The sequence below is a fragment of the Manis pentadactyla genome, chromosome X (assembly GCF_030020395.1).
Source record: "Manis pentadactyla isolate mManPen7 chromosome X, mManPen7.hap1, whole genome shotgun sequence".
NCBI lineage: Eukaryota > Metazoa > Chordata > Mammalia > Pholidota > Manidae > Manis > Manis pentadactyla.
Genome location: NC_080038.1, coordinates 116,653,872 through 116,722,479, shown reverse-complemented (window position 1 = coordinate 116,722,479; position 68,608 = coordinate 116,653,872). Strand labels below are relative to the sequence as shown.

The window sequence follows — 68,608 nt, the reverse complement described above, 5'->3', positions numbered from 1 at the left end:
CATAATATACTCTAGGTCCATTCATGTTGCAAATGCCAGTATCTCTTGTATATGGATGAATAATATTCCATTGTGTATATGTACAACCTCTTTATTTACTCATCTATTGATGGACACTTTTGGTTGCTTCTGTATCTTAGCTATTGTAAATAATGTGGTGAAAAACAGCAGTGGATATATCTTTTCCAATCAGGGATTTCATTTTCTTCAAGTAAATTCCTAGCAGTGGAATTACTGGGTCGTATGATACTCTATTTTTAGTTTTTTGAGGAACCTCTGCACCAATTTGCATTCAACAGTGTAGGAGGGTCCCCTTTCTTCCACATCCTCACCAATGCTTTTTATTTCTTGTCTTTTGTATAGAGAGAGGCCATTCTAACTGGTATGAGGTGATACCTCATTGTGGTTTTGATTTGCATTTCCCTGATGACTGGCAATGTGGAGCATCTTTCCCTGTGCCTGTTGGCCATCTGTATTTCTTCTTTGGAGAAATGCCTGTTCAGGTCCTCTGCCCATTTTTTAATTGGGTTATTAGTTTTTTTGGTGTTGAGGTGTATGAGTTCTTTATATATTTTGGATGTTAACCCCTTATTGGACAAATCATTTACAAATATATTCTCCTATTAAGTTGGTTGTTACTTCTGTTTGTGGTATCCTTTGCTGTACAGAAGCTTTTAAATTTGATGTCCCACTTGTTTATTTTTTATGTTGTTTCCCTTGCCCAGAGAGATGTGTCCAGAAAAAAATTGTTCATGCTTATGTTCAGGAAATTTTTGCCTATGTTTTCCTCTTAAGAATTTTATGGCTTCATGTCTTACATTCAGGTCTTTGATTCATTTAGAGTTTACTTTTGCATGTCGGGTTAGATAGCAATCCAGTTTCATTTCTTGCATGTAGCTGTCCAGTTGTTGAAGAGGCTGTCTGTTCTCCATTGTATATTCATGGCTCCTTTATCATGTATTAATTGACCATATATGCCTGTGTTTATATCTGGGCTCTCTATTCTGTTCCACTGATCTACAGATTTGTTCTTATGCCAGTACCGTACTGCTTTGATTACTCTAGCTTTGTAGTATATCTTGAAGTAAGGGAGTGTAATACCCCCAGCTTTGTTCTTCTTTCTCAGGATTGCCTTGGCTATTTGGGATCTTTTGTGGTTCCAAATTAATTTTAGGATTATTTGTTCTAATTCATTGAAAAACTTCATTGGTATCTTGATAGGGATGGCATTGAATCTGTAAATTGCTTTGGGCAGGATGTCCATTTTGACAATATTAATTCTTCCTGTCCATGAGCACAGGATAGATTTCTCTCATGAGTGTCTTATAGTTTTCAGAATACAGGTCTTTCACTAGTTTGATTAGGTTTGTTTCTAGGTATTTTATTCTTTATTTTTTTTTTGAGAGGGCATCTCCCATGTTTATTGATCAAATGGTTGTTAACAACAATAAAATTTTGTATAGGGGACTCAATGCACAATCATTAATCAACCCCAAGCCTAATTCTCAACAGTCTCCAATCTTCTGAAGCATAATGAACAAGTTCTTACATGGTGAACAAATTCATCATAGTGAATAAGTTCTTACATGGTGAACAGTGCAAGGGCAGTCATCACAGAAACTTTTGGTTTTGATCATGCATCATGAACTATAAACAATCAGGTCAAATATGAATATTCGTTTGATTTTCATACTTGATTTATATGTGAATCCCACATTTCTCCCTTATTATTATTATTATTATTATTTTTAATAAAATGCTCAAGTGGTAGGTAGATGCAAGATAAAGGTAGAAAACACAGTTTAGTGCTGTAAGAGGGCAAATGTAGATGATCATGTCTGTGCCTATAGACTAAGTATTAATCCAAGTTAGACAAGGGCAACAAAACATCTACAGATGCAGAAGATTTCTCTCAAAACAGGGGGGGTGAGGTTCTAAGCCTAATCTCTGTTGATCCCCAATTTCTCACCTGATGGCCCCCCTGCGACTGTGCCTGTCTTAGGTTGTTCCTCCCTTGAGGAATCTTATCCGTCTCTGGCTAACCAGTCATCTTCCGGGGCCATACAGGGAAATGTGAAGTTGGTAAGTGAGAGAGAAGCAATATTGTTTGAAAAGGTTACCTTTTTACTTCTTTGCAGATTTATGCCCTGTGGCTTCTATGCCCAGCATTTGTCTTGAGGTATCTTTACCACTTGGAAGAATTATGATACTCGGTAATTTCGATATGAGGCATGAATTCTACTTAAGGGTTGTAATTAGGAAGGAAGAAGAAAAGCTATAGAAGTAGCAGGCGGAAGAAAACATGGGAAGATTGATTATTTCTTTGACATATCTTCTTGTAGAGTAACATAAGCATGTATAGGTTTTAAACTACTAATTAAATTGCGTACACACATTAACATAATAGGAATACAGCTACATAACCAAAGCAGACCTACAATTACCAGTCATCTCCAGTGAAACCAAAAAAACCAGTTAGGCACCCTAGGCATTTGTGAAAACTTATCAATGATATGATGGATATTGTCTAACTGAATTTGAATAGTTTGAGAAAAATCAGACAAATTAAAACAACACATTCCTGGGAACTGTTCACATTCCATATGTTCTTTTAACAGTAGATAGTCTATAGTCGCAAGATTTTGGAGCGCTGCAACTTGCACTTCTCCTAATTCTTGGTTGAGTTCCGACAGTATAGATCCAGTCAAATTTGTTGTTTTACTGTATGCACAGGCCAGCTTAGATATCTCCTTCTTCATTCCAATGGCAAGTCCAGGAACCGGTGGGATGAATGCAGCTACAACTGCAACAGCGCCAGGATCTTTGTTGCAGTTTTTTGATGATCATCTTCTGGAATGACTCTTCCAGAGAATGTTGATGTTAGAAGTTCTTCTTCATATCGTATCTTAATTCGTTTTCTGGGTAACCAAATTAGGCTTTGATCCTCTGTATAAACACAAACAAACCCTTTGCCCACACTTTGATATGCCCTTTATACCATTGTGAAGAACTTATTGGAGATCACCACACAGGAACTGCTTTTTTTTTTTTTTAAGAGAAAGGAATATTATCAGAAAAATGTATTTCCATAGCTGATCATCTGACACCATTTAAATGATCAAAATTAAGGATATTTAAAGCATGCATTAATTGTTGATTTACAGTTAGTTTTAACCTATCAGGGAGGAAACCCCCTTTCCTTCTTTTTTTTTTGTTATCATTAATCTACACTTACATGAAGAATAGTATGTTTACTAGGCTCTCCTCTATACCAGGTCTCCACACAAACCCCTTTACAGTCACTGTCCATCAGCATAGCAAAATGTAGTAGAATCACTACTTGTCTTCTCTGTGTTGTACAGCCCTCCCCTTTCTCCCACCCCCCACATTATGCATGCTAATCATAATACCCCCTTTCTTCTCCCCCCCCTTATCCCTCCCTACCCACCCATCCTCCCCAGTCCCTTTCCCTTTGGTACCTGTTAGTCCATTGTTGGGTTCTGTGATTCTGCTGTTTTGTTCCTTCAGTTTTTCCTTTGTTCTTATACTCCATAGATGAGTGAAATCATTTGGTATTTCTCTTTCTCCGCTTGGCTTATTTCACTGAGCATAATACCCTCTAGCTCCATCCACGTTGTTGCAAATGGTAGGATTTGTTTTCTTCTTATGGCTGAGTAATATTCCATTGTGTATATGTACCACATCTTCTTTATCCATTCATCTACTGATGGACACTTAGGTTGCTTCCAGTTCTTGGCTATTGTAAATAGTGCTGCGATAAACATAGGGGTGCATCTGTCTTTTTCAAACTGGAATGCTGCATTCTTAGGGTAAATTCCTAGAAGTGGAATTCCTGGGTCAAATGGTATTTCTATTTTGAGCATTTTGAGGAATCTCCATACTGCTTTCCACAATGGTTGAACTAAGTTACATTCCCACCAGCAGAGTAGGAGGGTTCCCCTTCCTCCACAACCTCGCCAACATTTGTTGTTGTCTGTCTTTTGGATGGTAGCCATCCTTACTGGTGTGAGGTGTTACCTCATTGTGGTTTTAATTTGTATTTCTCTGATAATTAGCGATGTGGAGCATCTTTTCATGTGTCTGTTGGCCATCTGTATTTCTTCTTTGGAGAAGTGTCTGTTCAGTTCCTCTGCCCATTTTTTAATTGGAGTATTTGTTTTTTGTTTGTTGAGGTGGGTGAGCTCTTTTTATATTTTGGACGTCAAGCCTTTATCGGATCTGTGATTTACAAATATATTCTCCCATACTGTAGGGTACCTTTTTGTTCTATTGATGGTGTCTTCTGCTGTACAGAAGCTTTTCAGCTTGATGTAGTCCCACTTGTTCATTTTTGCTGTTGTTTTCCTTGCCCAGGGAGATATGTTCAAGAAGAGGTCACTCATGTTTATGTCTAAGAGGTTTCTGCCTATGTTTTTTTCTAAGAGTTTTATGGTTTCATGACTTACATTCAGGTCTTTGATCCATTCCGAATTTTCTTTTGTGTATGGGATTAGACAATGGTCCAGTTTCATTCTCCTACATGTAGCTGTCCAGTTTTGCCAGCACCATCTGTTGAAGAGACTGTCATTTTGCCATTGTATGTCCATGGCTCCTTTATCATATATTAATTGACCATATATGTTTGGGTTAATGTCTGGTGTCTCTAACCTGTTCCACTGGTATGTGGCTCTGTTGTTGTGCCAGTACCAAATTGTCTTGATTACTATGGCTTTATAGTAGAGCTTGAAGTTGGGGAGTGAGATCCCCCCTACTTTATACTTCTTTCTCAGGATTGCTTTGGCTATTCGGGGTCTTTGGTGTTTCCATATGAATTTTTGAACGATTTGTTCCAGTTTGTTGAAGAATGTTGCTGGTAATTTGATAGGGATTGCATCAAATCTGTATATTGCTTTGGGCAGGATGGCCATTTTGACGATACTAATTCTTCCTAGGCAAGAGCATGGGATGAGTTTCATTTTGTTAGTGTCCCCTTTAATTTCTCTTAAGAGTGACTTGTAGTTTTCAGGGTATAGGTCTTTCACTTCTTTGGTTAGGTTTATTAATAGGTATTTTATTCTTTTTCATGCAATTGTGAATGGAGTTGTTTTCCTGATTTCTCTTTCTATTGGTTCATTGTTAGTTAGTATATAGGAAAGCCACAGATTTCTGTGTGTTAATTTTGTATCCTGCAACTTTGCTCTATTCTGATATCAGTTCTAGTAGTTTTGGAGTGGAGTCTTTGGGGATTTTTTTGTACAATATCATGTCATCTGCAAATAGTGACAGTTTAACTTCTTCTTTACCAATCTGGAATCCTTGTATTTCTTTGTTTTGTCTGATTGCCATGGCTAGGATCTCCAGTACTATGTTAAATAACAGTAGGGAGAGTGGGCATCCCTGTCTTTTTCCCGATCTCAGAGGAAAAGCTTTCAGCTTATCGCTGTTCAGTATAATGTTGGCTGTGGGTTTATCATCTATGCCCTTTATTTTGTTGAGGTACTTGCACTCTGTACCCATTTGCTGAGAGTTTTTATCATGAATGGATGTTGAATTTTGTCAAATGCTTTTTCAGCATCTATGGAGATGATCATGTGGTTTTTGTCTTTCTTTTTGTTGATGTGGTGGATGATGTTGATGGATTTTCGAATGTTGTACCATCCTTGCATCCCTGGGATGAATCCCACTTGGTCATGGTGTGTGATCCTTTTGATATATTTTTGAATTCGGTTTGCTAATATTTTATTGAGTAGTTTTGCATCTACATTCATCAGGGATATTGGTCTGTAATTTTCTTTTTTGGTGGGGTCTTTGCCTGGTTTTGGTATTAGGGTGATGTTGGCTTCATAGAACGAGTTTGGGAGTATTCCCTCCTCCTCTATTTTTTGGAAAACTTTAAGGAGAATGGGTATTATGTCTTCCCTGTATGTCTGATAAAATTCCGAGGTAAATCCATCTGGCCCGGGGGTTTTGTTCTTGGGTAGTTTTTTGATTACCGCTTCAATTTCGTTGCTGGTAATTGGTCTGTTTAGATTTTCTGTTTCTTCCTGGGTCAATCTTGGAAGTTTATATTTTCCTAGGAAGTTGTCCATTTCTCCTAGGTTTCCCAGCTTGTTAGCATATAGGTTTTCATAGTATTCTCCAATAATTCTTTGCATTTCCGTGGGGTCCGTCGTGATTTTTCCTTTCTCGTTTCTGATACTGTTGATTTGTGTTGACTCTCTTTTCTTCTTAATAAGTCTGGCTAGAGGCTTATCTATTTTGTTGATTTTCTCGAAGAACCAGCTCTTGGTTTCATTGATTTTTGCTATTGTTTTATTCTTCTCAATTTTATTTATTTCTTCTCTGATCTTTATTATGTCCCTCCTTCTGCTGACCTTAGGCCTCATCTGTTCTTCTTTCTCCAATTTCGATAATTGTGACATTAGACCATTCATTTGGGATTGCTCTTCCTTTTTTAAATATGCTTGGATTGCTATATACTTTCCTCTTAAGACTGCTTTTGCTGTGTCCCACAGAAGCTGGGGCTTAGCGTTGTTGTTGTCATTTGTTTCCATATATTGCTGGATCTCCATTTTGATTTGGTCATTGATCCATTGATTATTTAGGAGCTTGTTGTTAAGCCTCCATGTGTTTGTGAGCCTTTTTGCTTTCTTTGTACAATTTATTTCTAGTTTTATGCCTTTGTGGTCTGAAAAGTTGGTTGGTAGGATTTCAATCTTTTGGAATTATCTGAGGCTCTTTTTGCGGCCCAGTATGTGGTCTATTCTGGAGAATGTTCCATGTGCACTTGAGAAGAATGTGTATCCTGTTGCTTTTGGATGTAGAGTTCTGTAGATGTCTATTAGGTCCATCTGTTCTACTGTGTTGTTCAGTGCCTCCGTGTCCTTACTTATTTTCTGCCTGGTGGATCTATCCTTTGGGATGAGTGGCGTGTTGAAGTCTCCTAAAATGAATGCATTGCAGTCTATTTCCCCCTTTAGTTCTGTTAGTATTTGTTTCACATATGCTGGGGCTCCTGTGTTGGGTGCATATATATTTAGAATGGTTATATCCTCTTGTTGGACTGAGCCCTTTATCATTATGTAGTGTCCTTCTTTATCTCTTGTTACTTTCTTTGTTTTGAAGTCTATTTTGTCTGATATTAGTACTGCAACCCCTGCTTTCTTCTCACTGTTGTTTGCTTGAAATATGTTTTTCCATCCCTTGACTTTTAGTCTGTACATGTCTTTGGGTTTGAGGTGATTTTCTTGTAAGCAGCATATAGATGGGTCTTGCTTTTTTATCCGTTCTATTACTCTGTGTCTTTTGATTGGTGCATTCAGTCCATTTACATTTAGGGTGACTATTGAAAGATATGTACTTACTGCCATTGCAGGCTTTAAATTCGTGGTTACTAAAGGTTCAAGGTCAGCCTCTTTAGTATCTTACTGCCTAACTTAGCTCACTTATTGAGCTGTTATATACACTGTCTGGAGATTCTTTTCTTCTCTCCCTTCTTGTTCCTCCTCCTCGATTCTTCATATGTTGGGTGTTTTGTTCTGTGTTCTTTTTAGGGGTGCTCCCATCTAGAGCAGTCCCTGTAAGGTGCCATGTAGAGGTGGTTTGTGGGAAGCAAATTCCCTCAACTTTTTGGGAATTGTTTAATCCCTCCATCATATTTAAATGATAATCGTGCTGGATACAGTATCCTTGGTTCGAGGCCCTTCTGTTTCATTGCATTAAATATATCATGCCATTCTCTTCTCACCTGGAAGGTTTCTGTTGAGAAGTCTGATGATAGCCTGATGGGTTTTCCCATCTCTCTAGCTGCCTTTAAAACTCTTTCCTTGTCCTTGATCTTTGCCATTTTAATTATTATGTGTCTTGGTGTTGTCCTCCTTGGGTCCTTTCTGTTGGGAGTTCTGTGTATTTCCGTTGTCTGTTCGATTATTTCCTCCCCCAGTTTGGGGAAGTTTTCAGCAATTATTTCTTCAAAGATCCTTTCTATCCCTTTTTCTCTCGCTTCTTCTTCTGGTACCCCTATAATACGGATATTGTTCCTTTTGGATTGGTCACACAGTTCTCGTAATATTGTTTCATTCCTGGAGATCCTTTTATCTCTCTCTATGTCAGCTTCTATGCGTTCCTGTTCTCTGGTTTCTATTCCATCAGTGGCCTCTTGCATCTTATCCATTCTGCTTATAAACCCTTCCAGAGTTTGTTTCATTTCTGCGATCTCCTTCCTCGCATCTGTGATCTCCCTCCGGACTTCATCCCTTAGCTCTTGCATATTTCTCTGCGTCTCCGTCAGCATGTTTATGATTTTTATTTTGAATTCTTTTTCAGGAAGACTGGTTAGGTCTGTCTCCTTCTCTGGTGTTGTCTCTGTGATCTTGGTTTGCCTGTAATTTTGCCTTTTCATGGTGATAGAAATAGTGTGCAGAGCTGGGACCAGTGACGGCTGGAAGAACTTCCCTTCTTGTTGGTTTGTGGCCTTCCTCTCCTGGGAGAACAGCGACCTGTAGTGGCTTGTGCTGGGTAGCTGCACGCAGACAGGGCTTCTGCTTCCTGCCTGGCTGCTATGGAGTTTATCTCCGCTGTTGCTGTGGGTGTGGCCTGGCTCGGGCCTCTGCTCCAAAATGGTGGAGCCGCATTGGAGGGGGAGCGGCTGGGAGGCTATTTATCTCTGTGAGGGGCCTCCGTGCTCCCTGCTGCCCAGGGGGTTAGAGTGCCCAGAGATCCCCAGATTTTCTGCCTCTGGACTAAGTGTCCCGGGACACTTCCGTCCGGTTTTGGGGTCTCTGTCCCTTTAAGACTTCCAAAAAGCACTCGCCAAAAAAAAGAAAAAAAGCTGCTCGCTTTTATTTGTCCTATTGCTCCAGCCTCAGGGACCCACTCACCGGTCTTGCTGCCCTGTTTCCCTAATATCCAGGACCCCACGCATGCACTGTGTCTGCGCTCTGGTGCAGATGGCTGGGGCTGGGTGTTCAGCAGTCCTGTGCTCCGTCTCCCTCCCGCTCTGCCTGCTCTTCTCCCGCCGGGCGCTGGGGGGAGGGGCGCTCGGGTCCTGCCGGGCTGGGGCTTGTATCTTACCCCCTTCGCAAGGCGCTGGGTTCTCACAGGTGTGGATGTGGTCTGGATGTTGTCCTGTGTCCTCTGGTCTCTATTCTAGGAAGAGTTGTCTTTGTTATATTTTCATAAATATATGTGGTTTTGGGAGGAGATTTCCGCTGCTCTACTCACGCTGCCATCTTGGCTCCCTGTGGTATTTTATTCTTTTTGATGCAATTGTAAATGGAATTGTTTTCCTGTTCTCTCTTTCTGCTACTTCATTGGTAATATATAGGAATGCAACAGATTTCTGTGCATTAATTTTGTGTCCTGTAACTTTGCTGAATCCAGTTTAGTTCTGGTAGTTTTTTGGTGGAATCTTAAGGGTTTTCTGTATGTAACATCATATCATCTGCAAACAGTGAGCCTTACTTCTTCCTTTGCAGTTTGGATGCCTTTTGTCTCGATCTCACCTGATTGCCATGGCTAAGACATCCAGGACTATGTTGAATAAAAGTGGTGTGAGTGGACATCTTTGTCTTCCTCCCAATATTAGAGGAAAAGTGTTTAGATTTTCCCCATTCAGTGTGATGTTGGCTGTGGGTTTGTCATATATGGTCTTTATTATGTTGAGGCCCGTACCCTCTATACCCATTTTGTGGAGAGTTTTTATCATGCATGGATGTAGAATTTTGTCAAACGCTTTCCCATCATCTTTTGAGATGATCATGTGGCCTCTATCCTTCTTTTTGTTAATATAGTGTATGACAGTGATTTATGAATATTGTACCATCCTTGCATCCCTGGAATAAATTCGCCTTGGATGTGATGGATGATCCTGTTGATGTATTTTTGAAATTGGTTTGCCAATATTTATTTTCCTTTTTTAAAATTTTGTTATCATTAATCTACAATTACATGAAGAATATTATGTTTAATAGGGTCTGCTCTTCACCAAGTCCCCCCCACAAACCCCATTACAGTCACTGTCCATCAGTGTAGTAAGATGTTGTAGAATCACTACTTGTCTTCTCTGTGTTGCACAGCCCTCCCCATTCTCCCCCAACATTATATATGCTAATCGTAATACCCCCTTTCTTATTCCCCGCCGTTATCCCTCCCTTCCCTCCCATTCTCCCCAGTTCCTTTCCCTTTGGTAACTGTTAGTCCATTCTTGGGTTCTATGATTCTGCTGCTGTTTTGTTCCTTCAGTTTTTCTTTGTTCTTATACTCCACATATGAGTGAAATCATTTGGTATTTGTCTTTCTCCACCTGCCTTATTTCACTGAGCATAATACCCTCTAGCTACAGCCATGTTGTTGCAAATGGTAGGGTTTGTTTTCTTCTTATGGCTGAATAATATTCCATTGTGTATATGTACCACATCTTCTTTATCCATTCATTAACTGATGAACACTTAGGTTGCTTCCATTTCTTGGCTATTGTAAATAGTGCTGCGATAAACATAGGGGTGCATCTGTCTTTTTCAAAGTGGAGTGCTGCGTTCTTAGGGTAAATTCCTAGGAGTGGAATTCCTGGGTCAAATGGTATGTCTATTTTGAGCATTTTGAGGAACCTCCATACTGCTTTCCACAATGGTTGAACTAATTTACATTCCCACCAGCAGTGTAGGAGGGTTCCCCTTTCTCTACAACCTCGCCAACATTTGTTGTTAAATTTGTCTTTTGGATGGTAGCCATCCTTACTGGTGTGAGGTGATATCTCATTGTGGTTTTAATTTGCATTTCTCTGATGACTAGCAATGTGGAGCATCTTTTCATGTGTCTGTTGGCCATCTAAATTTCTTCTTTGGAGAACTGTCTGCTCAGCTCCTCTGCCCATTTTTTAATTGGATCATTTGCTTTTTGTTTGTTGAGGTGTGTGAGCTTTTTATATATTTTGGACGTCAACCCTTTATCGAATCTGTCATTTACGAATATATTCTCCCATACTGTAGGGTACCTTTTTGTTCTATTGATGGTGTCTTTTGCTGTACAGAAGCTTTTCAGCTTGATGTAGTCCCACTTGTTCATTTTTGCCTTTGTTTCCCTTGCCCAGGGAGATATGTTCATGAAGAAGTCACTCAAGTTTATGTCCAAGAGATTTTTGCCTATGTTTTTTCTAAGAGTTTTATGGTTTCATGACTTAAATTCAGGTCTTTGTTCCATTTTGAATTTACTTTTGTGTATGGGGTTAGACAGTGATCCAGTTTCATTCTCTTACATGTAGCTGTCCAGTTTTGCCAGCACCATCTGTTGAAGAGACTGCCATTTCCCCATTGTATGTCCATGGCTCCTTTATCGTCTATTAATTGACCATATATGTTTGGGTTAATGTCTGGAGTCTCTATTCTTTTCCACTGGTCTGTGGCTCTGTTCTTGTGCCAGTACCAAATTGTGTTGATTACTATGGGTTTGCCAATATTTTGTGGAGGATTTTTGCATCTATGATTCATCAGGGATATTGGTTAAAAAAATTTTTTTTTGTAGTGTCTTTGTGTGGTTTTGGTATTAGAGTGATGCCGGCCTCATAGAATGAGTTTGGAATTGTCCCCTCCTATTTTTTGGAATACTTTAAGAAGGATTGGTATTAGCTCTTCTTTAAATGTTTGGTAGAATTCCCCTATGGAGCCATCTGGACCTGGAAATTTTGTTTGTTGGAGTTTCTCGATTACCAGTTCAATTTTGTTATTGGTAATTGGTCTGTTCAGGTTTTCTGTGTCTTCCTGGGTCAGTCTTGGAAGATTGTACTTTTCTAGGAATTTGTCCACTTCTATGTTGTCCAATTTATTGGCATATAATTTTTCATAGAATCCTCTAAAAATTCTTTGTATTTCTGTGGTACCTATTGTGACTATTCCTTTTTTGTTTCTGATTTTGTTTATTTGTTTGCTTTCTCTTTTTTTCTTGGTAAGTCTGGCTGGGGGGTTATTTTGTTTATCTTCTCAAAGAATCAGGTCTTGGTTACACTGATTTTTCTCTGTTGTTTTATTCTCTGTTCATTTCTTCTCTCATCTTCATTATGTCTATTTCTTTCTCAAATTGGGGAACTTTTCAGCAATTATTTCTTCAAAGAGACTTTCTACCCCTTTGTCTCTCTTTTCTCCTCTGGTACAGTTATGTGAATATTGATTGTTTCATTTGGAGTTGTCACACAGCTCTCTTTGCATCCTGTTTCTAGAGGTTCTTTTTCTCTCTGTTCTTCAGCTTTGTTTTGTCCCTGTTAATTTCCATCTCATTGATTATCTCCTCTACTTGCAGCAATGTATTATTCATTCCCTCCATTGTATTTTTCTTTCTTTTTTTTTTTTAAATAATTATTTTTTATTGAAGGGTAGTTGACGCACAGTATTACATTACATTAGTTTCAAGTGTACAACACAGTGGTAGAACATTTATATACATAATTCTAGGATCCAGCTATCACCCTACCAAGCTGTTACAATATCTTGACTATATTCCTTATGCTATACATTACATCCCGGTTACTTATTTATTTTACCATTGGAAGTCTGTACTTTTTTTTTTTGAAAGGGCATCTCTCATATTTATTGATCAAATGGTTGTTAACAACAATAAAATTCTGTATAGGGGAGTCAATGCTCAATGCACAATCATTAATCCACCCGAAGCCTAATTTTCGTCAGTCTCCAATCTTCTGAGGCATAACAAACAAGTTCTTACATGTAGAACAAATTCTTACATAATGAATAGGTTACATGGTGAACAGTACAAGGGCAGTCATCACAGAAACTTTCGGTTTTGCTCATGCATTATGAACTCTAAACAGTCAGTTCAAATATGAATACTCATTTGGTTTTTATACTTGATTTATATGTGGATACCACATTTCTCTCTTTATTATTATTTTTAATAAAATGCTGAAGTGGTAGGTAGATACAAGATAAAGGTAGAAAACATAGTTTGGTGTTGTAAGAGAGCAAATGTAGATGATCAGGTGTGTGCCTGTAGACTATGTGTTAATTCAAGCTAGACCAGGGCAATAAAACATCCACATATGCAGAAGATTTCTCTCAGAACAGGGGGGGTGAGGTTCTAAGCCTCACCTCTGTTGATCCCCAATTTCTCACCTGATGGCCCACCTGCGACTGTGCCTGTCTTAGGTTGTTCCTCCCTTGAGGAATCTTACCTGTCTCTGGCTAACCAGTCATCTTCCGGGGCCATACAGGGAAATGTGAAGTTGGTAAGTGAGAGGGAAGCCTTATTGTTTGAAAAGGTTAGCTTTTTACTTCTTTGCATATTTATGCCCTGTGGCTTCTATGCCCAGCATTTGTCTTGAGGTATCTTTACCACTTGGAAGAATTATGATACTCGGTAAATTTGATACGAGGCACGAATTCTATTTAAGGGTTGTAATTAGGAAGGAAGAAGAAAAGCTATAGAAGTAGCAGGCGGAAGAAAACATGGGAAGATTGATTATTTCTTTGACATATCTTCTTGTAGAGTACTTCAGCATGAATAGGTTTTAAGCTATTACTTAAATTGCGCACACACATTAACATAATAGGAGTATAGTTACATAACCAAAGCATATCTGTAATTACCAGCCATCTCCAGTTCCATTGTATTTTTCATATCAGTTACTGTATTCCTCTGCTTTGAGTGGTTCTTTTTCAGCTCTTCTATCTCTTTGTTGATGTTCTCCCTGAGTTCATCAATTCTTTTCTGCAGGTCATTGAGCATCTTTATGAGTGTTACTTTGAAATCTTTATCAAGAAGATCAGTGATCTCTCTTTTGTTTTGTCGTCTGTCTGGTGTCTTATCCTGGAGTTTTGTTTGGAACATATTCCTCTGCCTCCTCATTTTGTCTGGATTTCTTGTATTTCTTCCTTTGTATTAGATAGATCCTCTATGCTTCCTGTTCTAGAGTAATGGCTTTACGAAAAAGGAGTCCTGTGGTGATGGAGTGCACCTGTCCTCCACAAGTGGCTGGTGTCTCAGCCTCCCAGAGTGTTCCAACTGTCCCTGGTACTGTACAGCCCCGCTAATACCCAGAACCCAGTGCAATGTGGATGCATGTTCCTGGAGCAGATCTCCAGGGCCAGGTGTGTGGAGTTCCTGAGTGCCTATCCCCTTCCTGTTTGGTTCCTCCTCCTGCCTGTGGGTTGGGATGGGGGAAGGGCTTGGGTCCTGATGGATCATGGCTCTGCTACTTTACCCTCTTCTGTGTGGTCTTCTTTTCTTCCCCAGGTATAGGTGGTCTATTCTGCAGTCTTCAGTTCATTTTCAAGTTTAGTTGTATTTGCTGTAGTTGCTTCTTTTGTGTGTGTGTGTGTGAGGAGGTTTCCGCTTTGCCTTCCTACTCCACCATATTTTCTCCAAGGCTCTCTACTTCATTGTGTTTTATGGCTGGATAATATCCCATTGTATGGATATAGCACATTTTGTTTATTTCTCAGTGGATGGACCTTTGGATTGATTCTACTTTTTGGCTAGCCAGTTCCCTCTCCATTTTCCAGATGTATCAGGCCACTCCTGGGCTTAGTCTCCTGTTAATATGGCTTCTCTTAATGATGGGAACACTTTGTCAGCTCCATTGCATATCTGTCTGGTCTACTTGGCAGTTCTTTCTCATACTGAGAATCTATTTTACCGGTCAGTTCCTTATGAGTTTGGTAGTAAGTGGTTTATAGAACCTTATTACCACTGCTGAATTATTAAAATTATTTATCTAACCCTGTAAACTAGAGCTTTAATAGCACACTCAGTTTACCTGTGTTAGTTTGGGTCCTAGATTACATTTGCAAGAGAGTTTTTGAGGGAAAATACCTTTAAGGAAAGTGGGGAGGGAGCTGGAGGAGTCTGGGAAAGCTGTAAGACTGTGATACAGGTCTAACCTCTGGAAAAAAAGAGGGTAGGAAAGGAAGGTTGGATAGGAAAATTCTTAGACTTCTGTGGAGTTCTAAGAACATTTTTTGCAAGACCAGTGGTGGGCCCTTGAGCCAAAGTTACCTGTCAGATGACTCCCACTAGACCTGCCTTGGTAAGCAGGAGTCCTTACTACTGGGCCTCCATCTGACATTGTGGCCACTTTGCTTATGTGTGCATTCTGCCAGTTGTGCTGGCCACTGATGAAGGCCTGTACACCTGGGGAGTCATTTTGCCTGCTTGGTGGTTTAGGGCCTCTGCCAGCTCCTTAGAGTGGGCCATCAGTTACCTAGTCGAGGGAGCAGCCTCTACAGCATCTTCCAGCACAGGGGAAGTGCTAGCTCTTACTAGGGAAGAGTAGTGCCCTCTGCAGACTGAGGGCTGGGTGAGGGTGTGCAGAGCCAATACCCTCATAGGTGTCTGCCAGATGTTTCCCATCCCATGTTTCAGGGACCCAGGATTTTCCAACCACATGAAGTCATGTGGCCCTATCTTCAGCAGTACAGAGCTGCCATGTATTAAATATCAACTATTTAATCTCCCTGGAGTGCTACAGCTCTGGCATGTCCTCTCTTTGTTGCTCAGCTGTGTCCATTCCCTTCTTTGTAAGCAACATGGAAGCCCTCTGGCTCTCACACTTAGTGCTTAGCTACTTATTAATAGTCATCCTTTTGTCATTACCCTGCTGCAGGGCATCAGTACAACTTAACAATATCCTCTGTCTTTGTAGGTGTTATTTCTCCTGTATTTTTCAAAAGTCTGAATCACTCTGTCTGTAAGGCCACTCTCCCAGTTTTCTGAGGTTACCGCCGGAGGAATCTAGCAGACTGCCAGCTGGTGCCTGGGACTCTCCAGGCCCCACACCTCCCTCAGGACAGCATCAGTTTTGCCTCCCAGGCAATGACTGCAGCACTCTCAGAGCCCCATCTTATAGCCTGTTTTCTTGAACGACCATTGGCACCATTTGTGGTGGTTTGGATTCTCTGAAAAGCAGATGCCAAAATGGGATCAGACATGAGTGGTCAAGGAGGGCTGCCGGACAGACCAGATGTAGGTCAACCCTGTGGGGGAGAGAGGGAAGAAAGGTGGGTAGGCGAAGTCTTAGACTATGAGGTGTAGTTCAAAGAACATTTTGGCAAAGCAAACATGTCTGTCAGGAGAAGCAGTTCACCATGGGTTCTGAGTTTCTCTGTCCATTCTTGGTGAGGGCCTTTAGAGGCTTATCTGTCTCTTGATGCTGAGCTGTTCCTATAGGGCAAGGTGACCAGTGTGACTACCGTTTTGCTGCTTGCTTCCCAGGGGAAGAAAATCATGAGTCCTTGATCCTGCTCCCCAGCTGTGGTGTGACTCACTGTGTGGGTAGCATCCGTCTGAGCCCATTGCATTGCCCTGTGGGACTTGGAGCAGGGAGGCTAGCAAAACTATCCTGATTCTCATGCTTTTGGCTGTGTTGTAAAAAAACTTCTAACCTATTAAGTCTCACTCTACTTTCTATATCTGTGTAGTAGTGTCAGGTCTACTCCTTGCTATCCTTTGTGAGGTTGGAGTTCTTCCCTGAAGGCATCCCTGACCCCAGTCCCTTGTTAGGAGAGTCCTGTATCTCACGGGAACGGCTTGTCTTACTGTCTCTGCCACACTCAGTCATTGGCTGAGAGAAGCCCATGGCAGATTTGGCCCTGGTGCAGGTGCAGTGATAGTGGATTTCACTGGCAGCAGCACTGCATTTCAGAGCTCAGCAGCTGTGGCCATTGGTCACTTAAGCCCTCTGCAGTCAGAGACCATAAAGGCACACATACACCCTGCACTAAGCCAAGCCTGAAACGACGAGCTAGCCATTGGTTTTAGTTGCTCTTTGGGAACAGTGAATATTTACTTGTTCTTTTCATGGGTTCACTTCACAGAAGACAGCTGGAATTCATTGGTGAACAAAGTCCCAGTGGCCTCAGAGCTAATAGCCACATTGAACGAAGTGCTTAACCACATTGAATGAAGTGCTCATTAAGAATGTTTTTTAGTTTTTGGCATATCTACATTTCTTTTACGGAGCCTAATTAACACCCTAGTTGGGGTTGCTGTCTTTCTTTTTGCTTCCACTAACTTACTGGGGCATGTACTTAACCAAGTGTCTGTCTTGGCAGTTTATGGACTCACTAAGTCCTAAATTGGAAATAATCCTTATCTGGTACAGGACATCCCTTCTGTAAACATGTTTTGAAGCTCTTTGAAAGGAACAACCTGGTCATTGTCCAAATGGTATTCAAGTGAAGTATAAAATGCTCTGCACTGCGCTGTTAGGACCAAAGGAAAAAGCTAAATGTTTTGTGATGTCTTTTATTTTATCTGATAATGTAAATTTAGAAGACATAATTTGGGATGTGATTATTTGCACTAGGAGGGTTAACCTAGTGTTCTTCCTTTACTAAATAAGTGGCCCCTGATTTCTGCAGGTGCATCAGGAAACTGCATCATAAAATAGATTAAGAACAGGTCATATTTTTCAGTAGGAAGTAACAATTACATTTCTGATAAACATTTGGTATTCTGTAAATTAAGTATGACCAATAGTATGTCATCAAAGATACATTGGTCCCTAGATGAATCATTAAAAATAACTGAAATTATGTGCCAGGTCCTATATAGGGGCAAAGCCATATGGCACATGGTCATTAAAATATTCTAAAGTGTATGCTTGTGACACATACATATTGTGATTATATGTTGAATGTGATGATATATTCATATAAATGCTGCTGTGATTATTGAATTTAAGGCCAACATATTCTCTATAATAATCAGTCAAAAATTTGGTAACCTTTTGCCACCTTAGAATTTAGAAGAATACTTTGGGGGTGACTGAAGATGACCTAGCCTCTCTAAAGAAGATGTTTAAAAAAGTCTGAAAGAATGCTTTCTTTTTTCCCATGCCTCATAAGAAGCTGAGGCATTTGATACTATTCCATTCACCTTAGGTTAGGGTTAGAAATAGCTTTAAGAAGTGATGTTGGTGATGATTATGAGATGTTGCTTCAAGGAAAGGCATTTATTAGTAAGCAGCGAACAACAGCAACAAAATCTTCATGATTATTCATTTAAATTTCTTTGGATTTTTATTAGTATACCATATGATTGCTAAATCACAAAGTATACTTATCGGTTATCAGAGAACATGTCGTATTTTATGAACTGATTTAATTTATTTCATATGTGCATTTCTTTGTGTTTATATGGTCACTATCTTTGTCATTTTCAGTGGCTGTGTAGTGTTCTTTCCTGTTACTACACTACACCAGTCCCCCACGTGGATTGTTTTAAGTTTTCATCATAATTAGTAATAGTACCGCTATGAATATTTTTATACAGAGGCTTTAAAAATGTTTTTCCTTTTGTATTATTCCCTTGTACCACATTCCCCAAAGGAGCTACCAGGTCCAAAAGCACAGCTAGAACCATAGCTTGTCTATTGTTAGATTGCTTTTTAGAAAGATCAAATTTATGGAATTATCAGCAATGTAGAGTTCAAATGTAATCCTTTTCCTACATTCTGGACTTTTCCTACATACTGACTTTTATCATTTTATTCCTTTTCCTCTCTGAAAGGTACATTGTGATACCTTCACGTTATTCTAATTTGCATTTTCTTTCATTGAAAGTGAGGCCATGCATTTTTGCTTTTTGTGCTTTCATCTACTTCTTTATATTAAATGGTGGACTGTAGATACTAGCTCATATAGTCTTGGTGTATTTTGGTCAGCAGGCTTTTAACAGCTATGGTAGGTACCTTTCCTCCAGTTCTGGTGCTTACCTTTTGGTATTTAGTTCCTTAGACAAAAAGCATTTTTAAAAATGAGGACTGACTTTATTTGGAGCTACAAATGCAGTCATAGAAACAGACCAAAGCAGCAGCACTATGAAATAACTGTCAAATAACGTGCTTGCATTCTCACTCTCTCTTCCATTCTCACCTCTCTTCCTGTTTTCTGCCTTTTTGAGGGAGGATATTCAATTAGACTTTTTATAAAGTCATATGTTAATACACTTGTTATCCATAGACTATCTCAGGAAGGGTATGTACTTGATCTGGTGGTAAAAGCGATTGCTTCTGGAGAGGAGAATCAGGTAGCAGCTGGGAGAAAAGAGGGAAAGGGGCTTACTTTTCACTGTATCTTTTGTATTTTTGAATTTTGAACTGGATTTATATTACCTAATAAAAACAAATTAAAGCCATATATAAGTTTGGGGTTTGTCGTTATTGTGAACCTTTAAAAAATAACTTTAAAATGCTGCTGCATGTGATGAACTCAGTACGTAAGGGTAGGAGTGAGTGGATGAAGGCAGCCAAATTTGGGTGTGGGTGGAATTTGGGCAGAACTGCGTGCCAGTCTGTCTGCTAAAGTTCAGTTAACATAACATTTATAGACTGTAGGTACAGCATAAAGGAAATTCACTTGCCCAGAAATATTTCCCCAGGGAGTGTTGGATAAAGCTGGGAACTTCCTCTGACCTAACTTCTTGGATCAAGCTGGGGTATTAAAATGACTGGTTGAGTGTTCTGTTTACTGAGTAGAGGGAGGTCAAAATGGTGGTTTCAGTACCAGAGTGGTGTTTTTGTCCCATATAAGCAGTTTCTAGCCAAGTACTGTGTAGCCATCTGGCAAGTAGAAGAGTACAGGTTTGACTGGGAAGCATGAGCTCCCCTGGGCCACACTGATGGTTCATGTCTCTGGAAGCGGCCAAGAGGATGCTGCTTCTTGGCACTTTCTAGGTGTTTCGGGATAGACTTTGGAAATGAACTTTCAGACAACCCCTCAACCATATCTGAACTGACCAGTACCCATGAGGCCATGTACTAACTAGACTCGCACTGTTCAATAAGGGAGCCATTAGCCCCATGTGGCTATTTATAAATCAAAACAAAATATATAGTTTCTCAATCACACCAGTCACCCACGTTGAGCTACTGGCTACTGTACTGGACTGAGCATATATCGACTTTCCATCACTGCAGGAGGTCCTACCAGGCAGTGCTGAACTAGACAGTTCAGGCATGGCATCAGTGTAGGCGGCTGTTGTGACCCAAGGTAAAAGCCTTCCTGGTGCGTTCTAGGCCAGTACCTAGACCTACCTGTCCTTTGAGGACTGCCTGAATTCAGTTCCTTCAGGAAAGTTATCCTAACCACTCCAGCACACAGTGATCACTCCCTTTTTTGAACCCCTACAGCACCTAGAATATGTGAAGACTAACTATCTTACTGGTGTCACGCTTATATTTCTAAGTTAGTCTTCCCAGCAAGGCTGTGGGGCCCTCAAGAGTAGAGCTTAGATCTTACGCTGCCTGGTACATGCATCTATACGTGAGGCACAGCCCCTCTTCTCATACCAGAATGTCTTTCAGAAGCATTTATCAAACCCTCCTTTTCTCCAGCTGCCTTTTTGAACTTTCTTTGCCCCTGTTTTCAGTACTTATAAGAAAAAGCATGTCATATCACAATGTCATGCTCCAAAACCATTAATTTTTTTGAGGAAGATCAGCACACTTATTGATGCCAGGTGTAGGAGCCTCAGCTTCTGTCCGGGTGAGGGGGAGAGGGTGAGGAAGATTTGGGAACACTGGCATTAAATCTTGAAAACACTTTGGACAGACCTGGTGATACCTTCCTCATCATTTCAGGTCCCTGTTTGGAAGTACTGGGTTTATCACCATCTGTGAACAAACCAAAAGATTGATAAGATCATTTATTGGGCTTTCCAATTGAGGCTGTCAGGCTAGGGCATTGATAACTTAGGATACAGAAAGAAGCATTTTGGTTTTTAAAGTACTTCCACAAAGAATCTGTATTTGTACTGACACCCCTGGGAGGGAAGCACGAGAAACTCAGTGAAGTGAGATGCTTCATCTTAAGATCACATGGTAGGAAGTGACCTACTGGCCATTGGCACTAGGGCCCAGACTTTCAGATGCACACACCAGCTCTGTACTCCCTGCACCCTGAAGCTTCTGGAGCCAACTCAGCAGTTTCTGCTTCCCTCAGACCAGTGGATAACTCTTCAGAAGAGCCTGATGAGGTACATGAACAGGTAACTTTTAGCTGTCAACAGTGGCATGTCCATTTCAGAATGTCCAGGTAAAAGCAACAGTGCATTAGAAAGGGCTATCATTTCTGTCTCACTCTGGGTAAATTTTCAGTTGACTGACTCCAAGTGATCTGTTTTTTGTGTAGGCTATAAAGGACTGTGAAGCCAGTAAGAATCTCCATTTGGACCTGTTTTCCTGCACCATTTGTGTGCAAAGGGCTCTTAAAACATATCATAGCTTATATTAACAAAATGACTATTGTATCTGTAAAGACAGAAATGAGCATTTATCTCTTGAGTTGATGCATTATGACAGGATCTTATGAAAAGGCACAGGGCAATAAAGCACATACTTTCTTTTTTCTAGCAAAAGGCCAATTTCTCCTATACCTCATGCAGTTACCTACTTTTTATCTTCTTCAGAAATACAACCTTGGGAACCTCAAGAATCTGTGATTAAAACTAAGGTAGTAGACAGAAAATTACCCCCAAATAAAGGGGGAAAACTTTAGTTTCTCAAATTAACAAAGCAGTACTGGAATATACTGGTAGTTAAAAAAAAAAAAAGAACAACCTATAAGTTAATAAGGAAAAGGCCAAAATCTGCAGAGGCAAACACAGAGGCTCAAATGGAGAGATCAATAGTCTGAAAAAGCAAGACAAAGACTTTTTGTTACAGGATTGAGGCAAGTGTTACAAAGCAATATAATGAAAATCTCACTGGAGTGGTAAAATGAAGTTGTTTTTGCAATTTGAGGATCTTGTTAAAAATGCAGATGCCTGGACACCATTTCCCAGAGATACTGACTGGGCAGGTCTGGGGAGGGACCAGAAAGAATTCTGCATTTTCAAGCATCCTGGGTGATCCTGATGCAAGCCATCCCTGAAAGACACTTTGAGACACTGCCCCTAACTTGCAGTCATTAGTAGATTCGGCATATCGTGCAAGATTGGCACTGGCTAGAATAACAGCACATATGAAGCTCATTCCTGGGAGCACAATGAACCCTTTGGCTAATAATTCCCACTCCTTTCAAGCAAGATGCCGAAAAGAAAAATCAAGCAGTGAGCATGGCATTCACGGTACACTGTAAGTAGGAGTTAGATATGGCAAAATGAAGCCAGCTTGGTGAGACCAACTCTCTTTCCAGATAGCCTGATGCTGCTTTGATCAACGTGTGAGCAGCTCAGTGGGACTCACCTATTTGGCACTGGTCACTGCGAAGAGACAGACATGCCTGGGGTGTTTAGGCCAAAGTGAATGGGCCACAAAGTGCTATAGAATGAGACTTCACATCATGACCTGATTGAAATTCCCAATAAAGCTGTATTTTTAAAAAATACTCTACAAGCTGTCATGGGCATATGTTGTTCCAGAAGTCCCCTTTTTCTTGTGGGCTTTCATAAATGGGCATCATTGTAATTTCTTGTAGTTTCTCTTTTGTGGGACTTTTTGAGCATCTTAGCACAAGTTTGGACACTTGTGCATTTCTTCCTCCAAAAACTTATCAGAGCAAAAATATGTTACCTGAATTTATAACTTCTGGCCAGTGAGTTCCTGTAATGTGCAGAATGTAAGGAATGGGAGGTGTCCCTGTCAAACTGAAGGTACAGAAGAATGTGATTTTACTGTTCTATTGGACATGCAGTTGAAAACCTAGATGGGATCCTCTGTGCTTGCCACTGGACTCTGCAGGCTGTCCTTGGTCACCTCCCAATTTTGAGATGCAGTGGCAACTAGGTATAGCGCCCACTTGCTGACAAGAAGAAAGAATGTGGGATGGAAGCCACAAGATCTATGAGGCTTGAGCCCTGGCTCTGCTACTTGCTGGCTGTGCAACCTGAAGCTGGTCATTTGCCTCCACTTTCTCATCTGTAAAATAGGACTTTAAGACTTGCAGAGGGAGCACAATATAGAAAGCCATTTCGCTTCAGTGACTCTGTTTCCTTGACAGTGTAATGGAGATGATGCTTCACAGGGTGGATGTGAGAGCATAACTTAGCTGAATGCTTGGTACATAGCCTAATGATGTTGCTTCCAGTACCGGTAACCCCTTTGCAGTGGGGCTCAAGTCAGAGAACTGCATAATAAGGTACAAATCACAAGCTACACACGTAATATTATTTCACACCCATATTGGTGGTGGGTGGGGAGCTGCAAGGCAGGAGCCACACTGCAGGGGGATGAATAATCAAAACTTCCATATTCAAAATGACATAGTTGAACAAAGCCCCAACTTCTGTGGGACGCAGCAAAAGCAGTCTTAAGAGGAAAGTATGTAGCAATCCAGGCATATTTAAAGAAGGAAGAACAATCCCAATGAATAGTCTAATGTCACAATTATCGAAATTGGAAAAAGAAGAACAATTGAGGCCTAAGGTCAGCAGACAAAGGGACATAATAAAGATCAGAGAAAAAAATAAATAAAACCGAGAAGAATAAAACAATAGAAAAAAATCAATGAAACCAAGAGCTGGTTCTTCGAGAAAATCAACAAAATAGATAAGCCTCTAGCCAGACTTACTAAGAGAAAAAGAGAGTCAACACACATCAACAGAATCAGAAACAAGAAAGGAAAAATTACAACGGACCCCACAGAAATACAAAGAATTATTAGAGAATACTTGAAAACCTATATGCTAACAAGCTTGAAAACCTAGGAGAAATGGACAACTTCCTAGAAAAATACAACCTTCCAAGACTGACCCAGAAAGAAACAGAAAATCTAAACAGACCAATTACCAGCAACGAAATTGAACTGGTAATCAAAAAACTACCCAAGAACAAAACCCCAGGGCCAGATGGATTTACCTCGGAATTTCATCAGACATACAGAGAAGACATAACACCCATTCTCCTTAAAGTTTTCCAAAAAATAGAACAGGAGGGAATACTCCCAAACTCATTCTATGAAGCCAACATCACCCTAATATCAAAACCAGGCAAAGACCCCACAAAAAAAGAAAACTACAGACCAATATCCCTGATGAACATACATGCAAAAATACTCAACAAAATATTAGCAAACTGAATTCAAAAATACATCAAGAGGATCATACACCATGACCAAGTGGGATTCATCCCAGGGATGCAAGGATGGTACAACATTCGAAAATCCATCAACATCATCCACCACATCAACAAAAAGAAGGACAAAAACCACATGATCATCTCCATAGATGCTAAAAAAGCATTTGACAAAATTCAACATCCATTCATGATAAAAACTCTCAACAAAATGGGCATAGAGGGCAAGTACCTCAACATAATAAAGGCCATATATGATAATCCCACAGCTAACATCATACTGAACAGCGAGAGGCTGAAACCTTTTCCTTTGAGATCGGGAACTAGACAGGGATGCCCACTCTCCCCACTGTTATTTAACATAGTACTGGAGGTCCTAGCCATGGCAATCAGACAAAACAAAGAAATACAAGGAATCCAGATTGGTAAAGAAGTTAAACTGTCACTATTTGCAGATGACATGATATTTTTTTAATTTTGGTATCATTAATCTACAATTACAGAAAGAACATTATGTTTACTAGGTTCCCCCTTTCACCAAGTCCCCCCAACATACCCCTTCACAGTCACTGTCCATCTGCGTAGTAAGACGCTGTAAAATCACTACTTGACTTCTCTGTGTTATGCAGCCCTCCCCGTGCCCCCCACGCACTATACATGCTAATTGTAATGCCCTCTTTCTTTTTCCCCGCCCTTATCCCCCCTCCCTTCCCACCCATTGTCCCCAGTCCCTTTCCCTTTGGTAACTATTAGTCCATTCTTGGGTTCTGTGATTCTGATGCTGTTTTGTTCCTTCAGTTTTCCTTTGTTCTTATACTCCACATATGAGTGAAATCATTTGGTACTTGTCCTTCTCCGCTTGGCTTATTTCACTGAGCATAATACCCTCTAGCTCCATCCATGTTGTTGCAAATGGTAAGATGACATGATATTGTAGATAAAAAACCCTAAAGACTCCACTGCAAAACTACCAGAACTAATATTGGAATTCAGCAAAGTTGCAGGATACAAAATTAACACACAGAAATCTGTAGCTTTCCTATACACTAACAATGAACTAATAGAAAGACAAATCAGGAAAACAATTCCATTCACAATAGCATCAAAAAGAATAAAATACCTAGGAAAAAACCTAACCAAGGAAGTGAAAGACCTATAACCTGAAAACTACAAGACACTCTTCAGAGAAATTAAAGAGGTCACTAACAAATGGAAACTCATCCCATGCTCCTGGCTAGGAAGAATTAATATCGTCAAAATGGCCATCCTGCCCAAAGCAATATACAGATTCAATGTAATCCCTATCAAATTACCAACAGCATTCTTCAATGAACTGGAACAAATAGTTCAAAAATTCATATGGAACCGTCAAAGACCCCGAATAGCCAAAGCAATCCTGAGAAGGAAGAATAAAGTGGGGGGACCTTGCTCCCCAACTTCAAGCTCTACTACAAAGTCATAGTAATCAAGACAATTTGGTACTGGCACAAGAACAGAGCCACAGACCAGTGGAACAGAATAGATACTCCAGACATTAACCCAAACATATATGGCCAATTAATATACGATAAAGGAGCCATGGACATACAATGGCAAAATGACAGTCTCTTCAACAGATGGTGCTGGCAAAACTGGACAGCTACATGTAAGAGAATGAAACTGGATCACTGTCTAACCCCATTCACAAAAGTAAACTCCAAATGGATCAAAGACCTGAATGTAAGTCATGAAACCATAAAACTCTTAGAAAAAAACATAGGCAAAAATCTCATGGACATAAACATGAGTGACTTCTTCATGAACATATCTCCCCGGGCAAGGGAAACAAAGGCAAAAATGAACAAGTGGGACTATATCAAGCTAAAAAGCTTCTGTACAGCAAAGGACACCATCAATAGAACAAAAAGGCATCCTACAGTATGGGAGAATATATTCATAAATGACAGATCCAATAAAGGGTTGACATCCAAAATATATAAAGAGCTCCCATGCCTCAACAAACAAAAAGCAAATAATCCAAAAAAAAAATGGGCCCAGGATCTGAACAGACACTTCTCCAAAGAACAAATTCAGATGGCCAACAGACACATGAAAAGATGCTCCACATCGCTAGTTATCAGAGAAATGCAAATTAAAACCACAATGAGATATCACCTCACACCGGGAAGGATCGCCACCATCCAAAAGACAAACAACAACAAATGTTGGCAAGGTTGTGGAGAAAGGGGAACCCTCCTACACTGCTGTAGGGAATGTAAATTAGTTCAACCATTGTGGAAAGCAGTATGGAGGTTCCTCAAAATGCTCAAAATAGAAATATCATTTGACCCAGGAATTCCACTTCTAGGAATTTACCCTAAGAATGCAGCACTCCAGTTTGAAAAAGACAGATGCACCCCTATGTTTATCGCTGCACTATTTACAATAGCCAAGATATGGAAGCAACCTAAATGTCCATCAGCAGATGAATGGATAAAGAAGATGTGGTACATATACACAATGGAATATTATTCAGCCATAAGAAAAAAACAGATCCTACCATTCGTAACAACATGGATGGAGCTAGAGGGTATTATGCTCAGTGAAATAAGCCAGGCGGAGAAAGACAAGTACCAAATGATTTCACTCTTATGTGGAGTATAAGAACAAAGGAAAACTGAAGGAACAAAACAGCAGCAGAATCACAGAACTCAAGAATGGACTAATAGTTACCAAAGGGAAAGGGACTGGGGAGGACGGGAGGGAAGGGAGGGATAAGGGTGGGGAAAAAGAAAGAGGGCATTACGATTAGCATGTATAGTGAGTGGGGGATACAGGGAGGGCTGTGCAAGACAGCGAAGACAAGTCGTGATTTTACAGCATCTTACTACGCAGATGGACAGTGACTGTGAAGGGGTATGTGGGGGAAATTGGTGAAGGGGGGAGCCTAGTAAACATAATGTTCTTCATGTAATTGTAGATTAATGATACCAAAAAAAATTAACTGGGCAACTGCAAAAAAAAATGACATAGTTGAGAGCTTTATTATAAAATGATAAACATGCTGTACCTGAAATGTCATCATTTGAAGAATACAGGCTGGTCAGTGCACTTTCATGTTGACAGAGGGTGACAAACTGCCAAGGTAAAGGTGAAATATTAGCTTAAGTCTTTGCCCTTTGTTGGACAGTGAACTTTGGAAATACGTAGAAACCCTCAAGGGACAGAGCACCACCACAGTGGCATCATATACAGAAATCTCAAGGCTTTGCAGTGTCAGTCATTCTCTGGGACTTTAGCTGTTCCTAGGCAGGACTTCTCATATTTCTTGCCAGTTATGATACCCAGGACTGGCCCCAGACTTGGATGTAGGCTGCCCCTGAAGAGTAATTTCAAGGGCTCACATGTCCCAGGTTGCAAAATATGTCAGCCATGCCAGCCCCCTCCCTCCTGATGCTTGGAATCAATAAAACATTTTAGATCCTTCTCTAAGAGAAGATAATGATGGGGGAGGTCTTAAGGGGAGATGGTGGGTAGAAGGAGGCAAGGTTCATTTTACTACCCCAATCTCTTTTAAAATAATTCTTAATAATTGTGAGGTCTGGAGCAAGTTAAGTGGTGGGTGTGGGGTGGCAGTAACATGGAGGTGGTAGGGCAGGGATAGTGGGTCAGATGCTGGCTTTGCTCTCCTCCTGAAATGCAGAAGCAACATGATCCAAGAAAGTAGGCTTGAAAAGAGGCTCAGGAAGGTGGCTGGGCTACAGGGTAGCTACTCCATGGTGAGGGCAGTTAAAAAGGAAGTGACAAATCAATGAAGTAAGGTATAAATGCATGTGAGATGAGAGAAGTCTTTTATGTTGATGGTGTGGAGAACAGAGTATTATAGTAAAAGTTTGATTCTAATTCTTCTAAGAGGATTTGAGGCATTTTATGGATTAAGAGATTGCAAAATAGGATACTAGAAGTGATAAACTAGGACAAGGACAATCTAAAACTTGTTTCTGCACAGTAGAACCATCTGGAGAAATATTAAAAATGGGGATGCTGGGCCCCATCCCAGTTGAACAGAAATCCCTGAACGTGGGTGGGGCAAGTGCTGGTCTGATTGCTAAGTTGTCCAGGTGACTCCAAAGTACAGCCAGGGTTGAGAACCTCTGCTCTTTATAGTAGTTCCCAAATACGGCTGTATATAAGACTCTTGGGCAAAGGAGCTGGGGAACTCCTGATGTGGAGACTGAATTTGGCTCTCATGGCTAAGGCTGTTCTTTGGACAAATGTTTGTTGGGCATCTACTATATTTCAGATCTTGTTAGGTGCTGGGCGTAGAGTTAGGAACAAAACAGACAAAGCCCTTGCCATTATGAAGCATATAGTCAAGTGACTATATAGTCTACCAGAAGATGAAGGCAGGAATATTTGTCTCCTTTGTTTACTGTTGAATCTCCAGTGCCTGGCACATAGTAGGCACTTGATAAAAATTTTTGAATGAATGAATGATTGAATGGTGACTTAAGTGCTATGCAGAAAAATAAAGCAAGATAAGGGGGATAGTGTATATGTGCGTATTTCTATTTTACACGGGGTGGTCAGCAAAGGCCTCACAGAGAGGTGACTTTTAAGCAAAGATCAGAAGGCAGTAGGGGAGTAAGACTCACACAGCTATCTGGGTATATGAGTGTTCCTGGCAGAGGAAAAGCAAGTGCAGAGGCCCTGAGGTGGGAGCATGGTTGGCATGTTAGGGGCACAGTAAGTGGGCCCTGTAGTGTATGGTAAAGTTTGGCATTATGGGAAATGTGAAGGCTTCTTTTTCTGTATCTCACACTGGAGACTATATGTATTCATGTATACAGAGACTACTATTCCCTGGAGCTGAGTGTAAGCAGGGATTTCTGTGCTACTCAATAAGGGATGCTTAATGTCTTAGTGAATCATACCTTTAGGTAGTTTTACAATGAAAAAAAACCTCAGCAAGCGAGGAGGAAAATCAGCAAACGAATCCAGATACATCAGGGAATCAGCTTGGCAAAAGGAAAAGCCTGTCAGGTCTCCAAACTGGAGATTCTACCTTTTCTCTTAATATTTTATTTGGAAACCATGGTCTCTATGTGAAGCTTAAAGTTGTCAAATAGACATTAGTACTGAAAAATAAAAGGTGTCTGCAAATTGATGGGCTGTGTGTGTGTCTGTGTGTATCCTGGGGGAGGCTTAAAGTGAATGAAGAAGAAAGCAAAGGTGGTACAAAACGGGCAGATCCAGGAGCATCTATAGCTTTGGCCGTCCATGGAGACTTCCCAAGAGGGCCTTAAGGGAGGGAAATTTCCTGGGATCACATTGAGGAGCTGGCCATTCTTTTGGAAAACTGCCTGTAAAGGGTCGGTCTCAGGGACATTAGGAAGTAGTTGGAATCAACACTCATTTCCCTCAAGCAGTGCCCCTTCCTCTTTGAAGCATCTCTGCCCCCCACCAGTTCCTTCTCCTGGGTCTACCTGGGAGTGTACTCTGACTCCCCGTGTCCAGCTTTCCTCCAGAGGCTACAGGAATTAATGAGTGGCATTGTCCTAGGGTGCTAAGGTTGCTCTGTGGCTTACTCTGTGCACCTACACAAGGACAATGCTTAATCCAAACATGAGGATTTTGACGAAGGGGTTTTCAGGCACCAGGAGCTGTTACCAGCTGGGAGAGATTTGGGTGTGGGAAGGTGTGAACAAGGTCAGAACGCTTCCTGATGCCCCTCAAAGCACACCACACAGGCAGCCCCTTATTTCTATCAGTGTTTCACTGGCTCACAGTGACGGGCCACTACAAAATATTTACCTCAACGCTGTTTGCATTCTCCAAATCTGGATCAATGCTTTCTGTGATCCAAACACAAAATTGGAAAGCAGTTATTTCTGAGACATGTACAAACTACAAACTTTGGCACAAAAATAATCTCAGTAATTTCATTGAGGAATCATAGAAATCAGGCAAACAGAAAAAGTTGAAAGAGGTGAGATCCCTACAGTTCTGGGCACAGGTCTTGACTCTACTCAGAAAATGGGAAAGTGGAGTGTGACATGGTGGAAGGAGCACTGGCCAGAGCACCAGGAGAGGCAGGCTCTCCAACTAGCTACGCATCTTTGCACAACTATTCAAACTGTAGGCCTCTTTGGTCATGTGTAAAATGAGAAACTAGGCTATGGGTGATTTCCAAGGACCTCTATAGCTCTTTGTTTGTAGATTTAAAAAAATTCAAATGAGGCTGCCAGCTAAAGGAATGCTAGGAAGGAAGGAGCTGGTCTTGGGAAACAGTTACTTCCTGTGCAAATCAGGAGTGGGCTGAGGCATTACCCTGAGTTCCAGGAGATATCAGTGATTGAAATTTGGTCTAAAGAGGTTGAAATGGTACCAAGAGAGAAGTTTCAAGAAGACTCACAGAAGGCAGCTAAGAGTAAAAAGAGCACTGGATTTGCTTGGACTCAGAAAAACTGTCCGAGTCTTAGCTTCACTATTTAGAGCCCAGTGAACACTAGCAAGTTACTCCTAACTTCTCTGACTCTGTCTCTTCATATGTACAATGGGGATGTGAGTATTTTCTCACAGGAGGACCAAATGGAATAATGTGAATGTGTTTGTCATACATTTTGTACGTGCATAATCAAAAAGGACCAAGGTGAGAGGACTTTCTCTGGATTACCCTTTGGGCCAAGGGTTCTAGAAAAAATGTAGTAAAACCTCAGTTACTTTGAACATGAGGGAGATCCCTTTTAGTTGAATTATCTGATGGCACTGGTTAACCAGAATATCCCCTAAATTTTTTTTATCAGTTGCTAGTTGTTCTAAAGTGTCTGTATGTACTTTGCTACCTGAGGACATCTTGTATACTGCACATATTTGAACTGATGTTTTTGATGACTGGGACCATTTGGGTTTAGCAGGGCCATCATTCCATTATCAGTTTTTAAGTGTCTAAGCTAAATGCATAGCAACCCTTCTGGATATATCTAGGAAGCTGTTTTGATGAAGAGGGCACAGAAAAATTCCAGGTATTTCAGAGCTCCAGATAATCAGAATCAAGTTGACAATTTATTGTCTATTCTGTGAAACTATAAATTTGTATCACTAACCCTGACCTCCTCATGAATTCTAGACTTAACTATCCAACTACTTATAAGATTTCTCCACTGAAATGTCTAATGGCCTCTCAGTCTCACACAGCCCAAACAGAATTCTTGTTCCCCCTCCCCTCCCCACCTTTGTTCCTCTCCCTGTCACACTAAATGGCACTACTTGGTTGCTCAAGCCAAAATTGTAGGAATCATCCTTGACTTTTCTATTTTCTTCACTCCCAACATCTAGTCCATTAGCAGGTCCTACTGATTCTACATTCAAAATACAACCTGAATTTGTTCACTTCTTACCATCTACACTGCTAACCCGTTAGTCCAAGTCACCATTATTTATTGGCTAGATTATTGTGAAAGCCTCCTAACTAGTCTCCCTGCTTTAAAGCTATCCCTACTCAGCTCATTCTTCAAACAACAGCCAGAGCGATTTTTTTAAAATTCATAAATTAGATTGTCACTTCTCTGCTTAAAATCCTTCATAGGCTTCCTACTGCAACCAGAAAAGTAATCCGCATTCCTTTCTATGGTCTACAATAGGCCCTAACGTGATCTGACCCCCAGCTATCTCTCTACTCCCACCTCATTCCACTTTCCTGATGAATCCTTTCTGCTGGAAACACACCAGTTATATAACATCTGACTATGACCTGTTCATGGAATACTGGCAAATTACCTCTACTCTGTGGTTCACCTTCTAATGAATAAATAGAGGATAGCTTTCTTGAGTAACTTTTTGAGTAGACTGCAGGCTTGAAATAATCAAGGTCAATTCCAGCCCTGTGGTTTGAGTTTCAAGCCACCTTTACAGAAAACATGACACTCCTACCTCTAGGCCAGTGCTGTCATTGTTTGAACCACATTGATCCTTTGAGGCTTTAAAAGAACCGAGGACCAAAACTCAACTCATAGATATTTTAATGAGTCAGTAATAAAAGAGACAAAAAATAAAGTGGGGTCCACTCTAGCCAGGTTTTAACATAAGCAAATATACTTAGGTTTAATTTTTAGCTTTGAAAACTTTTTTCTGTATTTCACTAGGGCTAAGCTAGAAGCAGGCATACACTCTTAAAAGAGATGGCTAAATCCTAGAAGCATAGTCCACATACAGAAGTGACAAATTCTTATTTCCTGGATATTTCCCACAGGAGTATGATAATCATAAACTTATAATATCACACCACATACTTTATACCAAAACTACTGATGAAATCTTATTAGTGGTGAGTCGCCTGAAAAACTCAGTATTAACTTCAGGTTTGATAACAGGAAAACTCATCAATGAACAGGTTTAAAAGTCTCCTTTTAAATACTATCTAATATAAATTAAGAAAAAATATCAATCCAACCTTCTGTCATTTTAGCGCTTGTATCTGGGAGATGATCATCATTATCACTAAAAGAAGAATAAAGACATTTCATTTTCTGTGTATTTAATATATGAAGGAATACTGTTAAGGTAAAAGAACAACCTAGCAAAGTCATTCATCTAGAAGCAAACCTGGAATGGTATACCTCTGAGTTCTCAAGGCAAATGAAAATGATTGCTACATTGACTTCTATTGGGTTTTATATTCACCTTCTTCACTTCTCCAGTGATACAAATAATCAAGAGTTGCCTGCATTACTAATTATGTATGTTAAAATAATCATAAGGGAAGATAAGGTCAATGGTGAGCCAAGACTGAATATCCTAAATTGGCACCAGATTAAAAAGAAACCTTGATTTCATAGTGCCAGCTAGAAAAGAGTATAGTTACAACCAGGTAGATTTTTCTCCTTATGCCCTATTTCTCCCATGATACAAAGTGCTACTCTTCCCAGTTTGTGAATATTCTTATAAGTGCAATTTTAGGCACATTTTGGCTCTTCTAGAGAAAGTATTCATCAGACTTAAAGTCTACAGTGTACTTTATTCCTCCCTGTCTCCTATAAAAACTGCATAGTCCAGCCTTTCTCTTACAGTCTTCCCCAACTTGGATGGTCTTATCTAAATCTTATCCATCTTTTAAGGTCCGACTCAAACTCCATTACTTTTGGGATTCTTTCTTGAATGCTCCAACTTGTATCACCCCCTCCACTCTTGGGATTCCTGACAGTCAGTGCCATACTATTGAGTATTTAGGACATAAAGGAACTAAGTAGGAACCCCTTGAGGTGGGTCATTAGTGCAAGGACTATTGTTGACCCAGGTTCAACAACCCAACACATTAAAGACATAATCTAACTATACCAACTGGATCAGTATACTAGAAAGCAGGCCCCGGGAGAAGGAAATAGTGACCAGATAAATAGGAATGGGAGAGAACAGGGGATGAGGAGGCCCAGGAAGTAACCACAGAGGAAACTAGGGGAAGGAGAAGTTGAGGGATTAAATTCTGGCATTTTCTAAGGTTTATTCAAGGGGCCTATTCTTCCCATCAACATAATTTTCATTTCCATTTTCTAAACTAACTTGTATTACTTGAACTGACGGTACCTAGAAAATGAAGGCAGGTCCTCTTCGTCGTATGAGGATACACTCATAATTCTGTCTGAAGTAATGTGTTGGTTCATTACTGGGTTTCAATTTTTTTCCCTGGAAAAGTACAAATCAGTATTACACAAAATAGAGTTTGCAATAAATGAAGTAAAATATACCATAACCTTTCCTTAGTTATTTATGTAGTTAGCATTTCTGATAGGCATGGTATATTTAATCATGAAATCTCACATGGCTTCCCAATAAATACATCCCAATACAGAGATCAAGGTTTGCATTAAGGCTATTAACCTGGTGAGCTCCTGATTTGGGTAGAGTTGTATCTCTGTGTTCTGGTTTGTCTGGTTCACTATAGCTTCTGGGTTAGCCTGAAAATTACTGCAAATGGATAATCTAGAGAATTGTCCCACCAGGACATCCTACATCATATGTATTCTCTAAACACATGGTATGGTACAATTTTTTGGGTAGGGTCAACCCAGGAGGTGAATGAGACCCAGACCATCCCTAGAAGGATACAGAACCAGGGACAGGATCCGTGTATCAAAAAGGGTTTATGGGCTGTTTGCAGGAGGAATATTCCACATACTTTGACTAACTTGATATTTTTCAATAAGTTGGTTAAGTAATCTTTAAGAAAAAAAGTTGGTTAGATAATGTCCCCAAAGGTCATATAGCTACTAAGTGGCAAAGCCAGAATTCAAACCCAGATAAGCTGAGTTTGCATGAACCTTTTCACTTGCCTCCATCTCATCTGGTAGTGCCCATTGGCATGGAGTTTCTGTGCATAAAACTAATGAGTATTTACAGGTCGGAGTCCAAAAAAACGATGAAATCTATTATTTTAAATAATTAGCCTGCATTTCTCCTAACTGGTTTCCATTTTGTTTTTCTTGTCCTTCTAACTAACCTAGGACTCTTTCCATGTGTTGTTTTCCTTCAACCGAGGCTCCTGTTAATCATTTCCCTTTTATTGTAAATATTATCAGAGTTGGGAGAGACTGTCTAGATCCAGTTTATGCCCTTTCCTTCCTACCCAATGCACATTACTTGAACTAAGTTTGTGCAGCTCTCTATCCTTTCTACAGAAACCTGGTCAGTGATAAGTTACATTTCTCACATTTAGTTGTGTCTTTCCCAGGCAGAGGAGTGTGTATGAGTCCTGAATTTTGAAGTAGTCACATCAGCGTTGGAAACAATTCTTCTTTGTATGTGTTCAGATTCTGTCCACTGAGTTCGTGATGTTTCAATATTTGTTGTACTTACATCAGATTTGGCATGATAACATTTCTGACTGAGGAATAGCCTGGGAGTTGCCTTGCTTCCCTAAACTGATGTGTTCTTTCTGCAACCCCCTTTGCATGTTGGGGATGAACAGTACTGCTGTCCACATAGCTGCAAAGCGTCTGTCTGAGCTGAGCTATCTATGTCTGTTTACATTGTTTATCACAGCTTTTGCTCCCCTTCAGAGTACCAGTAGTTGTTTTGGATTAGCTATTCTCTCCCAACTCCCTCTGGGCTATGAAGAGATAGCTAAAGCACTGACAAAGGATGTAAGAAGAAATCAGGCCACCAAGACGAACCAAAGATATTTGCGTAGATGATAGAAGAATGACTTGGGGGTAATATTGTACTGTTCACATATGCAGATCTTGTGCCCAAGGAACTACATATATATTAAGGAAGACTACTGAGGAAACACTAATGTAATTTTGAGAACGCAGAGAGAAAAGTACATTTTAGAGTTGGAAAGGACCTTGATCTAGTTCAAGAAACTAAGGACCAAGGAGATTTCATCAATGTCTATGACAAACTCAGTATTTAAGGTTAAAAAAAGTGCCCGTCAATGTATTCACCAGCTCTGAGACTTAGTTCAATGGGTTGGAAAATACTACTAAGGAAAACAAGCTCCTAGGCTTATGCTCCAGGCAGGTGGGTTCTGTAGACCTCTGCTCAGTTTGTAAGCCACAAGCTACATCCGTCGTGGGAGTGCACACTGTTGGTGCAAGAGGCTCATTTATATCGAGGGACTTTGGTATTAAATGGAATGTGGGGCTGGATCAGTGTAACTCCATCTCCTGGCAAGACCATCCCTATGCCCTGGTGCCCTAAGATCAGTAAACAGAACTACTTTTCAATAGTTACATTGTACCAAGGACAGTGCTATGGCATTCAAGTCCCCATTATTTAAGTATATTAGGAGCCCAAATTGGGACTGCAGGGAAACTAGTTCATAAATATAGCAGCACAAACACAACAGAGTCTAGGAGAAGGGTAGAATAGAAAAGAAACTGGGTACATCCTGAGGATGTAAGTGTGTGGGGTAGTGGGAAAGTGTTAAGTAGTGAAAGTGAAATAACAAGAAAGGAATGAACTCTCTAAAGAGCTTGCAGTCTAATGTTTGTTGACAATTGTTGCTACATAGAAACAATACTACTGCGGAGTCTGAAGTTTGAGGATTTCAATCTCTAACAGAGGCTGGTTTAGCTGACTTTCTAGCTGGCCCTTTTGGACCAGACAGTACTATGATAATGTATGTCCATGAGAAAGAACTGTTAGGACTGTAAAAATTGTGTTTCTTCTGAGTTGCAAAATGAGGACTACAATTCCAGTCAGTCCTGTTTGCTGTTAAAGGTATTTCTCTGTATCCCCATTCTTTAAGAAATGGCACTTTACATAAAAAGGACAGTGGAAGGGACAATTGGCGGAATCTGAGAAGTCGGCTGATCAGCTAATAGCACTGTATCAATGTTAAGTTCCTTGTTTCAATAATTGTATATGGGATGTACTATGACTATATAGTTCAGAGGTTTAGGGAAACCTGGGTGAAAGGCATATGGGGACGCTTTGTGCAGTGTTTCTGAGTCTGAAACTATTTCACAATTACAAGTTTCTTAAAAATGGGCCTTTTGTTAGATAAGCATAAAAAAGAAAGAAAGAAATGGCAGTTTAGTCTGGCTAATGGAAACTAGCCTGCCACCTTTACACGGAGCTCACCACTGATGGTTAAGTCCCAGTAAAGCGGAGTTGTATGAATCAGCGTCCAATTCTACTGGGCTGGGCAAGAGAAAGCTGACTAGATTTTTACAAACGCATTCCCAAAGACCTCCTTGAGGAAGTAAATCACAGAATGACAACCAAGTCTCACTAACTGCTCATTTCTTTTCACGACTGCCCTTTGCACTTACCTCAGACGGCTTTACATTCAGTCATCCTGCATTATCCAATGAGACGCCTTTCTCTTTTTTTCTCTTTCCTGCAACAAGTGTCTCTGTTGGGTAAGTCCTCCCACTTATTGATGCTCTTTTTAGTGCTTTGATGCTGTGTCTAGTTCTAGCTAAACACTGTAACTGCCGTTTCTTAAGAGGCTGTGTTTTTGTAGAAATGACTCCTAAGTGGTCTGCAACAATGTCTGGATGGAAATTGATTGGTTGTTTCCCATGGTGAGGAATTATTTTAACTGGAAGTTCCTCTTCAGTTAAATCTTGACTTAACTCTTGTGGTAGATCAAGTTCCATTTTAACAGCATACTCATGTGATTTTTCAACAATTTGACCAATGTCCAGAGGTCACCAAAGACATTAGCACATGAATCTTTTGGGCTAATTGTTTCTAATGGACAACTTGAAACTTTCTTGATAATTAAAGAAGCAACCTCTTTAATGAAGACGTTGTTTGTGCTTTTCATGTTATCATAAAGTTCTTCGTATGTTCCAAATTGTTGTAGGTCATGATTATAAACAGAATCAACCATTTGAGAAATAATTTCTATAGTCATTGGATTAAAAAAGTTTATTTCAGGATCAGCAGCTACAACAGTAATGTTATTTCTGGAAATTTCAGCTGTTACAGATTTTGTCAACTGGGATGCAATTTTATTTAACTCAGTTTTTGATAAGTGTTTAGCATCTTTGCTTGAGTTCCTTGGCAACTTTGCTAGTCTAGCCAAGAGTACGGTCAATGTTTCCCTTAAAAATCTGGCATCTACCATAGCCTCTTTTTCAGATGAAGGCTTTTTCTTCAATGTAAGGTCACCAATTATCTTAACCACTTTCTTTTATAACTTGAACAGCTTCCAGAACTAACTCTGAACTTGATGCTTCTTTGTCTACTTGAGGATGAAATTCTGAATTGGAAACTTCCTTCACCATTAAAAATCCTATTATATCAGAGAGGACATTGCTCTTACCCATTAAATTTTTATACACTGAAATATGGGATCCAAAGTGCTTTAAAACACGATTATAAACAGAAGTAACCACTCTTTCAATAGTTGCCCTGTCTGCTAATGATAAACTGGGTGATTTTGTGGCTTGTGGTACTTCTGTAATCTGACTTTTCAAGATATATTCTTGGAATGAACTTAAGATTTTTGAGGCTATTTTTTGCATTTCAGCATTTAGAAAATTGTTTTGTTCCTTATCTGCTTTTCAAAACATAGTTAAAAGCTTTGACAACAAATTTCCAGCAATTTCTTCTATTATGTTCAAAGGCAGTTTTGATGGCTGAGGTTGGGGAACCTCAGTGGTTTGGAGAATATCTTTAAGGATATTTTCAACAAAATTGTCAACTTCTACATACTGGTGTGGCATTAGCTCTCCAGAAAAATAGTTCTGCAACTGATTAAGAGCCACTTTATGTACAATTAGATTACCTATGGTTTCTAACAGGATTTTACTATGACTGCTGATATAACTTTGAATGCTCTCTTGAGATCGAAATTGTGTCAAGAGATTATAATAAATACTCTGAACCACTAACTGAATAATTTCACCATCATTAGGATGTAAGGATTCTACATACTGTAGATTCATATTTTTATCTTCAGAGATCTGTGTTATAATTGTATTTACTACCTTCACTTGAAGGAAATCTAGTTCTGTGTACAAATCCTCAGATATTTCTGCTTTAGCACAGGCTACTGTTGAGAAAATTTTTGATAGAAGAGAAGAAACTATACTTTCTATAAATTCATGAGGCAGCATTATGATATAGGGAGACAGTGTCTAGCAGACTGTCTCTGCTACCTTATGGACCTTTTTCATAACCTCCTTAGACTCTAGAGGCAAACATGCTGAACCTGGAACATCATGATGAAGTAGTAAGTTTGGCTGATGCTGAACATTTTCTTCTGTTACTACATTTGCTAGTTTTCTTGCTAAATTTTCACCATTACTATTTATGTCCTCACAGATGGAATCTTGGGATCTATATTCCTACAAAATATTGTATATAGAGGGGTGAACAATCTTATTGACCAACATTTTATCAACCGATGGTATTTTAGCTATAAAAGGTACCTCATCTGGGATAGGGGGGCGCTCAAGGTGGTGGCATGAGTAGGGCGGCAGAAATCTCTTCCCAAAACGATATATATTTTGAAAGTACGTCAAATACAACTATTCCTAAAAGAGAGACCAGAAGATACAGTACAACAGCCAGGCTACATCTACATCTGCGAGAACTCACCATCCCGCGAAAAGGGTAAGATACAAAGCTGTGACCTCGTGGGACCCGAGCATTCCCCCCTCCCCAGCTCACCGGCAGGAGGAAAAGAATCAGAGTGGGAAGAGAGTGGAAGCACAGGACTGCTAAATAACCAGCCCTAGTAATCTGCACTGGGAGCACAGACACACATTGCATGGTGTACTGGATATTAGAGAAACGGAAGGGTAGGGTCCGAGACAGAGATGGGGAGCGGGTCCCCACAGCTGGCTGCCCAGGGACAAAAGAAAAGCACACGTTTTAAAAGTCTTAAAGGGACAAGAGCTTAACAGGTGGACAAAATCATCCCAGCACACTCAGCCCAGCAGGCTGGGAATCTTAAGGAACTTCAGGCGCCCTAACCCCCTGGGTGGTAACGCAGCTCTGAAGACCCTCACGGTGATAAGCAGCCTGCCGTTCATTCCCCCTGCTGACACTGCAAGCAAACTGGCTGACTCGCCACTGCTGCGGAGCAGCCAGGGAGCAGACCGCCACAGCAACCACACAAGTCTTCTCCCAGCATGCAGCTAACCAGGCCAGACCCAGAGGCTGCCGCCAGCACGCAGCTGCCCGGCACATACAGAGGAAGCCGGGGCAAAGTCTGGAGGGCATGAAGGAGCGCCATTTTCACAGGAGAACACATGTCACTACTCTGCGACCCCTGGAAGTATCCTAGGCCATCCCGAGGGTTGCCCCACACACGGCAGCTCAGTGGATTAACCCAAAGACTGCTAACTGTTTGTGGGTAACTGGCACAGGAAGCAGAGAAGGGCAAGGTGACCAGCAAGGAGGAAGGGACTTTGTTCTCCCAGCTGCCACACACACCACTTGCCAGCGATCACTTCTATCACCATGGAATGGCAGAAGAACCTGGTCCAGTCAAAAATCACCCAAACAAGGCCAGAGAGAGGGCCTTGCAAGATAGATATAACCAATCTTCCTGAAAAAGAATTCAAAACAAAAGTCATAACCATGCTGATGGACCAGCAGAGAAATATGCAAGAGCTAAGGGATGAAGTCCGGAGGGAGATAACAAAAATGAAACAATCAATAGAAGGACTTAAGAGCAGACTGGATGAGGTACAAGAGACTGTTAAGGGAATAGAAATCAGAGAACAGGAATACAGACAAGCTGAAGCAGAGAGATAAAGGATCTCTAGGAATGAAAGAATATTAAGAGAAGTGTGTGTCCAATCCAAATGGAACAATATTCGCATAATAGTGGTAGCAGAAGAAGAAGAGAGAGAAAAAGGGATAGAAAGTGTCTTCAAAGAAATAATTGTGGAAAATTTACCCAGTATGGGAAAGGAAATAGTCTCTCAGATGATGGAAGCCCACAGATCTCCCAACACAAGGGACGAAGGAGGACAACACCAAGACATATAATAATTAAAATGGCAAAAATCAAAGACAAGGACATGGTATTAAAGGCAGCCAGAGAGAGAAAAAAGATCACCTACAAAGGAAAACCCATCAGGCTATCATCAGACTTCTCAACAGAAAACTTACAGGCCAGAAGAGAATGGAATGATATATTTAATGCAATGAAACAGAAGGGCCTTGAACCAAGAATACTGGATCCAGCAAGACTATCATTTAAATTTGAAGGAGAGATTAAATAATTTCCAGATAAGCAAACGTTGAGAGAATTTGCCTCCCACAAACCACCTCTACAGGGTATTTTAAAGGGACTTCTCTGGATGGAAGTACTCCTAAGGCTAAATAGATGTCACCAGAGAAAATAAAATCACAGCAAAGAAAGCAGTTCAACCAAATACTAACTAAAGGCAAAAAATAAAATGAGCTAGCTCAAACGTAGTCAAGGGAAACACAAAAGAGTACAGACTAAAACACCTAACATATAAAGAGTGGAGGAGGAAGAATAAGAAGGGAGAGAGAAATAAAGAATCATCAGAGTGTGTATATAACAGTGTAATAAGTGAGTTAAAGTTAGACGGGTACATAGTAAAGACACTACCTGTGAACCTTTGGTAACCATGAATCCAAAGCCTGCAATGGCAGTAAATACATATCTATCGATAATCACCATAAATATAAATGGACTGAATGCACCAATCAAAAGACACAGAGTAAGAGAATGGATAAAAAGCAAGACCCATGTATATACTGCTTATAAGAGACTCACCTTAAACCCAAAGACATACACAGACTAAAAGTGAAGGGATGGAAAAAGATATTCATGCAAAAAATAGGGAGAATAAAGCAGGTGTTGCACTACTTGTATCAGACAAAATAGACTTCAAAACAAAGAAAGTAACAAGAGATAAAGAAGGAGATTACATAATGATAAAGGGGGTTAGTCTAACAAGAGGATATAACCATTCTAAATATATATGCACCCAACACAGGAGCACCGACATATGTGAAACAAATACTAACAGAATTAAAGTAGGAAATAGAATGCAATGCATTCATTTTAGGAGACTTCAACAGAGCACTCACTCCAAAGGACAGATCAACCAGACAGAAAATAAGTAAGGACACAGAGGCACTGAACAACACACTAGAACAGATGGACCTAACAGACATCTATAGAACTCTACACCCAAAAGCATTAGGATACACATACTTCTCAAGTGCACATGGAACATTTTCCAGAATAGAGCACATACTAGGCCACAAAAAGAGTCTCAGTAAATTCAAAAAGACTGAAATTCTACCAACGAATTTCTCAGATCACAAAGATATAAAACTAGAAATAAATTGTACAAAGAAAGCAAAAAGGCTCACAAACACATGGAGGCTTAACAAAATACTAAATTATCAATGGATCAATGACCAAATTAAAACAGAGATCAAGCAATATATGGAGACAAATGACAACAACAGCACAATGCCCCAACTTCTGTGGGATGCAGCAAAGGCAGTTGTAAGAGGAAAGTGTATAGCAATCCACGCCAATTTAAAGAAGGAAGAACAATCCCAAATGAATAGTCTAAAGTCACAATTACTGAAACTGGAAAAAGAAGAACAAATGCTGCCCAAAGTCACCAGAGGGAGGGACATAATAAAGATCAGAGAAGAAATAAATAAAATTGAGAAGAATAAAACAAGAGAAAAAAATCAATGAAACCAAGAGCTGGTTCTTTGAGAAAATAAACATAGATAAACTCCTTGACAGACTTATGAAGAGAAAAAGGGAATCTGCGCACATAAGCAGATTCAGAAATGAGAAAAGAAAAATCACGATGGACACCACAGAAATACAAAGAATTATTAGAGAATACTATAAAAATCTATATGCTAACAAGCTGGAAAACCTAGAAGAAACGGACAACTTCGTAGAAAAATACAACCTTCGATGACTGACCAAGGAAGAAACAGAAAATCTAAACAGACAAATTACCAGCAACGAAATTGAATCGGTAATCAAAAAACTATCCAAGAACAAAACCCGAGGGCCAGACAGATTAAGCACTGAATTTTATCAGACATATAGAGAAGACATAATACCCATTCTCCTAAAAGTTTTCCAAAAAATAGAAGAGAAGGGAATATTCCCAAACTCATTCTATGAGGCCAGCATCACTCTAATATCAAAACCCGGTAAAGACCCCCCAGAAAAGAAAATGACAGACCAATATCCCTGATGATAGATTCAAAAATACTCAACAAAACATTAGCAAACCAAATTCAAAAATACATCAAGAGGGTCATACACCATGATCAAGTGTGATTCATCTCAGGGCTGCAAGGATGGTACAACATTCGAAAATCCATCAACATCATCCACCACATCAACAAAAAGGACAAAAACCACATGATCATCTCCATAGATGCTGAAAAACATTCAAAAAAATTCAATATCCATTCATGATAAAAACTCTCAACAAATGGGTAAGGAGGGCCATACCTCAACATAATAAAGGCCATGTATGACAAACCCACAGCCAACATCATACTTAACAGCAAGAAGCTGAAAGCTTTTCACTTAAGATTGGGAACAAGACAAGGATGCCCACTCTCCCCACTTTTATGCAACATACTGCTGGAGGTCCTAGCCACAGCAATCAGACAAGAAATACAAGGCACACAGATTGGTAAGGAAGAAGTCAAACTGTGACTATTTGCAGATGATATGAATGATATTGTACCTAAAAAACCCTAAAGACTCCACTCCAAAAGTACTATAAATAATATCTGAATTCAGGAAAGTTGTAGGATACAAAATTAATACCCAGAAATCTGTTGCATTCCTGTACATTAATGATGAACTAGCAGAAAGAGAAATCAGGAAAACAATTCCATTCACAATTGCATCTAAAAGAATAAAATACCTAGGAATAAACCTAACCAAGGAATTGAAAGCCCTATACCCTGAAAACTACAAGAAACTCTTAAGAGAAATTAAAGAGGACACTAATAAATGGAAAGTCATCCCATGCTCTTGGCTAGGAAGAATTAACGTTGTCAAAATGGCCATCCTGCCTAAAGCAATCTACAGATTCAATGCAATCCCTATCAAAGTACCAATAGCATTCTTCAGTGAACTGGAACAAATAGTTCTAAAATTCATATGGAACCACAAAAGACCCTGAATAGCCAAAGCGATCCTGAGAAGGAAGAATAAAGCTGGGGGCATCATGCTCCCCAACTTCAAGCTCTACTACGATGCCACAGTAATCAAGACAATTTGGAACTCGCACAAGAACAGACCCCAGACCAGTTGAACAGAATATAGAGTTCAGATATTCACCCAAACATATATGGTCAATTAATATACGATAAAGGAGCCATGGATATACAATGGGGAAATGACAGCCTCTTCAACAGCTCGTGTTGGCAAAACTGGACAGCTACATGCAAGAGAATGAAACTGGATTATTGTTTAATCCCATACACAAAAGTAAACTTGAAATGGATTAAAGACTTGAATGTAAGTCATGAAACCATAAAACTCTTAGAAGACAACATACGCAAACATCTCCTGAATATAAGCATGAGCACTTCTTCCTGAACACATCTCCACGAGCAACGGAAACAAAAGCAAAAGTGAACTCATGGGACTACATCAAAATAAAGAGTTTCTGTACGGCAAAGGACATCATCAACAGAAGAAAAAGGCATCCTACACAAAGGGAGACTATACTTGTAATGACATATCCGACAAGGGGTTAACATCCAAAATATATACAGAATGTACATGCCTCAACACCCAAAAAGCAAATAACCCGATTAACAAATGGGATATGAAGAGACAGTTCTCCAAAGAAGAAATTCAGACGGCCAACAGACACATGAAAAGATGCTCCACATCACTATTCATCAGGGAAATGCAAAGTAAAACCACAATGAGATATCACCTCACACCAGTAAGGATGGCCAGCATTGGAAAGAGTAGGAAAACAAATGCTGGCGAGGATGCGGAGAAAGGGGAACCCTCCTACACTGCTGGTGGGAATGTAAGCTAGTTCAACCATTGTGGTAAGCAGTATGGAGGTTCCTCAAAAAACTGAAAATAGAAATACCATTTGACCCGGGAATCCCACTCCTTGGAATTTACCCAAAGAATACAACTTCTCAGATTCAAAAAGACATATGCACCCCTTTGTTTATTACACATTTTTTACAATAGCCAAGATACAGAAGCCACCTAAGTATCTATCAGTAGATGAATGGATAAAGAAGACGTGGTACATATACACAATGGAATATTATTCTGCCATAAGAAACAAATCCTACCATTTGCAACAACATGGATAGAGCTGGAGGACATTATGCTCAGTGAAATAAGCCCGGCAGAGAAAGACAAATGCCAGATGATTTCCCTCATTTGTGGAGTATAACAATGAAACAAAACTGAAGGAAGAAAACAGCATCAGACTCAGAGACTCCAAGAATGAACTAGTGGTTACCAAAGGGGAGGGGTGTGGCAGGGCAGGTGGGGAGGGAGGGAGGAGGGGAATGAGGGGTATTATGTTTAGAACACATGGTGTGGGGGATCATGGGGAGAACAGTAGCACAGAGAAGGCACATAGTGGATCTGTAGCATCTTACTACACTGATGGACAGTGACTGCATTGGGGTTTGGGTGGGGACTTGATAATATGGGTAAATGTAGCAACCACATTGTTTTTTCATGTGAAACCTTCATAAGTGTGTACATCAATCATACCTTAATAAAAATAAAAATAAATAAATAAAACAATGCATAGCTCAAAGCCAGCCATGGGGTATAGAGAGAACATAGGCAAGGATCTATTTAGAGCATCAGATTAATTTCAAGTGGGAATATTCTCTCTACTTATGATCTATTCTTTGAATAAGACTCCCTTTGATTCAAAATCCCTTGTAACTTTTATTTTCAGCATTACTGCTGAGGATAAATGGATTCCTGGTTAAGAAAACAAAAGAAAACAGAACAGAACAGCCAAATGGGTATCTAGGCTCATAAAAAACAAATGCTCTGGTAAGAAGTATGACTGTGCTTATGATCCAAGCAATATTTCTTAAAAATACAAACCAAAGCTAGGTGGAGAAAGACAAGTATCAAATGATTTCACTCATCTGTGGAGTATAAGAACAAAGAAAAAACTGAAGGAACAAAACAGCAGCAGACTCACAGAACCCAAGAATGGACTAGGAGTTACCAAAGGGAAAGGGACTGGGGAGGATGGGTGGGAAGGGAGGGATACGGGGGAAAAAGGAGCATTATGATTAGCACAGGTAATGTGGGGGCAGGACACGGGAAAGGCAACGTAACACAGAGAAGACAAGTAATTATACTACAGCATCTTACTACACTGATGGACAGTGACTGTAATGGGGTATGTGGTGGGGACTTGATAATAGGGGGAGTCTAGTAACCATAATGTTGTTCAAGTAATTGTACATTAGTGATACCAAAATAAAAACAAACAAATAAACAAATAAACCACAGATACTCAAAAGCACACAAATGTATAGATTAATGAATCATTATAAAGTAAGCATCCTTGATTTTATGATCACACCTGGGTTATCAAATCAGCTGGCATCAGCCTTGCAGACACCCCTCCCTCTACCTCGTCCCCACTACAAGCCAACCGCCCCAAAAGAAGTCTCCATCCTGACTTTAAAGGAATATCTTCTGTTGTTTTACAGCTTTATCACCTGAGCCTGCATCCCTGAACCTGGGTTGTCCAGTTTGGGGCCATGAACCTCCTGTTGCCACTGAGCAGTTGAAACATGGCTGGTCCAAACTGGGATGTGCTGTAAGTACAAAACACCCAACAGATTTCTAAGATTAGTACAAAACAGAAAAAAAAGAATATAGACTATCTCATTAATGATTTTTTGTCCTATTGAAAATATGTTGAAATGACAATATTTTGTATATACTGATTCAAATAAATATATTGTTTGTTAAATTAAAAAAAATACAAACCAGATTACCTCTAACAAACTATTTCATGAAACAATTTTGCAGTCTAAATATTTATGTGTCTTCATGGAGATAGTCTCCTTTTAACCTGGGCATCTGTTTAGCTAGAAGGTGACTGTGAGAAGTAAGGCCCCACAGTGGAGGGGTCAGCCTGCGGGCTCTGTGCCTTCCTGTTACTGCCCTCCTCTGTCAAGGAACTGTGTTTATATATGCAAATGACTGCAGCTACTTGTTAAGGTTTTATGGGGCAACGATTAGCACTGATGATTTAGGGTGAATGAACAGGCTCTAGATCCAACAAAAGATTATCAGTGCAAACTGTCTTGGATAGGGAGGCAGAGGACAGCTCACGAAGTAAAGAAATGTATTAATTTAGGTAGAAAAAAAGGGCTGAGCTAGAACTGGGGCTCAAAGAACCAGAAGGCTGAGCAGTAGGGGGAAGTTGGGGCCTCCTTCAGTATGAGCTGAAGTATAAACCCAGGGACCAGACTTGAACGACCATCACTGTCACAGCTTAGAATGGGCCAGGGGCAGATGCAAAGTGTACCTGTACAACTGCACACCTACTTATGTGCTTCTGCTTATTGCAGATATATCTTGGGGGCATAAAAATCCTCTTGCCTATAATAAAATTGTATTTATTTTTAAGTTGTTGACACCCTCAAGACAGCCAGACCAAGAGCGTGCACCTTCCACAGGAATTCTATTTCTCAAGGCTGTAGGGACAAGTCAGTGGCAGCAAAGGCTGGACACCTGGCATTCTGGCTATGCATTGCCTGATATCCTGGTATTCGAGCAACAGAGTCCTCAGAATGTGGTTGTTGCCTCCCAATTATCTCCAAAGTTAGCTCCCAGGTTGTTCAGTTTTAGGCCAACATTCAAAGAAAAGTTAACACCTTGTATATAGTATACTTTCTCCTGACTCATTAGAAAAGACTTGAGGGCCATTTCACGGAAAAGCCATTTTATTCCACTCCAATTCCCAAATCTCTTAATGCATTTATTGTGATAAAGTACACATAATATAAAATTTACCATTTTAAAGTGTATACAGTGCAGTGACATTAAGTACACTTACAATGTCATGTAAATATTACCACAATCTATTTCTCTTACTGCATGTTTCACATCTAGTGCTCAAACTAGAAAATGGCTATTGAGTTTGAAAACCATATTTTGGGATTGACAGGATATGGCTGAAAACCATTTGTTTTATATAAATATGTCCTAAATCAAACGTTCTAATAATGACATCTAAGCACTAATAAGTAAGTTACTTACCTTCTTGATCTAAATCTGTTCCAATACACATGAGCTAAGAATTTCAATAGCTATTATTTTCTTATTGCCAGAGATAATGTACAGCAGACATACATTATTACTCCAAGGGTAGCTCAGAAGAAGCATTTCTAACCTCGATATATAAAATAGGGGCATTCCTAATGTTTTCAATGAAGTGAAGTGTGATAAGGAGAATCTGATTTTTCAGCTTAATTTCACTATACTATTGAGCCAAGAAATATCCTTTTGATGCTAGTATGTCTAGGTCTTCGTGACTGCTGCATGTTCTATGAAATGAGCAGGTGTGTGTGTGGAGGAACGTGTGAGTGCGCTACTCCCCTAAACTCCTCTCTTGTTCATGATTCCTCTGTCTAGCTCCACAGCTGGGGGCTCATCTATTCACCCTCTTACTTTGTCTAGTCCAAGTTGCAGCTTGCAGGTGACCAGGCCCCTCCTTTGGATGGAGTAGCCAACCTAAGATTCTTCTTATTCCCAGGAAAATTAAGAGACAGATCTAGGCGTCCTGCTCACTTGCCTGAGGGGCAGGATGCTCAGCTCTTGGCCAGATGCTAGTCTACAAAGGCATCTCCCTTTCCTTTACCGACTTCCTACCGCGGAGTGGGATTGTGATAGTTGATGTTTTTCTCATGATGACTAAACCTCCTAAGCCTCCCCCAATCTACCCTCCTGCGCCCCCTGCCCAAAGTGCCAATAACAGTAACTTTTGACCTCTTTTAACAATAACATTAGACCTTTGCAGAATTCCAGATTAACTGAGAGTGAAAGTCACAGAAGTGAGAAAGGCAAAGAGGGAAACTGACTAATGTCAACAGATAATTTTGCTCGTTGCTGATTCACACATTTTTCTCTAGTAACATCAGAAATTATCCTTACTATGTTGCTTTATCAGTGATTTTCATTGTGCATACTTGTTGTTCACAGTGATTTTGATAGTGGTTTTATTGTCTGAAAAGTAAAGAGAGATTGATTTTATTACTTACGGTTAATAATTTATATAACTTCTCCCAAATTCCTAATCTTCGAATCTGATTATCCCTTGTGCTTGAGAGTCTTTTTCTCCCCAGCAATTCCCAAAGTAGAAAAAGTGTTATTTTTTGGTCTAATCCCATTTAGCTTCTACTTAATGCCTCTGGGTAGAGGACATGCTCTATTACTTAGAGGAGTAGGATAACTGCTGCATAAACAGAACAACAGCTGCTACATGAATTAGCATCCATCTGCTATTACTACTCTTGATCCACTTTAGCCATGTTTATTTTACAGTGAGTTGGGAAGAGCATGGGTCTGGAGAGAGAGGAGATAAGGTAGTCCTTTCTGCCTGCTCTGCTTGTTCAGAGCTTTCTGATAAGTCATTTCCTCCCCACCACCCCAGAACTTCTAGTCTTCCATCACTTCACAGTAGGAAGAGATCTATGGATGATTATTGATGATGGATTAAAATAATAGGTTTCTGATCATATGCAATACCAAATTAGATATGGCCTTTTTTTAGGTATCACGGTATTCTATCTTCTGATCAGTTATTTTATTATCACCTACTACATGCAACCGAAACATATTTTACTAAATTGTAGCAAGAGAATAATACAGTCATGTACATTACTGAGTAATAAAACATCAAACAAAGACAAGCCTAAGACTGTAATTGTGATTTATTTTCAAGTTTTTCTACCTACATAGATCTCATGCTTGTTTTCTTCCTGACCTTCTTAAAGGAAAATGGCACTCTATCTTCATTTTATGCCCTTATGTTATCGAATTTACTTTTTTCCCCAAGGCCTACAATTCAATTTTGAGAATTACAGCCAGACTGAATTTACAACCTCACTCCTAGACAGAAATGAGCGGGATGAAAAGGAGAGAGTGCCCCTTAAAAATGAGTCAGAGAGTGGATCAGATAGAACCAGAGTGCCAGAAATGACTCAGAGTTTAACAGATGAAGCCACAGGGTCCAAGAGTGACTCTAGAAATATGCAGGGTCCCCCCAGGGAAGAAACATCAGAAGCACAGGCACAGCACAGCCCCTGTCCCCATTTCACCAACCAGAACAAGCCCTAGAGAGCTAAGAGCTGTCAATCAAGGACCTCTCTGCCCTGCCAAAACCATATAAAAGAAGCCTCAGAATGAGCTTCTGGGCCTGTCTCACTTTAGGCAGGCCCGGTCTGTTACTCTCTGCAGAGTGCAGGAAAACTGACTTGGCTTTCTTGACTTTGGGTTCTCATCTCACTATATCTGACTTCCCTGTGACACCGAGCTGAGTTCCTTCTTTCCTAACATTACTAGGAAAAGAATACCTTAAGGTGCCAGCTAGGGTTAGGCAGCAATACCTCATCCTCAGACTAGTACCTTTTTGCAATATGAAACCTGTACCTGAGTGCCAACTTCAGTGATACAGTTCCTCTCCTTTGGATTCATATATTTTTTCTAAGACCTAGGTTCTTAGGCCAACTCAGCACAATTTCTTTCTTATAGGTCCTCTACAATCTAATGCACCCCAGTTCCTTTCTCTGCTTTCTCTACTTGATACCACAGGCAGCAAGTGGAACCCAGTGAGTCCTGTGTCTTTGGTGCTACCTGTCCCCAGAGGCTTTCTGTCCCAAAGGCATGCACTTAGATAAAAGGAAAAAGCAAAAACCTGAGAACAGAACTAATCAAATAAATGAGAAAAGCCTCATTATTAGATGACTAGAAACTAGTTGTAATATCACATACAATCTGCAGTTTGCAATGAATTATCAGATTCTTTTTGGAGCCAATTGAGCAGAAACATGCAAATGAACTCACTGTTATATTCAGAAGATACACCACAATTCTAGTTGGAATAAGACAGTGTGCCCACTGTTCCCTAGTCTTAGGTGGTTTTCCCTGATAGAGTGATGCTACTAGAGGTAAGTGTTTAAGGTTTAGGTCATTTGTACTACCAACTCCCTATTTCTTAAATAAAAGGGATAGTAACACTGATGACAATTAGTTCAGAGCCCCAAAAGGCCCAAAAGAAATAGCACAGTTTTTCAGTTTCATGTGCCATGTCATAAAACTTACATACGACTTTCTGCTACTGACCTTCTCTTTCATATAACCTCACTTCAGACCAGAAGATACCTGAGAGGTATCTTCCCATGGCTGGCCGACTAACCCTTAAAGATTAATAGGATGAGACTAAATTTTAGTCTGCCTGCTTAATTCTTCTGAACATCTAATTTTGAATCCAATTGGGGGTCTTTTACTTGTATCTCAGGCCTATAGCTTTGGGGGTGAAGCATGATATCTCCTGATCATCCATACACATAGTCCATTCTATGGCCAAATCCATCTGCTCATTCTAGTGGCTGAATGGGATTGAAAAGCAGCACCTCTCTCCTAACATCAGTGTTCCAATATGAGAGCTAAGGACTGGGTAGTTCCACGGGTGGCCCTCCCTATACCTCACATTTTATCCACTGCTCTGTCCTCAGTTCACCTTCAACATTCCTCCTGTCTCCGGTCTTCTCTCCTGATGCTCTGTGAAGAACAACTGAAGTCAGAGACCCTGCTTCATTCACACTGGCGTCCCCTGAATACCGAGCACCATACTTCGGACATAGTAGGTACTCAAGAAATATGAAACATGTTCCCATTTAACATGTTTTAAATCTATGCATATTGTTCTCTACTCCAAAATGAAGGCCATTGTGCAGGCCATAAACAATTAATGGACTTCAGCAACCAGTAACTAACTGTTTTCAATTTGTCTTACATGCTGCCATCAGAGATGTTCAGCAGAGTTATTGATTTGATGATATCACATCCCTCCTCAAAACCATTAGACTGTCAGGCAATGAATGAAATACAAACTTCTGAACACAGTCTTTTGGACAACAGACTCACTACCTTCTTTACTCTGTTTCTCTTTTCATCTTCCATCCCAACCATAAGAACATACTTCAGTATCTAAATGCAAAGCTTAATTATTACAAGTGTTTACCCCACTACTGTCTTGTCACATTTGCTTCCTATTCTTCAGATTTCTTTGGTTCCTAATTCTATTTCATTAAGCTTACTGTGAATGTCCTTTGTGTTAGCATTAGAAAAAAACAGAACTAAGGAGTTGAAGAAAGAGAAGAGAGAGGGGGTAAATGGTAGAACAGGTGTGATGCATCCACAGTTGAGCCTTGGGAAGCAAGGAGCTCTGTCAGAACAAGAGGATTTAGTCAAAGGCCTTGAACCTATGTTCTCTTTAAGGTTAAGAGAATGTTACATGGGTACAATGAGCTGAGCCAGACCAGACAATGCTGTTAGCTATGTTTTGTTGTGCTCTGGCCTGGAATTGTCCTAGGTATACTTAAATGTTTTCTAATCCTGTGTATTTGAGAGGAATGGGGGAGAAGCTCCAGGTCATGCGTGGAGTTCTTCATTCTAGCTGAGCCAAGATTTTTAGTAAAAAGGTATCCAGAGCATTTGTTATTGGAAAGACTCAAGTGACTCTGTAGCTCTGTAGTCTAGGCTGGGGGGACAGGAGAAAGAGGGAGGCAGTAATAAATGCTCTATAAAACTACACATAATCATTATTCTCTCACCTTTGTTTCTTTAAACTTTTCTAATACTGGCCTAGTCAGTTTCCTTCCTTTAGTATCTTTGTATCCTATTAGCACTCAGTAACTCAGAGAAACTGACTTCTATCACTCTTAAGCTCAAAATCCTCCTAGGAAGCTTGGTTTGACCGCCGACACCATTTACCACCACACACTGCTTCACTTTACCCAACCACTTTCATCAGTTTGGGATTTACAAAACCTATCATGGACCTCATTTAGTTTGAGTGTTTAAAAATGACGGTGTTGGGTATGTGTGTTTCATTAGGAGTTATTTCATATGAATGAAATATTATTCAAGTTTGAGGGGAACAGGACATCAGCAGAATAGGTGGCCACCAAGGTTTGAGGGCTGAAAGGTCCCTAGGCCAAATAAAAAAATCTTCTCCACTGGCCTTGATTTTGCATCAGTAGAGATTGATTACTTTGGATCACAGTGCAAATATCCTTAGGATGGGGTAATGTATTGTCATTAATACTATACAGAAAACTAATTTATCACCATTAGGAAACAATAACCTCAAGAGGCACAAGTAATGTATGTTTGAATGGGGAAAGGAGAAAAGAATAGATCTAGCTCTCAGAGAGCCAGCTGGAGGAAAGACGTAGTACTACCTGAAAGGGGAGTGAAGGTCCTGCATATCAGGGGCGCGTAGAACAAAAGAGAATAAAGAGAGGAGGAGGTAGAGCATGGATGACTACCTTTGCCTACTTCATATTTAAGCTCAGTCCCAAGAGGTTGCAAAAGATGAGAGTTTCACTACATACAAGTAGAACTACAAGGATGGAGGACTGCACACAACTGGCCTTCATGCAGCACTCCTGGGTAATTATGAAAATGTTAATTAAAAATAACATTGGTTTAAGAAGTTTTCTTAGATACTTACTTAATTGGTGAATCATGAGAAGGGAAGATTCCAAGAGCTGCGGGTGGACTTTCAGAGAAAAAAAGAAAATTATTAGTTATCAGTATCCTACACAAGCCACAGGTATAATGATAATTAACAGACCTTAATAGGTCTTTATTTCCTGCTGTCACTACTCTGTTTAAACCTTCCAGGGACTCTGTGGGAAGCCTAAAATATACCTTAAGATCTGGGATCACTGCTTACTTCACAGCTTTACCTCTGGTCACCATTCCACATATATTCTGTGTTCTAGAGATAGTGAACATCATGCAATTCCCTTTGCCTTTCTCCCTTACTATTTCCTTTGTAACTTTAGTGTCCCTCTTTTAGATTTCTCATCCTTTAGGACTCACTCAGCTCATGTCACCTCCGTCAGAGAGCCTTCCTTGAAATCTGCCTATGTAGACAGGCATCCTCCATAATGCTCCCAGAGAACTCTAGACATCCTTCCATTCTAGGACTTTCTATGCTGTATTGTGATTACTAGCTGACAGTGCCTGGCATATAGTCAACATGCAATAACATTTATTTGTTGAATTAATTCTTTAATGCATGTGTCGGCTCAATGTTTGCTCATTAGTCTGCCTGTCATTAATCTATTCCCACGCAAATACTGTCCAACATGCTCTGTATGTCATCTAGAAAAGTTCCATAAGTGGATTTTGGTAAATATTTCTGGATAATTATACTGAAGCAGGTCTTCATGTAGAGTATGTCCACAGGAATACTGGGATGGTGTTATTAAACTATGCACATACATGACTTAACAGTCTTAGGACAACAGAATGCTCTGAATAATAGAAGGTACTATTACAAATTAGGACTGGTTCAAAGTCAAGGTGAATTGATATTTATTTTTCTCCCAATAAATGTGAAGTGAATTGTGAGTAACCAATAAATTCCAATGATCTACTTAAAAAGTTTTACTTGAATTCTATGTACCGTCTTGAGATTATTGTGTATGAGTATGTTTTTGCATGTGTACAGTTTTGGAAAGGAAGGAGCTGGAATTAATACTGCACAAACCTGAAAAATTAAGTGTAAAGATAATACGGTGGTGGTGGTTTTGAAATACGTCTACAAATTCTTTGAGAATACTCCCCCCAAGAGGTGGAAGGTAATTTTCTTCTCCTTGAGTGTGGATTGGAATTAGTGACTTACTTCTAATGGTGGAAGTATATGGTGGAAGTGAAGGTGCCTAACTTCTGAGACTAGGTTATAAAATACATTGTGGCTTCAGTCCCTCTCTCAGAGCACTCACTCTGGGCAAAGCCAGATGCCATATCATGAAGATACTCAAGAAGCCCTACGGAGAGGCCCATATGGTGAGAAACTAAGATATCCTGCCAACAGCCATTATGAGTGAGCCACCTTGGAAATGAATCCTCCTGTCCCAGTCAAGCGTTTGGATGACTGCAGCAGCCCTGGCTAACACCTTGACCATAACCTCATGAGACACCCTGAGTCACAACTACCCAGCTAAGTTGCTCCTATATTGCTAACCACAGAAACTGGTAAGAATGTTTTTTTTATGATGCCAAGTTTTGGGGTGATTTGTTACTCAGGAATGGATAACTAATTATTATTAATTAATTGATAACTCATATATAACTGTTGAAAAAATAAAGAACTCTTCTTTCTTTCCTAGCAATGTGGTGGATTAAATATCCTCAAGAGCCTAACTGTGTAAAGCCTATTAGAAATGCAATGGGAATTTGATAAAAGTACAACTATAATGTAGAATTTCAATACACCTCTTTGATGGCTGGGCACATTTAGGAGGCAATAAGAAAAGAGTCCAGTAGACAAAAAAATCAGTAAAGACATAAAAATTGAATAATGTAATCAATAAATGTAATTTAATATTCACTTTAGAGTCTATATCCTTCAAATAGAGAATATTTTTGATACATCCATGGAACACTTTCTATCAATCACGTGTTTGTCACAAATAAAACCTTAACAATTTCAATGTGTTAAAGATTTACAGGCTATATTCTATGAACCTAATATTTTAAATGTGACCCAAAATATTAATTTCTTGATGATTAAGAAATATTCTTATGGATAACTCTTAGATCAAAGAAGGAATTAAACAGAGAAAGTATAATCTAGCTAAGAAAAGAACACTGTATCAAAACCTGTGGGAATAGCTTTTGTTATTTCCTATAAGTTCTGATAAAAGGTGTTCTTTTCATTGCTTCTCCCATGAGAATCTATAACTGACTGCTTGACTGTTCAACTTACACATCCCACCTGGATACCTACAGGCACCTCAAACTCAGTATATTCAAAGCAGAACTAATTTTCTCTCTTCCAAACTTGTTCATCTTTCTGTATTGCCTATCTACTGAATGGCAATGCTATTCACTATCCATTTAGTTGCCCAGTCTAGAAATCTGGGAGTTGTCATCAGCTACGTCATCTCCCATATTTAATCAGTAACCAAATCTCATCCATTCACCGTCCTTAGTTTGAGTCAAATCTGTGCCCAGCTCTTCATCCTCACTGCCAATGACTTTTTTCAGGAGTTGTTTCTAGCCTTGACTATTAGAATAGAGTCTCTAATTGTCACAAGAGACAGCATGGTATTGTGGTTAGAATTTACTGAGAAGACAGACCTGGGTTAAAACCCTACCTTTCTTAGGGTAAATTCCTAGAAGTGGAATTCCTGGGTCAAATGGTATTTCTATTTTGAGCATTCTGAGGAACCTCCATACTGCTTTCCACAATGGTTGAAGTAAAGGCACAGGGAGGGCTGTGCAACACAGAGACAAGTAGTGATTTTACAGCATCTTACTACGCAGATGGACAGTGACTGTGAAGGGGTGTGTGTGGGGGACTTGGTGAAGGGGGGAACCTAGTAAACATAATGTTCTTTCTGTAATTGTAGATTAATGATACCAAAATAAAAAATAAAAAAAATAAAAAATAAAAAAAACCCTGCCTTTGCCACATACTATATGAAACCTTGGGCAAGATTATTTACCACTCTGAGACTTAGCTTACTTATATGTAAAATGGTAGATAAAAATAGTTCTGGCCTCATTAAATTGGTGGGAGGGTTAAATGAGAGAATACAGAGTTCAGCATAGTACCTGGCATAAGGCAAGTGTTCAATAAATGCTGTTATTTTAATTTTCTTACTGCTTCCAGTCTCTTCACCTCTAATTCTGCTTTCTCTTTTTTAGAAAAAGCAAATTCTGATATTATGCCTCTGCCAATACTCTTCAAGAGTTGCCCTTTGGTGATAGTTTTATCCTATTAGAGATTATAGGTAGATTTCTTGCCATGGCCTACCAGAATTTTAATGACCCAGCCCTTCTCTACATGTCAAGCTTCACATTCTGCAATTCTCTGACTTGAACTTCTAGCTAAAGCAATTCTGAAAACATTTGTATTTCCACAAATACAGTATGCTCTCATGTCCGTATTTTGATAAATGTAAATGTATTCCCCTTTCCTGCAAGGTTCTTCTGTTTGTCTGTTTAGAAAATTCTTTCTCATTCTTCACATCTCAGCTCACTGGTAGCCTCTTCTTTTAAAGTTTCCTGGCTTCCCTGTGTCTCCACTGGACATTATACATACCTCTATTACTATACTTACCATACTGGGTTGTGATTATTGGCATGACTGTTCTCCACTAGAATGTAAAATCCAGGGTATGGACCATGGCTTTTCTACTTTGTATGTTCGTTAATTAGCATAGTGCCTGGCATGTGGCAGAAACTCAGTAAGTATTAGTTAGGTTAAGGATTAATGGAGTGCAGGGTTCTTAATAACTACTGCTAATGTTTACCTGAATCATAGCTTAAACTTGAGTTCTTGGCCTTTCTTCCATTTAAATCAGCATTTGTCATCTATATATGCCACAAAAAAAAAAAATCTTGAAAGGAGTTTTTAAAGAACTTGAGTATTACCTATTATTTCTATATTTCCTTATTTGCTGTAATTATTTATAATAATTTTAATAATATTAAAATTTCTATGTCTTAAATGTGTAAAGATCTCACATTTAAAATAAAGAAGTTTAGGAAAATGATTTTAAAAGTCCACTTGCAATAAATATATATGGCTTTTTGGTTTATATTACATATATTACTTACAGAATTCAAGTGTTTATAGATTTGATCGGTATTCTAAAGTTTGCTAACTAAGAACTGCACTGATTAGAGTGGAAGATAATTAACTGAACAGATAAAAAGAATATGTGTGCTTTTCAAACAAAGTTAACCACTGGGGAAATATTTTTAGAATGCTGGAATGCAGAAAGCAAGTTTTCTGCCAACATGGGATATAACTCTTTGATTTGGCCAATAGCTTTACCTGCTTAGGTAATTATACAGGAAGACAAATCCAGCAGAGTAGACTTTATTTTCTCCCAAGGTTTGGGGACTAAACACAAGCCATCAGTTGTATATTTTCTGACATTGATGAGATGAGTGAAATTAGTTGGAAAATAGTATCGTATTCTATGTAATAAAAGTGGTCATGCTATACCTCAAAGTGAATTAGGTATTTGTGACCATATAATGTACTCATATTGTCCAATATATTTTAAAGCCTCCTTTAAAAACAGATGGTATAAATTTATTTATTGACTATTGTTTTGTAAAGTAGTATTAAGTTTGCAATCCATGTTCACCCAGGCTGGCTCTATAGTAAGGCTAGTGAAAAAGCAGTTACTGATGTAATTACTAATGCAACTCCTCAACTATCTCAAAGTAGTTAAGTTTCCTTTTCTTATATGTTAAGTATATTGGTTATTGATGTTGACATTGTAGCACAGTGTCCCGTACACAGCAGGTGTTTCATAAATATTGATTTATACAGAGAAGCATATTGTAGTTAACATGCTACATTTGACCAGTTTCATATAATTGAGTGTGTCACTTACTAGGCATTTAACTTAGGACATTGCAAACAATGCCATTTTCTACTTCAGTTGTGTAGAATTTGTAATGGGAAGATTTCAGTGAATTTCTGGCTCGGTGACATCTCTTTCAAAACCATGTTAAGTTTTTAGAACAGCTGAGCCAGTTAGTAGAGTGGTAATGGAGCCAAGGATGTGTGTTTGATTCTTAACACGACTAGCTGGCAACCCACAGAGGCAATCTATGTTGTGACAGGAGGCTGCACTCTGAATGTCTGCTGCAACTTCCACCATCAGATGAGCCATCACTGATCACAAATGGAGTAGGGTTAGGCAGCAACCCCTCAGCAATGGAAAAGAAATGATTCTCAAGGGCCCAATTTGTTGCTTCCTCTGCTGGCCACAGGTATGTACCTTAAAGCTCTTGAAGCTTATCATTTAAGAAGCCTATAAGCTAAAAGCTAAGTGGGAACACTCAAGTTACTTCCAGTAAATCTCTTTTAATAATCGATGCAAATATTACATTCAAATTTGGGATCTGTTTAACACATTTGAAATCTCAGACTCAACACTTTTCTTTTGCTAGCTTACAACTTGTTACTGATATTCCCTACACACAGTATGGCAATACCAACAACTGATTAGCCTTGAGTGTCAGAAGTCTGAAGTAGCACAGGATTATTACTGTGGGTTTACATTTCAACTTTTACAAAAATCTTACTATATGGTGGTTAATTTCAGGGAATGAGGCTGTTCTGAATTGTCACTTAATGAATGAAATTGTGTTATACCAACCTTGATCATAATTTCAAACCTTATTTTTTCTGTCTGTATCTAGGAAAAAAGAAATGTTACTTGCCTCTTATTTCTTAATATCCTGTGGAGGGTGATTTACAACATTTTCCATTGTGGCAGAAAGACTTGGAGCTTCAGGTGAGGTACATTTAATTCCTGGGGGAAAGAAGAAATGTGAAAAAATGATGTAGTTCTCCTTCCTAGGCTGCCATAATATCTAGATTTACGATAGTCAAGAATGCATTTATGTATGCAGGTTAAGGCTAGTATCTCCAAGTACAAGATGCCTTTTATGAAGTCTCAAAAAACTTCCAGTGACTCACCACTGCGCTCAGGGACAAGCCTGGACTCCCTAACTTCTGGCCCTGAATTACTTTGTCAGCTTAATCTCCCGTCACTCCCTCTACCCCAGAATTGCACTGTTGTGCATTTTATTCAGTAGGAAGGGGGAACCACTGAGTACGTTTGAGAAGAGGAATTACAGATTTAAAGCTGTATTTCAGGAAGATTACATTTACAGCAAATGCAAGATAGGTTAATTAGAGGAAGAAGAGACTGGAGGCAAATTATTGCAGTAGTAAGAGCAGGGGTGGTGCCAATGGAAAAGCTTTTGAGAGATTTTCAGGAGGTAGATTAGACAAAATGTATCAGCTTTTAGATGTAGAATATGAGCAACAGGAAAGAGTAAAAAATGACTTAGGTTTTGTGCCTGGAAAAAAGGAGGAACAGAGAACTGGTTTGGGGGCAACTGGAAGATGATGAATTTCGTTTTGTGCATATTGGATTTGAGGTGTCCATTGGCCATCGTAGCTCTCTGGGTGTGTGAGAAGAATATGCATGGGAATCTTTTGCAGACTTAGCTAATCTCTGGTCCAGCCCTGGGAAGATGGAAAACAGGATGAATTTTTACATCTGGGAAGAAAGGATAGCATTAGAAGACTGAAGTCTTTCTGGGGAGAATTCTTTACACTGGGACTCCCAAATAAGCAGTATGCCAGGAACTTACTCTCCCTATTAGTATAGGCAGCCACAGCAGGGACTCTAACTTCCCTATGCTCTGCAAATTCCAGAGGGCCTATTCACCCAGCAATCACTCAAAAATGTGGGATGCTAACTTTTACAATTATGAATTATTTTATATCTTCCTTTATCAAAATAATCATGGATTTTATAACCAGGAAAAAACATAACTTGGAAAACTGTATGGCAAAACTATAATTATTTAACTGAGAGAAAACAGAATAATTACGAACATTGCTCATTCTCTTACCTCCATCATTTAAAGGATATTTTAGTTGCTTCTTTATCTTTCTGTGTGGTTGAACATTCAAGAAAAAAATACATTCATTAGTAATTAAGCTTCTAAGACAGACCTTTGTTGACTCAAAGCAATCAAATTAATACAGTATCACCACCCATCTTCCATCCCCTACCTCTCTCCTAAACTCTGGTCTCAATGCTGATACATATCATCAACCTCTTGGACGGATCTCCCTCACTTAAACTATGTAGTTCAAAATGAAGTTTATCATGTACTTGTGTACTCCCATCTTTCCAAATTTGCTCCTTCTTTATCTTCTATATTTTGGTTAAAGGCATAACAGTCCATCCAGTGCTGTTCCAGAAAGCTTAGAGTTGTTCCATTTATTTCAGATAAGGCCAATCCAGTGTAATCTAATGGTTATTAAACACATTGATTGAAATCAAAGTAAGATACAATTCCTGACCTCAAGGATGTTATCATCTGGCAGAAAAGACAAGTATGATACAGTATAATGAGTTCTGAGATAGAAGTAAGCCTGAACACTATAGGAGCACAGACAAAAGGCATCCCACTTCAAGAAAACCTATACACAAAAAGTAAATCATCATTGTCATCTCACTCTCTCTGGAACCGCACATCTATTGAGTCACCAAATCTTGACATAATCTGACTCTGAAATATCTTAAACCTGTGGCCTCTGGTTCACTCTCATTGCCACTGCCTTAGCTTGGGCCCCTATTATTTTTATCTGGACTGCCCCAGTAGATTCAAAACTATCTTGCCTCTAATCTCTACTCTTTATGTATCTATCTCACACACTGCAACCAGACTATCCTTTTAAAACCCAAATCATTCTTATTTCACATCCCTACTCAAAACCCTGCAATGGCTTCCTACTATTGAGAGGCTAAACTCGTACTTCAGCAAGGAATATAAAGAAAGCTCTGACTTCAGCCTGTCTCTTCAGGCTCTGCCCCCCCCCCCCCCCCCCACTGCCCTGCCTTTGCTGGCTTGCATTTCCATGCTTTCACTTAACACTTTTAACATCTGTCACGTGGTCAACCTTCCTTAATTCCCTACTAATCAAGTCTAAATATCTAAGTGAAAGTGCGAACATAAGTGAAGGTAAACTAAGTGTTTCCCTCATGAGGATATTATCTACTTTCATATTCCCAAACCACCACCTGGGTTGCTTTTTATTCTCTGAATTACAGGAAACGCAGTTTTTAAGGAACCTAACCTGATTCACCACCTCACCATGCTGCACTCCTTTTACTGGACTCTCTGTTGTTGTGGCCGGGGCAGTAGCAAAACGTGGAACAGAGTGATTAAAAGCATTTTACACAGAGATTGTTCATAACTCAGAGTTTTGGGAACATGAGTTTTCAAAGACTGTTGAAATCAACTAAGGGACTGACTTCAAAAGGAAGTAGATTTGAACTTCCTTTAAAAGTACGTGGGTACTGGCTTCTTTGTAATTGCCAAATCCTTGTATGAGCTCTCATGTACAGATAGGTCTGCAGACTACCACTCTGGGACACTGGTAGATCAGTGTGTATTCTGGCATATCACGGCATTAATCCATGGAATGTGAGAGTCCAGTGATGGGGACCTGGCTCTCACCCTTGGTATAGGAGAAAGAGAAAGAACTATAACTCATCCCTTTGTCTCCCAGGGTATACACTTGACTTCTGCATGGTAACACTGAATGTGTGTGAGTAATAACTAAATGAACATTACAGTTGGTTGAAGATCACCTGTTTATATCAGCATAAGATCAAGTTTTAGCCAATCTCCCTTTTTGGCCTTGCAGTCATTTCCTTAAACTTAAGTTTGAAACATGATAAAAACACCGTCTTTCCCTCTGTTATTATGGACTTGGGTTTTCCAAGCTTTTTTACTTGGGATTTCTCCTTCAAATATCCATTTGGCTTACTTCTTGGGCTCCTAGCGACTCCCGTTTTTCAGGTAGAAACTCTCCTCCCTAGCCTTGGTACCAAGGTTCCCAGTCCCTGTGACCTCTTAATCTCCTTTTCTTTCTCTCTACATTGAAAACTCTGGGGGGTTAAATAGTGTCTAATACTTTTTCCAATCTGCTTTCAGTTTTTTCTAGTCCTTTTACACCTTTCTGGGGTCCACAATGTATCCACAAATGAGCTTTGGTCGTACCTGTGCTTGGTTAACAGCTCTTGATCTGAAGCTGCCTGTCTATTTTTCTGTAACAGCCATTGTTGGAAATATGCATTCTCACAATTGTCATAGCCTGTCTTGCTGTCAAACAACTTATTTCCTTGTTTTTCAATTGTTTTCTGAGAGGAGAAAAAAAGAATTAAAATTTTACTCTTGGCCAGAAATACACCCATCCTCAGATATGCCTTCTTATGGTGAGTGCTTAGTACCTTCCTGGTAAACTTGGTAACTTTACAAATGCCTTCTTATGGTGAGTGCTTAGTAACTTCCTGGTAAACTTGGTAACTTTACAAATGCCTTCTTATGGTGAGTGCTTAGTACCTTCCTGGTAAACTTGGTAACTTTATAAATGCCTTCTTATGGTGAGTGCTTAGTAACTTCCTGGTAAACTTGGTAACTTTACAAATGCCTTCTTATGGTGAGGGCTTAGTAACTTCCTGGAAACTTGGTAACTTTACAAATGGTTAATTCTGTTAACCTGCATTTAAGTCTAGAGTGGCTCCCTTTCAGATAAGTGAAAATTTCTCTCTGTAAATGAAAAGAAAGGGTCTCATTTTTATCTCTTACAGATCTCTAGAGATCTTGCTACCTGAATATTTCTAGGTCAAAATATTAGAAGAAAAAATTCTGCAGAGGACCAAACCTTTCTTCCAAACCCTACATAAATACTTTCTTACAGGCCGCAAATAAAACAAATTTCGGTATTTAACTTACTTGTTCTCTTACATAGTTTCTTTCAAAGTCTAATTTTAAACTGGTCAGATACTCCCTGTACTTATTTAATTCCTTCAAGGTACAGCTGACATATAAAAACAAAAACCAAAATGTAAATAAAAAGTTGTTACAATCGTAAAACTCTCCAGAGAACAGTCATAAAACATTCATTTTAGTAACAAGTTTGGGATCAAGGGTGATAATCGCACATTTGGGCAACTCTTTGGAAGGTAGTGGCTCTCTAACGTTGCTGTACCACCAGGAAATTTCCATCTAAATAACATTATTTCAATAATATGGTTTACATCATATTCAGGAATTTATATTTCCCCAACAAATTTGTTATTAAAACACCACTACAATGATGTTTAACCCCCCAAAGGATTTATTCTATCAAGCTGTATTGTGCTAGGTTTCCACATTCTCTCTAGTCTTCTCAAAGGTTATAGGAAATATTCTTTGACAGATATGCAGTGACATTATTACTTTTAGAGCCAGAGGAAAGGCACTACAACACAGCTGGCAGAAAAATACATAAATAACTAAATGTGTGCGTGTTTATATCTTTACATACTCAAATCATATGGTGCCTATCTTTTGCTGTTATCAAAACAGAAAGGTCTAGTGGGAACACACAGTTATTTAGAAACAACAGCTGCCTGATTTCTCTTTACTGACATACTGAGTAATTAAAATTGAGTTTTCTATTAGGTTTCCTTTATTGGTCAACTAAAGTTGATACAGGGTCCCAGTGAAGTAAAGAAACAAGTGTCTAACAAGTCCCTAGGTTTTTCCCGGTTAACAGGAAACAGGATTCAACCCACTTCATTACTGCTGGTGATGTAGCCACCCTTCTTTCATCTCTGGACGGTGTTTCTTCACTTACAGTGTGTTTTTGAACGTGGAGTGTGTAGGCTTTTATAGCTGGTTTCCAAAAGTTGACAGTAATGATCAGACAGGTTAAAATCATAAGAAGGTTGATAAAACTGCCAACACAGAAATTCAGTAGTATTACATATGTAAAATTGAATGAAATCGCACTTTTAAACCTCAATTTTTTGAAATGATTAGGTTATTCATTGAAAATAAAACATGCCAGCAGAATCTGAAGTGAAAGATTACAGACAATGGACTGATCTGGGTAAGTCTAACTGCTTTTCTATTCCTCTCTCTGTCTCTCTTTTTTAAACCAGACCTGTCTCAGGCTGGAGGTGGTAGCCTCAACCTCAGCCCAATACCTGAACATTGAGATGTGGCCCTAAGAGTTCCTACAAGATAGGTAGGATGCTTCATATGTAGGTAGAGGGGCAGACAGCATGGGCATGATAGGGTTCTAGCTTTCTTTTCCCACTTAAGAGCTTCCTTTGTAAGTTTCTAACCACTTGATTGATGCCAGCCTCTTGTCTCTCTCTCCCAAGGGACCTATCTCAGGAATCTGGGCTCACTGACCACCAATGTTTCCTTAAAAAAAGGCAAAAAAAGATATCCTTCTGGGCAATGATTTAATTTACAGTGAGACTAGACAGGAAGCCCATATCTTTCCTAGAAGAAAACAACCAAAAATGATGGCAATTGATACAATGCAGCAATTAGTGAATTGATTATTGCATTCCTCCTTTTAGATGTCGACTTTTGACCAGACCTATCAAGTAAGAAAAAAAATCCCATTAGTTAAGGCCAGGGTAAGCTTTCTTATCATCAATTAAAATAACTGGATTCCCTGACCTGAAAAGTGTCTCTGTTAATCATCACTATTATATCACTATCACTATTATATCATCACCAGTGGAAGATCATAGGGTAGACTTTTAAAAGTATGAAAATTGTCCTTTACACCTAACAGGTTATCTTTTTTTAGAAGCAAAATGTCTAAGTTAATTGGTAAAGTATTTATTATAAACTTTACCATAAAAAAAATTTAAGGAGCTTTTCAAACAGTTGCAACCCAAGTATGGTGTACTAACAAGCAAATTAATTTATAGATAGATTACTTGAGAATAAGTTTAATATCAAAATGTTGGAGTATGAGATGAGTTGTCAGGTTTGGACTGATGCATAGCTAAGGACAGGTAGCTTTGTTACATTTTAATATTATTGAAAATAAGACAGAATGCTACAATTTTGCTTCCACTTGCATTCAAAACAATCTGAAAGACCTTTAAATTCCCTGTTTCCATATGCTCTGCTAAAGTGGTCTGAAGTTCAGGAAGCAGCAAGGTGAGGTGAAGGAGCATGGCCTAAGAGTCAGGAGACAGGGGTTCTGGTCCGAATTCTGGTACTGTCTACCTGTGACCTTAGATAAATCTTGACTTTACCTCATAAGGTAGTCATGAGTTAAAAAAAAAACAAACTAAAGGTATAAATATAAAGTCTTAGTTCCTTGAGGAGATCCTCCTAAAACACAAAGGATCCCACAAAGTTAGCCTTCAAAGGAATTGAGTGTAGTGTCTGATCATGATTAAATGCATACATTTTGGAGGAATCAATATAATAAAGAATCAGTGTAATTAAATATGGAAAAAATCTGGAAATTATAGGTAGATAACACATGAATAACAGAGGTACAGAATAGCAATATGGCAAATAGAAGATATTTGAGGAAGAAACCAACAGAGAGGGCTGAAGTTACACACTAATGAGTATTACTACTTGTAGTGGAACAGGTTTTGAGTATGTTTAAGGAAAGCTAATTTATGGGAGTGTGACTCAGTCAATTTCTGTGAGGTTGGCATATATTTAATAGAACATACTGGTTTTCAAAGTGAGACAGGTACCTTGGATGTAGTCAGAGTAGGGTGAGGGCCTCCGGAGGGGGCAGGGCGGGATTTTTACAGTCAGAGCAATGTAATTACATGTAAGGAAACCCCCCTACTAAAACTCTATGTTAAACATTAAGCTCTAGGATCATTCTTCAGTGAGATCAGTTAATGTTCCCCAGATAAAGAAGAGTAGCATGTTTTAATATGCTTATCATTTGTAACCATGTGTAAGATTCACTTTAGCATACTAAAAGGCCCAGGCCTATGTGCTGTCTTTCCTCCTTCAGATCTGAGGAGGTGATTTTGCAAACTGGGCAACTAACTTAGCAAGCAGATCCAGCTGTAGACGACATGGTAAAAGGCAGGAAGAATTCCATCTTAAAAGATTGCATTTTAACACCCAGAAGGTTTAAGAGGCAGGATTCTTTAGCAAATAGACAATACCTCAGCCCACTTTGGGGGCTGGGTAGGCAGCCTTTTGATGTGCTCCTGGACCAAGGCGCTGGTGTCCCAGAGAGAAATCAAGGCAGGAAATTCCTTATGTTAATTTTTAATATTCAGGGACCACTTAACAAGTCCACACCCCTAAACTCTTTTTTCACGTTCCCAAATATCCTCAACTGCCTATAAAACCCCCTAGACAACGCACCACCACGGACTTTCTGTCCCCTCCTGGCGTGAGCCGGTGATGCCGGGGTTCTTGTTCACGAAGCTGAAGAATGAGCTTCACAAACACTCAAGGTAGGAAAGCAAGGTACAGGGGCTTTTATTTAGAACTAAAGTGAGAGAATAGAGCTCCTGGCTCATGCCAGGAGGGGACAAGAGAGCCCGTAGTGGTGCGTTTGTCTAGGGGGTTTTATAGGCAGTTGAGGATTTTTCGAGAACATGAAAAAAACTTAGGGGTATGGACTTGTTAAGTGGTCTCTGAATATTGAGAATTAACTTAACACAAGCAACTTCCTCTGATGATTTCTCTCTGAAATACCAGCATCTTGGTCTGGGAGCATATGAAACAAGGCCACCTGCTCAGCCTGACCCCAAGGTGGGCCGAGGTATTGTTTGCTAAAGAGTAAGTTAAGAATTTTTAACGTCTTAACTTCTTGGGTATTAAAATGCAATCTTAACACAAGCCAACTTCCTCTGATGATTTCTCTCTGAGATACCAGCATCTTGGTCTGGAAGCATATGAAACAAGGCCACCTGCTCAGCCTGGGCCGAGGTATTGTTTGCTAAAGAGTAAGTTAAGAATTTTTAATGTCTTAACTTCTTGGGTATTAAAATGCAATCTTATCTTTAAGGTGGAATCCTTCTTGCCTTTTACTGTGTTGTTTATGCCTGGGCTTACTTGCTAAATTAGTTGCCCAGTTTGTAAAATCACTTCATCAGATCTGAAGGAGGAAAGACAGCACATAGGCCTGGGCCTTTTAGTATGCTAAAGTGAATCTTACACATGATTATAAATGGTTAGCATAATAAAACATTGCTACTCTTCTTTATCTGGGGAACATTAACTGATCTCACTGAAGAATGATCCTATAGCTTAATGTTTAACAGAGTTTTAGTAGGGGGGTTTCCTTGCATGTAGTTACATTGCTCTGACTGTAAAAATCCCGCCCTGCCCCCTCCGGAGGCCCTCACCCTACTCTGACTACATCCATGGTCCCTGTCTCACCAGGAGCTCTGTCCTTTCACTTTATCTCTAAATAAAAGCCTGTACCTTGCTCTCCTACCTTGACTGTGAAGCTCATTCTTCAGCTTCATGAACAAGAACCCCGGAATTAAAAGGGTAAGTTATATTGTTTTCCAGCAATAAACATTAAAAAAATATGTATTAGACAAGTATCAGAAATACTAAAGGAGCCCCTACTCATCCTTGATGACACTCTAGATAGTGGAAGGATAAGGATGTCCGAAAAATTCCTGTAGAACCCTTTGCTATTGTGATCAAAGCACACAACCACAAAGTTCTGAACTTCCTTCAGACTTGGCCTGAAAGGTAAGGACAGGGAGGGAGTGTTAGGTAGAGGACTTAAAATGTATAACAATATGGGTGCTGTATACTAAGTCCCTAGCAGTGATGCCGGGGTTCTTGTTTGCGGAGCCGAAGAATGAGCTTCACAAACAGCCAAGGTAGGAGAGCAAGGTACAGGCTTTTATTTAGAGATAAAGTGAAAGGACAGAGCTCCTGGCTCACGCCAGAAGGGGACAAGAGAGTCCGTCGTCGGTGCATTGTCTAGGGGGTTTTATAGGCAGTTGAGGATTTTTCGAGAACATGCAAAAACTTAGGGGTGGGGATTTGTTAAGTGGTTCCTGAATATTAAAAATTAACTTAACTGTAAGGAATTTCCTGCCTTGATTTCTCTCTGGGACACCAGCGCCTTGGTCTGGGAGCATATCAAAAGGCCAGGCCCCCAAGGTGGGCTGAGGTATTGTCTACTTGCTAAAGAATCTTGCCTCTTGAACTTCCTGGGTGTTAAAATGCAATCTTATCTTTAAGATGGAATTCTTCCTGCTTTTTACCATGTCGTCTACAGCTGGGTCTGCATGCGAAGTTAGTTGCTCAGTTTGCAAAATCACCTTGTCAGATCTGAAGGAGGAAAGACAGCACAGAGGCCTGGGCCTTTTAGCATGCTAAAGTGAATCTTACACATGGTTACAAATGATTAGCATAATAAAACATGTGCTACTCTTCTTTACCTGCGGAACATTAACTGATCTCCCTGAAGAATGATTCTAGAGCTCAATGTTTAAGATAGAGTTTTAGTAGGGGGGTTTCCTTGC

The 68,608-nt window shown here is 39.6% G+C and overlaps 2 protein-coding genes across 5 annotated transcripts in view; both read right to left on the bottom strand.

Annotated features, from left to right (window-relative positions):
• Positions 1–15,748: 15,748 nt before the first annotated feature.
• LOC118925280 (fibrous sheath-interacting protein 2-like) lies at positions 15,749–57,099 on the bottom strand. Of its 4 annotated transcripts, XM_057496099.1 has the most exons (8): positions 53,212–54,574; positions 48,627–48,698; positions 33,581–33,679; positions 32,451–32,497; positions 29,813–29,853; positions 27,069–27,135; positions 20,561–20,620; positions 15,749–15,980 (listed from the first exon to the last, which is right to left on the bottom strand). In XM_057496099.1, the coding sequence occupies exons 3-8, from the start codon at positions 33,655–33,657 to the stop codon at positions 15,928–15,930; spliced, it is 345 nt and encodes a 114-aa protein (XP_057352082.1). In that variant the 5' UTR covers positions 33,658–33,679; positions 48,627–48,698; positions 53,212–54,574; the 3' UTR covers positions 15,749–15,927. The 4 variants fall into 4 exon arrangements, 3 of the variants coding, with proteins under 3 accessions (XP_057352082.1, XP_057352080.1, XP_057352081.1); XM_057496097.1 differs by lacking the exon at positions 15,749–15,980 and having other exon boundaries at positions 17,679–20,620; XM_057496098.1 differs by lacking the exons at positions 15,749–15,980; positions 48,627–48,698; positions 53,212–54,574 and having other exon boundaries at positions 17,679–20,620; positions 33,581–37,270.
• A 1,594-nt stretch (positions 57,100–58,693) lies between these two features.
• The window catches only part of LOC130681816 (uncharacterized), a 12,284-nt gene continuing 2,369 nt past the window's right edge, over positions 58,694–68,608 (bottom strand). Inside the window, exons 4-6 of the mRNA XM_057495391.1 lie at positions 62,334–62,473; positions 60,171–60,211; positions 58,694–59,056 (exon numbers count right to left, since the gene is read on the bottom strand). Coding sequence (XP_057351374.1) covers positions 58,968–59,056; positions 60,171–60,211; positions 62,334–62,473 — 270 coding nt within the window. The 3' untranslated portion in view covers positions 58,694–58,967. The remainder of the gene's footprint in view (positions 59,057–60,170; positions 60,212–62,333; positions 62,474–68,608) is intronic.

Bases quoted from the DNA above. Each gene is read 5' to 3' on its own strand.
- LOC118925280 (XM_057496097.1), bottom strand. From the start codon at position 33,657: ATGAACCAACACATTACTTCAGACAGAATTATGAGTGTATCCTCATAC. The intron at 29,854-32,450 runs GTTGGATTGATA...TTTGGATCACAG, and splicing joins AAGCGCTAAAATGACAGAAG to AAAGCATTGATCCAGATTTG. The intron at 20,621-27,068 runs GTACAGCATGTT...GTTTGTTCACAG, and splicing joins TTCAAATGATGACATTTCAG to ATGGTGATAAACCCAGTACT.